This window comes from Pimephales promelas, chromosome 19 (assembly GCF_988280905.1).
Source record: "Pimephales promelas chromosome 19, fPimPro1.hap1.1, whole genome shotgun sequence".
In the NCBI taxonomy this organism is placed as follows: Eukaryota; Metazoa; Chordata; class Actinopteri; order Cypriniformes; family Leuciscidae; genus Pimephales; species Pimephales promelas.
This window is the reverse complement of record NC_142787.1, coordinates 6,025,458-6,097,546: the sequence shown is the minus strand read 5'-3', so window position 1 is coordinate 6,097,546 and position 72,089 is coordinate 6,025,458. Positions and strand designations below refer to the sequence as shown.

General features: G+C 38.6%; 1 long non-coding RNA gene across 1 annotated transcript; it reads right to left on the bottom strand.

Moving 5' to 3' along the window:
- Nucleotides 1–60,532: 60,532 nt before the first annotated feature.
- LOC120461947 (uncharacterized) lies at nucleotides 60,533–71,839 on the bottom strand. The gene is made up of 5 exons (XR_016147669.1): nucleotides 71,656–71,839; nucleotides 67,068–67,196; nucleotides 66,742–66,842; nucleotides 63,485–63,601; nucleotides 60,533–60,819 (listed from the first exon to the last, which is right to left on the bottom strand). It is a non-coding gene; the product is annotated as an uncharacterized LOC120461947 (long non-coding RNA).
- Between the last annotated feature and the right edge of the window lie 250 nt (nucleotides 71,840–72,089).

Genomic DNA, 72,089 nt, shown 5'->3' with positions numbered 1-72,089 from the left:
AGTGTATACTTTTTATAAAGTTATGTCATTCAGCGTCTGAGAACGATTGCCCTTCCCCCTCCATTACGTAATTAAAGCTGCGAGAGACGAGAGATGAGTGCATGAAGTAAACATTACACACTTTTTTTTTTTTTGCTAACTGCATAATTTATTTAAAAAACATGTTACAGTTTACTCACCCTAGTCTTGTCCCAAACTACTACTTTTTTTCCCCTGAATATTTCAACAATTGAAGAGTTTAGATGCAAAAGCCTCTAAATGCCATTTGAAATTTTCTTCTTTAATGATGATTTTTATCAAACTTGTATATTTAAGTTCAGTAATTTCACTTAAATGGCAATGAAGATTACCTATTAATTGTCATTTAAGTGAAATTACTGAACTTAAATATACAAGCTTGATAAAAATGGTCATTTTAGAAGAAAATTTCAAATGGCATTTAGAGGCTTTTGCATCTGAACTCTTCAATTGTTTCAACAAACAATGAAAGTCAATGGGATCCAAAACAAAATTGGAACGCACTGATTTTAATTGCATTGACATTTTTTAAAAATATATTTTTTTGTGTGTGTGTGTTCCACAGAAGAATGCATTTAAGTCTATACAATCGACATGAGGGTGAGTAAGGGATGACGGCATTCTAATAAATTGGGGGTAGCTCTCCCATTAACAAACATTATGTTTGAAAAAAGCATACCCCTAGATGGGAATCACTTCTATGACGCATAGAATCATGCAGTGATGCAGTGTCCTACAAAGTCTTTGAGATGCTGGAATGCAGGTCAGTCTTATTATCCTCCAGCTATCTACATCCACATTTCATATTTTTATGAATGAGGAGAGATACTGAATGCTGGGATGCTGCGATTGGCTGCAAAGCACTCATTCAATCGCACACCCCCCAAACACACACACACACACACAGAGAGAGAGAAAGAGCGAGGAGACGTCATGCTACCCTTCCGCAGTGCATCAAGGGAATCAGACTGCCTCTGACTCATGCTGGAGACATTGAGAGAAAGAGCGAGTGGGGAGGGCTCGCTCTTCATTCTAATTTTCTCGCTCGCTGCTCCTGGAGCCCAGTGATGTAATACAGGTGACTTATTCGTCACAGACCACCCCCGCTTCCTCCTGGCAGCCGATTGGCCGGGTGCTCGTATGAATGAGCCGCTCTGTTCCCAGTGGGGAGGGGGTTTGGGTGGAGTGAGGCAGAAGCACGTCACTTGTTCATTGAGGGGGAAAAAAAGGAAGTGGAGAAAAAACTGCTGGCTTCCTTGGCAGCCGCTCTGAATGAAGCTTAAATGAGTTTGCACGCTGATCTCGCTCTTTGTCACACATGTAGGCAGAATGCATGAAGGTGACAGTGAGTGTTCGCTTTACTCTGCGTGTGTGTGTGTGTGCTGCTGGATATACATTATTAACCACTGCATGGTCCTTCATTACAGACAATGAGAATGTAATAGCTATTGTTTCACAATTATTGTATTATAATTACAGCAGCATTAACACAAATATTAAGTGGACTGTACATGGAAGCGTAACTGAAGCGTGTCTTCAGCGTAATGAGGAACAAACCTTGTAAATTTGTGATGTCAGATGCAATTTAACTTTTGCTACTGAAATCCTGTTCTGCTTTGCTCCTGTTCTGTTTTACTCCATTCAGTACTTTCTACTCAGTTCTATTCCAACCCGATCTCAAGTGGCTAATTCGTAACAATTCATACGACCTCACTCGTACGAATTAATACGATTTTGCTAAATCGTACATATTTTACGAATTGGCCAATTCGTATGAATTCGTACGAATGACCTACCCCTTACCCCGCCCCTAAACCTAACCATCACGTGGGTTTAGACAAATCGTACGAATTAGTACGAGTGAGGTCGTACGAATTAGTACGAATTAGCCACTTTTTAATCATGCGTCGAATTCGTACGAATTGGTCGTGAGATAGTGTTGTCTATTCTGATCGGCTCCGATTCTGTTCCGTTTTTATGCCATTGTTCCTTCCTATCCATTTCTATTCTGTTCTATTTCTATTGTGTGCAGTCCTACTCCTGTTGTATTCAATGTTTATTCTATTATGCTCATACATGTTCTGTTACGCTCCCGTCCTATCCTATTCTGCTTCTATTCTGTACTGTACTGTACTGCTCTTGTAAAATTCTACTGTTTTTATTCAATTATATTCGTTTTCTGTTCTATTCTTCTTGTGTTGTATTCTGTTTATATTCGTATCTGTTCTGCTCTTAGGTTCTACACAGATTGATTCTATTCCATGCAAACTCTTTTTTTTTGTCCTGCTTCCGTTCTATTCCGCTACTGTTTTGTAATGTTAGTAATATGTTCTATTGTATTCATTTTCTCTATTATGTTCAACTCAGATTTATTATAAGTCTGCTCCTACTCTATTCTTTGCTGTTCTTATTCAATTCTACGGTTTCTGTTCAATTCTATTCCTTTTCTATCTTGTTGTATTCTGTTGAATAGAATAGAATTAAATAGAATAGAATTCTGTTTATGTTCTAATCTGTTTGGTTCTGCTCATACTCATCTGCTCTCATGCTCCGATTCTATTAGGTTCTACACAAATTGATTATATTCCATTCAAACTCTATTTTCCTATGCTCCCACACTATTCTGATTCAATTCTAATCTGCTACCGGTCTGTTAAATTAGTAATCAGTTCTATTGAGACTTATAAACTGAGATTTATTAAATTCAGCTCAATTTCTGCCCCTACACTATTTCTGTTCGGCTTGTTTCTATTCAATTCCATTCAATTTTCAGTCTTTATTTCTTATGTTATTTGCCTAGAATGATATAAGGATATGTATCGTCCTTTATTTCAGTATTTTTGTGAATGATTTCACACTGTGTGTATTTGAGTACATACAGGGGAGCTGAAGCTGTGTGTATGCGAGTGTGCTGGGCTGGAGAAATGCGTTTGCGTGTTCAGACCCTGTCCGTCTCTGCTTGATCCTGAATGAGTCACTGCTGCAGTGCTCTGTGGGAGGAGCTAAGGTTGGATCCCCTGCTGCAAACCCAGTTCAACATACTCGCATGCATGATTTTTTCTCTTCCTCTCTCTCTCTCTCTCTCTCTCACACACATACACACACACACACTGCTTGCTGTCACATCCGGCCCTCAGGTCTACAGTGTGGCCTATAATTAGCCGCCTGCACGACTTATGGCCTAGAATGATCCAACCAAATGCTTCAGAATACCATTCCACTGAGATGAAGAAATCGAGAGGTGGTTGAAAGAAAAGGAAGAAAGAATGGACGCTGAGCTGGAATCTCTAATCAGTAATCCTAGAATGCTACCGCTGCCTCTCGTGCAGTCCAGAAACACTCTGGTGTGTGTCCTCCAAAACAGAATGTGTTTTTGTCATCAGGGTGAGTTCATGGTGGGAGAAGAGGCCTCTCTCTGCTTAGTTATTAGATCTTCAAAAACAGCAGAGCCCAGCAAACATGCAAGGAACCTCTGCTGACTACAAATATAGTTATGTCACAATTTATTTTTTATAATTATTAGTGGACTATGACATCCTAAAATTATACAATATGAAAAGCTATGCTTTTTAGGATGCAGTTGTATTTAGTAGAGTTTTGGTGCTCAGCAATGGTGTCCTGCTATTGAGTGGGCTTTTAAAGCCACACTAACATCCCTCAACTCATCGTGTCCGCATCACTGTTTGCTGTTGTGTGGAATCTTCTCGGGATGGACAGTGAGTCATACACTCCCCCGCTGCTGTTCCTCTCTGCCAGGAGCGGGATCTCCATGGAATCACTTATTCTTGCCTGACTAACCCGTCTCTAGTCGGGTCTTCCTGCCTCCACACTGGCCATTTCCTTACAACATAGGATGCAAATATATATATATATGAAGAGTTCAGATGCAAAAGCCTCTAAGTGCCATTTGAAATTTTCTTCTAAAATGATCATTTTTATCAAGCTTGTATATTTAAGTTCAGTAATTCCACTTAAATGGCAATGAAGATTACCTATTAATTGTCATTTAAGTGAAATTACTGAACTTAAATATACAAGCTTGATAAAAATTGTCACTTTAGAAGAAAATTTCAAATGGCATTTAAAGGCTTTTGCATCTGAACTCTTATATATATATATATATATATATATAATTTTTAATGTTTTTAAAACATTCTTCTGCTCACCAAGGCTGCATTTATTTAAAAAAAAGATTTAAAAGAAAGAACTAATATTGTTAAATATTACGATCATTTTAAATCACTCTTTTCTATTTTAATATATTTTAAAATGTAATTTATTCCTGTGATTACTCCAGTGTTCAGTGTCACATGATTATTCAGAAATCATTCTAATATTGTATACGATTTGATGCTCAAAAAACATTCATTGTTATTATCAATGTTGAAAATCTTTGTGTACACATTTTTTTTTTCAAGATTCTTTTTTTTCAAGATTCTTTTTTCAATATTACTGTTTTTTGTTGTTGTTTTTAATCAAATAAATGCAGCCTTGGTGAGCAGAAGAGACTTCTTTTAAAAACATAAAAAATCTCACTAATCCAAAATTTGAATGGATGGGTGTGTGTGTGTGTGTGTGTGTGTGTATGTATGTATGCATGGATGAATGGATGGATGGATGGATGGTTATGTGTATGTATGTATGTATGATGGATGGATGGTGGATGTATGTATGTGTTTATGTCTGTATGGATGGATTGTGGATGTATGTATGTGTGGATGGATGGTGGATGTATGTATGTGTGTATTTATGGATGGTGGATATATGGATGGATGGATGGTGGATGTATGGATGTGTGGATGGATGGTGGATGTATGTATGTGTGTATTTATGGATGGATGGATGGTGGATATATGGATTTGTGGATGGATGGATGGTGTATGTATGTATGTGTGGATGGATGGATGGTGGATGTTGTATGGATGTGTGGATGGATGGATGGATGGTGGATGTTGTATGGATGTGTGGATGGATGGATGGTGGATGTTGTATGGATGTGTGGATGTATGGATAGATGGATGGATGGATGGATGGTGGATGTATGCATGTGTGTATTTATAGATGGATGGATGGTGGATGATGGATGGTGGATGATGTATGGATGTGTGGATGGATGGATGGTGGATGTATGTATGTGTTTATGTGTGTATAGATGGATGGTGGATGATGTATGGATGGTGGATGTATGTATGTGTGGATGGATGGTGGATGATGTATGGATGGTGGATGTATGTATGTGTGGATGGATGGATGGTGGATGTTGTATGGATGTGTAGATGTATGGATGGTGGATGTATGAATGTGTATATGTATGGATGGATGTGTGGGTGGGTGGGTATGTGGATGGATGGATGGATGGATGGATGGATGGGTGGTGGATGTATGTATGTGTGGATTGATGGATGGATGGTGGATGTATGTGTGTGTTTATGTATGGGTGTGGATGGATGTGTGTGTGTGTGTGTGTGTGTTTATGGATGGGTGGGTGTATGTATGGATGGATGGGTGGGTGTGTGTATGGATGGATGGATGTATGTGTGGATGTATGGTGGATGTATGTATGTGTTTATGTATGGATGGATGTATGGATGGGTGGGTGGGTGGATGGATGGATTGGTAGGTGTGTGTGTATGCATGGATGGATGGATGGATGGTGGATGGATGGATGAATGGTCGATGTATGTATGTGTTTATGTATGTATGGATGGATATATGGGTGGGTGGGTGTATGTATGTATGTATGGATGGTGGATGTACTGTATGTATGTATGTGTTTATGTATGGATGGACTTATGGATGGGTGGGTGGATGGATTGGTAGGTAGGTATGGATGGATGGCTGGATGGATGGAAGGATGGATGGATGGATGGATGGATGGATGGATGGATAGATAGATAGATAGATAGATAGATAGATAGATAGATAGATAGATAGATAGATAGATAGATAGATAGATAGATAGATAGATAGATAGATAGATAGATAGATAGATAGATAGATAGATAGAGATAGGACTGCTTGGGTAAACAAAGCAATGTTTTTGAAGCAATCTTAGTGGATTCTTATGCAGACAAAACTTGGACAAATGTCAGCATAAAAAATGACATGCGTTCTAGATATAGTAATCAAGGCTTGTGTTCAGAGCAAATTAATTAATGCTAAGTACGCTTTACTTGGATTGACGGTAATGATGACGTCTGTTTGCACAAAATTAAAATGATTGCTCTGCCCTCTACTCGATCCGTAAACATGTGCGATGAATTGAGCAACTTTATATCAGAGCACATCTAAATATCAGTATATCAGTTCCAGCACAGGAATTGCTAAACAGCAAGCGGGGAAACACAGAGGGCTGTTTACTTAGCATTAGCATTCTCTCTCTTCTGCGGCTAACTGGCCGCCAGCTGCAATCGCATATGGAACCTATAGATCTTGTTTTTGGTCTTACAGAATGCATTCCATTGTAATGACATCCTGACCAGAGACTGTATCATCCTCTCCGCGGCCAAAGGGACTGACCCTGGGAATCTTTTGGGTGTCTGCATTCCTCTTTAACAGTGGCGAAGTTTGTAAGACTTTTATAAAAGAGATGTGGGTAGGATTTGGTAGTTAACTTAATCTGCCAGGACAGCTCAAGGCAAAGGGCACAGTATTCTCAGTAGGGGACATAACCCTGTTATATGAACCATTACACAAGGATCCCGATAACTGCCTAATGGGTTAAGTCTGTAAATGGATATGGTAACTCTGTTAGGTTAAACTGTCAAAATGCATTGTAGGAAATAGTCATTCATGCTTGTTATTATGACAGCAGCACATTAAACTAAGGTGATAGCGGAGTGTGCCGCCTCAGTTAAAAAAGGCTATTACAGCCTGACCTTATAGTCATGTAATCTTATATTCTTAACTTTAATCGAAAATCACAATATCACAAAAATATTAACAAAAATAATTATTATTGTCATTTTGCTCTGCATATCTATCCATTATGAGGCCATACACTCCAAACAATCCCGGATTGTTTTAACCCAAATTTGGGTCAAATATGGACGAACCCAAATGTTGGGTTAAAAATATAATTTAAAATTTTAACCCAACTTCAACTTCCACTTTCAACTGAGATCTTTTTTATTTACAGTAAATTTTTAACTCAACATTTGGGTTTGTCCATATTTGACCCAAATTCGGGTTGAAACAACCCAGCATTTTTTTAGAATGTATATGGTGGTGTACTCTTCAACTGCCGACAAAATAAACATTTTAAATAAACTTAATCTAATTATACCATTGTGCATTATGAATATTTTTCAAAAATGCATTTATTACATGAATTTGCGTCTTTTACAAATTGACATATTATTATACTTAAAAACATAAAAACAGACTTAAAAACATTAGGGTTTGTCCATATTTGACCCAAATTTGGGTTGAAACAACCCAGCATTTTTTAGAATGTATATGGTGGTGTACTCTTTAACTGCCGACAAAATAAACATTTTAAATAAACTTAATCTAATTATACCATTGTGCATTATGAATATTTTTCAAATATGTATTTATTACATGAATTTGCGTCTTTTACAAATTGACATATTATTATACTTAAAAACATAAAAACAAACTTAAAAACATTATATTATACTCATGCAAACCAAAAATAAGTGGATCTGTATCATTTAACCTTCAAAATGGTTCTTAAAAGTATTGTTATATTTCTCAAAAACAGATGAAAAATATTCACTTTTGTCCCATATATGCATAATTTGGATTCAAATTCATCCGCTTTTTATTGTTTAGCATCCATAAACTTTCCAAAAACAAAATAGCAAGTCTTGGTAAGTAAATATATTGTATTTGGGAACATGCACTAATACCATGTCGAACATGAAAAAAATACATCTTTGAATGAACCCTCATTTAATCGTCACAGTCACAAACTCTGCGCTCTTCCAATTGCCATTTCTGTAAAATATTGCTGTATTCATTTTCTGAAAAGAAGAAATCAAGTTGATATTCATTCATAAATCCAACTATACTACAATAAACACTTCAAATAAATAAACTGCAATCATATTATTGATACTACTATCTATAAAAAATACCAGTGGGGAAATTCCAGTGTGGTGCAGCGTTTCCATATGGAAACATTGATATTTTCTCAATTTATAGTAAGACTAGTTGATTTGTGAATAAAAATATCTAATTCACTTTCCAAAGATGCTGCATAAAAATCCCTGTTGAGAAGAGATGTTGAGAAATGAGGTGTGTGAACATGGGTCTTCTAGAGAGTTTTGGAGGGACATTCAAATGTCAAAAAACAAAAAAACAAAACAGCACATCATTGGCTACTAAGGCCTGACCTTTTAATCCCAATAGTGCAATATATTTTATTTTTTTCTGAATAACAAGGAAATTAGTTCAAATGGTAACTCTGTACCATAAAGGGTTAACACATAGAAAAACCTTCACTGTAAAAAATAATCGTAATTTTAACAGTAAAAGACGGTAAACGGTAAAAATGCTACCGTGCAAAACTGTTAATTGGTTAACAGAAAGTTTCCGTACTATATACGGCAAATAACTGTGACATAATTTTACTGTAAAATACCGTTAAATTTACAGTTTTTGAAAGTGAAAAAGAACAACTCCTTGTATAATTTACAGTGAAAAAACGTAAATTGACATTCCCACAATTCCCCATTGTCACACTTCACATTTGATATATTTTTGTTGAAATAACTGTTTCCTCATAATTTTCTTGTTTTTTTTTCTAATCAGTTATGTACATTAGGGTTTTATGTTACATTTAATGTTGTTCAATTAATGTTTATTGCATTTTTTAATTTCACGTATTTTACCATGATGGTGTTTAATGTCACTGCAGAGCTTTGACTGCTCATGTAACTCTCATCACTACTGTGATGATTAATGGTTATCAGAGTATTACAATTGTACAATACAGAAATCAATTATTCAAAAGTTTGGTATATCAACGGATTTCAGAAAATGAAATACGGTTTATTACTGTTAAGGTGATTACAGTTTTAATGTATTTTCTACAGAATTGTTCTGGCAACCAAAGTTGCCAGCATTTTGTGCAATTGTAATACTCTGACGACCATCAATCATCACAGTTTGGTATATCAACAGATTTCAGAAAATGAAATACGGTTTATTACTGTAAAGGTGATTACAGTTTTAATGTATTTTCTACAGAATTGTTCTGGCAACCAAAGTTGCCAGCATTATTCCGTAAAAAATACGGGATTTTTTTTACAGTATCCGTCAAGCTGCTTCACCGCCTATCAACTCCATAGGAAGTTACTTTCTTTGGCGGCATCTTAATTGAAATGGAGTCTTGTAAGTTGTTTTAGAATGTTCTAAATTCTCCATGAAGGATGTGATGCTGCTTTCGAAGTCAACCAATAGGGCAGCATCATTATTGTACTGGTACCGTAAATAAGATTTCCTCAGCTTTAGAGGTACATTCATTATGACAAAAGTGATTGAAATGCATTACTAATACTCAACACTTGACCTGGTGGCCCAAACGCATTCCCTTCTTTGCTGGAAGGGTAAATTGCTGGGCAGACACGGCTCTTTTCCTCACGTTGAGGTGTGGCGGCTGGGGGTGGAGGAGGTGCTGAGAAACGGAAGGGGTGGAGAGAGCAGTGAAGAGGTGTGTGAGTGTTTGTGTGTGTGTGTGTGTGTGTGGGGGGGGGTAATGAAGGTGTAATTTGGGAACCATCTGTAAGACGCCTGCAGGGCTTCCTCTCTTAACCTCCCCCTCTGGAGGGACGCAGGTGCTAGAGGCGGAGTAGGAGAACAGGGGAGTGGAGGAGGAGAGGAAGGGGGGATGGAAGGAAAAAGAGGTAGTGGTAATTGTAGTTAGCTAGTTTGCTAAAATGTCATCAGCTCTGGAAGTCTGCGTTTTGGGCTAGGGAGTCTATGTGACGTGGATGGCCTTTGTTCCCTTTGACCTTCTTAAAGGTCTTAAGTCGAGCGGTGTGCCCTTAAGGCTTATGGATGCACCAAATTCAAAGTGACCTCGGCATAAATGAAAATGATTACACCGTTCACACCTGCGGGCCTTTCTTCTCATGCTTAATTTGGGAAGAGGGTTTGTGAAGGGTAGAGGTAATGCTCTTAAGCTTTTAAACTCTAAAATGGGCTGTAATGATTGCAAATAAAGGCCAGTGACAAGGTAAAGTCCAGAAAACATGACAGCGGGTGGAGGACTTTGTGTTAGCTATGTTGTCCTATTTTTAGCAGCTAGTGGGCGTGTAGATTGGCGTGTTTGACACTTTGTAGTGCGTGGGCAATAGTCAGTAGTTGCCTCATTATTCATGGAATTGTTCTGACGCTATGATTTTTAGTAGGGATATGCGACAAGAACTATTACTCCAGCATGTTGGATGTACACGTTGACTCCTGAACTTGACAGTGTTAACAGGGTGTAACAGCTGTAGTAATAGACTGAAAAATGCATGAGTTTGGACTCCTTCCAATTCCATATACAGTTGCAGTGCTCATTCTAGCACTCTGTCTGTGTTTTTTTTCTCTCTCTTCCATTTTAGCCACTCGCCAGTCTCTCTATTTCCTTTTCTTTCTCCCTTCTACCTTCTCATGGAATGACTCCTGCTTAGAGTGTATTAAGACAAGGTCAAGACTCAATGTTTGTAACATCCCTGAAAGGACACCTTTATTGGGGTGTGAGCATTGGAGGTTCACTGATTGAATTCCCTATCATTGTAGACGCACTAGCAGGATTCCCAATCCTTGCAGTTGTTGATCTGCCGAGAGAGTACCTACCATCACCTAATTTGAGTGGGTTTGGTAAAAAGACTGAGATAACATACAGTAGGCAATCTTGTTTATCACTCGAAGGGAACCACACTATTAATTTGCAGTTATTGAAAAAGAAATACTTAAAATTAAAAATACTTATATTTTCCCTCTAGCTATTTTGAAAAAAGTTGTAATTTTCACAAAAGCTCCCATGATATTCTGTTGTATGAAAATGTCAACATGCAATATGTCAAAAGAAAGACTCTTTGCTTTTTTATTCTAACTTCATGCATTCCTTTTTTATCAAGACTTGAATGTGGGTAAGTTTCATAAAAAAGCAACATTTTGAACAAAAAGCTAAGTAACATTTAGCTACTTTCAGTAAGTAGCTAATTTCTTTCAGTAACAAGCAATTTTGATTTAAAAGCTGTTTAATATTGATGATCGTGTTATTTTACATATGCATCTGCTCACATATGCTATCGTATGTTTCTGCTTCTTTTTGACCTGTGTTTTGATCAAGAGATTCAGCACTCTTTCAGAAGATGCATGATAGCGCCCCCTACCGGATAACAGTGAAAACACGGGAAGCATTTGACCATGCTTCAATATCTGACACTTTAGGCGCCCTTTAGCATCAGCTAGATGAGACCTAAACCTACCCGCGTCATCTAACTGACGCTTTCCTTTAGCATGACGCCGTAGGATCGCGTCATGTAACTGACGCTAAAGGGCGCTTAAAGCGTCAAATATTGAAGCATGGTCAAAAGGTGACGCCTTGGGGTGAAAATGTGTTGGATATATTGGTAACACTTTACAATAAGGTTCATTAGTTAACATTAGTTAACTACATTAGTTAGCATGAACTAATAATGAACAGCACTTATACAGGATTTATTAATCTTTGTAAATGTTAATTTCAATATTTACTAATACTTTATTAGGATCTTGTTAACATTAGTTAATGCGCCGTGAACTAACGTGAACAAACAATGAACAGCTTTATTTTTATTAACTGACATCAACGAAGATAAACAAATACAGTAACAAATGTATTGCTCATGATTAGTTAATATATTAACTAATGGACCTTATTGTAAAGTGTTACCGATATATTTTTCTGACACTTTTATCTAAAGCGACTTACACTTGCTATATATGTCAGAGGTTGCACGCCCCTGGAGCAACTAGGGGTTTAGTGTCTTGCTCAGGGACACATTGGTGTCTCGCAGTGGATTCGAACCCAGGTGTCTCACACCAAAATCTTGTGTCTTATCCACTACCCCATAGAAGTACCATAGAAGGACCATAGAAGATATATGGCCAGTACCATAGAAGATTGGCTGACATGTTTGGTGGAACTTAGTCTCGGTGGAGTCAGGTGTAAGGAAGTCTGCTGCTGGTGGTTATACTCGTTCTTTAATCAGTTCAGCCCTCTGTAAGAGTCTCTCTCTCTCTCTCTTTGGAGTGAGTGGGCACGGCTGAGGCTCCTTCCTGCTTTGAAATCCTCTAGTCAAGCGTGCTGGCTCTCGCCACCGTAATGGGTTTAAGAGGCTCTCCTGAGCCGCCGTGGCTTCCTGCAGAAATGGCTCCTTCCGCTGGCTCGATTCTTGTCGGGGAATGTGGCAGGTGGCTGGGCTGTGCCTGCTTCTTTGTCTTTTTTTCCCTCCCCTCCACCCCTCCTTTTCTTCTCTCTCTCTTTCCCTTGAGCAAGAATGAATGAGGCATTTAACCCCTTCAGCCTCATCTGTGTTGTTGGTAGTTCCTGTTGACTTTGTGTTATTTGTGTGGAGCGGCCTTACATGTGCACTGTGCCATGAGTCTGTAGGCAGCATGAAGGCAGAATAGTGATGATTAACTTTCTGAGGTGGATTTTAACAGCAATACTATACATAAAAGAAGGGCTTTTGAAAGCAGTTTGTTGAGTACTAAGGACAACAGGCCATTCAAACAGCACAAAGGGTGGTAATCATACTATGGATGGTGGTAACCTGCACACCAGGTTAAGTAGGGCAATTTTTTGTGTGTGTGTTACTCACTACTTTTGAAAGTTGCTCATGCAGTGTTCCTTGTTTCTCTCCAAGCAGAGCTCTAACAGTGCTCATCAGAACGACCAGCAGATTTCCTCTAATCTGGCATACCGCACATTCCCAATTTCCCACACTGATCCGCCACCCTTCCATTCGACTCAGCTGTGCTTCCAGCAGGACCTCAAGGCTCTATCGCGAACACACTGCCGAAGTACGGAAGAACACAAGAAAAGCGTACAATAACTATGCTCAGTAAATATGTTACAAGAGAAAGTTTTTTATTTATTTTATTTTTGTCACAATAAAACACTACAGACAGCTCTTATTTTTGAATGCAACATTATCCTCAAAGTCATCCGAAATCTTTCAAATCTCCTTTCCACAGGTAATCAAGTCTTTGAGAACTCCCAGGGGCAGCTCAGGGCTGTGGGACACAAAGGCGTCCTCTCTAGTTTCTTGACTCTTGTTGTTTTGAACTCCATCTTCACGCCTTGACTGTCACACTCCGCTGAGGCTGGATAGGATGAAGAGAAGTGGAGAACCTTGGTGATGGAGGTGCTGGTAGCTCTAAGGGCCAAACCCTACCCCCTCTTTACCTGAAAGCATGTATGCTATTTAAAAGTAACTGTCTAAAAATCACCAACACAAATTCAAACATATTCGTCCACATTTATTAATCTCTTATGATACTATACCATAATGCATATGATTTGTGCTATATCATGAATAAGTTCCGAAGGGCGTTGTTTGGCAGGATGCGAAGCGGAGTAACCCCTTCAGCCGTTAAAGGACAACTCCAGCGCAAAATGAACCTTTAGTCTAATTACACATTGTTACCTAGTCAACCGTTATCAGAGATTTGTTTTCATGATTGCCGAATGTAAATAGTTTTATCTCTAAAAACAGTTTAGCCTATAACGCTAGTATATAGGGCATAGAGTAATGACAAATAAAAATCGCTTGTTATTACCACTAACAAGGTTCAAAATAGCCCCACACTAACACGACAGCATAACAAGGGTCCCTACATTCAAACCTAAGCATTGAGAACTTTGTCATTGTCCATACAGTTTAATAAGAAGTTATTTTATACATACAGTAAACTTTGCGAATACAGGAAGAAGCCATCTTGGAAAAATAGTCTCTACCAGTCGATCTACGAACGCCGATCCAAGTGCGCTGGTGAGATGTGAATAAGGTGATAAAGTGAGCGCGAACAGTAGGCTACGTGTACATATTGAAGAGTAGAAAATGGTTCGTGTTTGTGTTTCTTCTGGAAACAACGGACCATATGAGATTTTGCACAGTTCAGCGCACATGGATCGGCGTTCGTAGATCGACTGGTAGAGGCTTTTTTTCAAAGATGGCTTCTTCCTGTATTCGCGAAGTTGACTGTATGTATAAAATATCTTCTTATTAAACTGTATGGACACTAACAACGTTCTCAATACTTCGGTTTGAATGTAGGGACCCTTGTTATGCTACCGTGTTAGTGTGGGGCTATTTTGAGCCTTGTTAGTGGTAATAAAAAGCGATTTTTATTTGTCATTACTCTATGCCCTATATACTAGCATTATACTAGCGTTAAAGGCTAAACTGTTTTTAGAGATAAAACTATTTACATTCAGCAATCATGAAAACAAATTTTAGATTACGGTTGACTAGGTAGCAATGTGTAATTAGACCAAAGGTTCATTTTGCGCCGGAGTTGTCCTTTAACTTATTCACAATACGGCACAGCCTCTCGTACCTTATTGCTTTTATAAAACGGTTACCACACAATAAAAATATTAAAGGGGACATATCATGCAAAATCCACTTTTTTAGCCCTTAAATGCATTTTGTTGTATATTTGGAGTGTTTATAAGTACAGAAAAGATGAAATTATTCTCTTCAGGTGCTTCGTTTATATCTTTATATTCTGTTTTGGTCATATTTTTCAACCTGTTCAGATTTTTTCTGTTTTCTATGACGTTTTTTGAACTACAGCGTCACCGTATTTGCAGCGGAACTGCCAAATAAAGACATTGACTACCGGTCCAAAACTTTGTGCAATCCGCCATTATTATTTCTCGCTCCGATTTTGTAGTCCAAGCTCAATGATGCAGAAGTTAAGAGAGGGCAAGTAAACATGTTCGGTTTTTGGATGTAGTGACCTGAAGCACTTCAAGGATTCCAACTTCAACAACCTCTGCCAGTAACGTTATACAGAAGGGTTTGCCGATTGACTTCGTCTGAATGAGAGGTAACGTTAACGTTAAATTCTTTCTCTTTGGAGACGACGAACAGAGCATTTCGATAAGCTGTAAATATCAGCTTATCGAAGAAAGTACTTTACTTTCTTAAAACACATGGTGGTCACGGTTTAGCAGTACCTTTGTCTTTCTTTTTTTTTTTTTTTGTGAAGTGACGTTACACGTCTGCAGTATTATTGTTCTTGAGTTTCATCAATGGTCATTTAGCTGCTTTTCTGATGCTTTTCTAAACGTATCATATTATCAATACAGATTGTTTGTGGTAAGATTAGACCGTAGTCATTTATCTTGTCAGTGTGCTTGTTTTAACAAGAGAAATAGTCGACTTTCACTAACACAAAACAGTTAACTCACATACCAATACATGAAGAGATTGTTCTGCAGGTTCGTCGTCATCTTTATCAACTCGCTCGCTCTGGCTCGAATATGTAAGGCTTGATGGACAAGTCTTCTGTTGTTGACATTTTATTAACGTGTGAATAAAAATGTTCTTTGACGGTATCGAACTACTATAATGGCCGAACGTAGGGAGTTGAACTGACCGTGAACTCATTGACCTGTAGAGCGGGCGGGGTATGACGCATCTCCTTTTTATTTAAAGGGGACGCATTGAAACAGGTCGCTCAAAGACACACATCAGAAAAGGGGTAGAAAAGGGGCTTGTGGAGCTATAATAATGAGGAATTCAGACCCAAGGATTGCAGTTATGTTTTATATAGACCACAACGGTATGATTTATATGTAAAAATGAATGATTTAAAAGCATGATATGTACCCTTTAAAGAAAAAAAATATGTATTGGTGCAACTTTCATGAAGTAAAATCACTAAAAGCCTTCCTTGCGCTAGAAAAAATAGTCCCTGACCGTGAACAGCAACAACGCTCCAGCGTATAATATGCATGAAAGCTCAATTAAAAACAACACAGGAACTGCAGTGTTGCGGAATGATACATAGAACCGTTGGGTGAAGCGGTCATGAATAAAGCACATATATTGACCAATCAGAATCAAGGATCGGAACTAACCATTTATAAGAGTATTTATGTACTGCCATGCTGTAGATTTGCTTGTTTTGTCAGAATAGAATACTGACCACACCAGTGAATGTGATTTCACCAAATACAACATGTTCCTGGGTCAACATCTTTATTGATCCTGGAACAACATTCAAATCAACCAACCAGATTTAAGGGATAGGTTTACAGGTTATGTCAAGTTTGGGCTTCAGGTGCTTTTACATCAGTGTTATTCACCTCATTTCTCTATGATTTTAGGATATGTTATGGGTAGGGGTTGGTTTAGGGGTGTAGGGACAGGGTTAGGACTACATTTTCAGACAGGAATGTTAAATATGTTGATCCAGGAACATGTCTTTATAGCCTACGGCCTATGCTCACTGCATGTTGTAGTTTATAGTGCCTATTTTTAAAAAAATGCAATGTGAACTGGTACACATATAAACGTTTTTAGTAAACTACATTGATGGTCACATCATATGACCTAATTCTATTGTACGTTTTATTTAGCAGTTGTCATCCCCAAAATAAATACTGTTGTCACTTTTGGCAGTTTGATTATGTAAGAAGTCAAGAAAGAAATATGAAATATGGATTGTCAGATTGAGTGCCGACATGGCCCCCAGGGGCAAAATTTTGAGCGCCTACGGTCCTAAATCTGATCAGACCCCCTTTGGTGAGCCTTCGTACCAAATTTCATGCTTTAATCGCAAAGTGACCGATTCTGATGAAAATCTGCGCTTAGCCGCCCTACTAAAAAATGAGGTTGAGCCACTGTAGTCACTTAGACTATTTTAAAGCTACACTGTGTGATTTTTACCCCCATCTAGCGGTGAAAAGGTATATGAGCAACCAGTGAATATTAGTTTCTGTTCCTCTCAATTCCGATTTCGTTTTAACTCATACGGTGGCCAATGTAGTCCAAGATTAAAATGGCTTCCAGTTCGACCTCGTCCATGAGTGTTAACTCAAACGTAAACGCGAAAAGAATCTTCTTTGTCCTGCTTAAGGTTCTCCTTTAGGGTTGGGTATCGGTTGGGTTTTATCCGATACCAGTACTTACTCTGCATTTTTTAAACGGTTCCGGTGCCTAAACGGTTCTTGAAACGGTACTTAAGAAAACGAAAACCGCACACACTTTGTCAAAAAAAAAATAATACCCCTTTATTTGCAGGGCCAAACTGGACGCAATATTAACTTACAATATAATATAAATACAAGTAACATATGGTAAAATAAATCAATATAAAATAAAAGTTCATATATACATAGTATCAAATAAAACAATATTATATCAAACAATGTAATTATACTGGAGATTAATAGAGATTGCTACCAGGGTAATATAATATCGACATGGCTACAGGTTCCCATGTTTTGTCTGCTTTAACTAGTATCTTGTCATTTACTAGTTAAGCTCTTAGCCAGTTTGATATTTCGTTCCCACTGCGTCTTATACGCAGCTTTGAGTAAACATATGAAAGAGAACGTCTCTGTGTAACCCATGTTCTCTGAATAGAGAACGAAACGCTGCTTCCTTTTTCGGCAGAGAACTCTGAGGAGCAGATGATGCGCGTGCTAATATAATATGACGACGTGAAAGTCAACAAGGCGGGAATGGTGATTCTATATCCATAGACAATCGTTATTCTGACGCGTAATTTTACATGTGAAATGTTTGGCTGCATTTCACATGTAAAATTACGCGTCATAATAACGATTGTCTATGGATATAGAATCACCATTCCCGCCTTGTTTACGTCAGAACTATTGGAACCGAGTTTCGGTACCCAACCCTATTCTCCTTAAAGGGATAGTTCACTTTGAAATTAATTTTTGATATGTTTTAGCTTACCCCAAGGGCATCCAAGATGTAGGTGTCTTTGTTTCCACAGTATTTTCAATTTTGACATTTTTCAGTCAAACCGTTGTTGTCTATCAGTCATACACTGGAGCCCAGGGGTGTAAAGTAACGAATTACAAATACTCACGTAATTAAGTAGTTTTTTTCAGAAATTGTACTTTTTTGAGTAAGTTTAAAATTTTGTAATTTTACTTTTACTTGAGTACATTTTAAGTGATGTATCGGTACTTTTTCTCCGCTATTTTCCTTCTTTTTGTGGTCCTTACTCGTTACTTGTTTTAATTTTATTTTTATCCATCAACGTGATTGGATCGAGTAATCGGTCTCGTGACTGTCATGTCATCAATTCAAATTAAGCATAGAAAACTTTAACCGCCTATTCCTGTTGTTACTCGTGACTGCTGTGGAAGTGCATTTATCACGCACCAATTCAATCCAGATATCAGCGGCGTCTTCCTCTAATATGCTAAGGTTGGTAAATTTCACATTTCTGCTTAATATGATATTTATAAAGGCTGGCCTGTCTACATGGCCTAACATTTGGTCTGAGGTTGGGGGAATTGCGAGACGAGTTCATAATGCGGTGAATTCCCGCTCCCATTTACTTCACAATCACATTATAGAGAGACGCGCGTCAACCTCTATGCACTGCCGCTTCTCGCGCTCGCCATGCCGACAGATTCAGAATCAGTGCACATGCTGTTAACTTGAACTGCATTACTTAATAAGAAATTAGCACAGCTCGTTAATAAACAGCGTTTTTTGATTGATCCATTATATGACCCGTCTTCATTGAGCAAAAACATTTTTCGTGTTGAACTTTTTTTTGTGTGTGCTGCTGTTTAGCTTCGCTGAGACTTCAGAGACAAAGTGTGTTTGTTTCTTTTGTAAAAGTTTCCTGGATATAACTTCCCTAGCCTATTTAATGCACAATTTTCCTTACATTATCAGCATTACAATGTGTGTAAATGTAGCCGTGTTAAATGTAAGGGATGATGCCACCCTTCTAGAACAATGCATTTACGTTTAAATTGTAACATATTTAATAGCATGGAATAAAAGTGTGTAATTAGTGTTAGCTCACTATCTTAGCCTTTTTCAGTGCATTAGTTGAGGTAATATGGTAATATTAGTGATTCTCATTTATAAAAACACTAACATTGGTACCGTTTTGGAGAGAAATGGGTATTTTTTTATTTTATTTAACCCATCTCTTGGTGTGTGATGCTGAACTATCATATGAGTTTCTAAAGGTTTTTGAATTCTTTGCACAGTTATGAATATTGATATTTTATGTGCAACAATAGCATGCTCAGGCCCAGTGGCTTTTCGCCTAATTTTAAATGCTTTCCCCCCCAAATAATATGATTTAAATGGTGATGAGTGTATTGATTGGATGCATTTTAAAAAGATGGATGATAGATATCCTTCAATCTTTCTTACAAAGAACAAAATATAATGTGAATTCCAGTATGTGTATTTTTTTAATTTATAAATTGTAGTGCACAGTGTTTATTATAAGGGTTAGAATCCGCACCTCAGTACTCACTACTCACTACTCTTGAGTACTTTTAAATAAGCTACTTTTTTACTCTTACTCAAGTAGTTTTTTGGACAAGTACTTTTTACTCTACTCACACTACATTTTTTGGAATGTAATGGTACTTTTACTTGAGTATGTTTTTTCAGTACTCTTTCCACCACTGCTGGAGGCTAAGGGGGTCCACCAAAAAGCATGCACAGAGAAGTCCAAATTAAACATGATTTAATGACTCGTAAATATAAGTACACATTGATGGCCTAAGACACGAAACGAGGGGTTAGTGTGAGAAAACGAACAGTATTTATATCGTTTTTACCTCTTGTAATCATAGCCATGACAAAATGATCTGACGGGCGCTTCGGTCTGCGCATGCGCCGGAAGTGATCGCTTGCGCTCCTACGTCACTCTTTGTTTATGCAGAGATTTTGGAAGTTTTACCTTTCACTAAACATATTTAGACATATGGGAAACCGCAATGGAAGACGATTTCGGTATATCTAAATATGTTTAGTAAAAGGTAAAACTTCCGAAATCTCCGTGTAAATATTGAGTGACGTCACACGCAAGTGATCACTTCTGGCGTAACATTGAACTGATTCAGTTCGGTTCAGTTGGACATTGCACAACTGATTCAGATCACTTGGACGTCACTGTGATTACACGAGGTAAAAACGATATAAATACTGTTCGTTTTCTCACAAAAACCGCTCGTTTCGTGTCTTAGGCCATCAATGTGTACTTATATTTACGAGTCATTAAATCATGTTTAATTTGGACTTCTCTGCGCATGCTTTTTGGTGGACCCCCTTACCCTCCAGTGTATGACTGATAGACAACAACGGTTTGACTGAAAAATGTCAAAATTGAAAATACTGTGGAAACAAAGACACCTACATCTTGGATGCCCTTGAGGTAAGCTAAAACATATCAAAAATTAATTTCAAAGTGAACTATCCCTTTAATAACTCAGATTTGAGAGTATGGTCACTCCTCGTCCCGTTGCTACAATAATTTGGCCTTTGAATTTGAATGTGGCCACTATTTCCCTGTCCTTTCTCACCATCGTTGCATTTTCCACTCTTCCATGCCCTAGAGGCCCACATCCGGTTGCTGTCATGTTTATTGCTGCTTATTCAGGTGGAGTGTCAGGATCGTAGTTTAACCTGAGGCACATAATTACAGCTTTGATGGTGAAATAGCAGATCTGAGATCAGTTCACACTGTTGCTCTCAGTGTGATTGATGACCCAGCTGGATGTGGAAACATTACTGTCCAGAACACGCGTTAAGAGGGAAGGGAATGTCCCAGTTTGACTTGTGTTGGTGTGCATCGGGTTGAGCAATATTCAGGATTTAGAATTTGTCACTCTATCAAATCATAAGTAGCACTAGAAATTGAATTGGCCACATGCCTCAAGATTTTGAATTGAAATTTTAAGTTGGAAGTTCAGAATACATGAACTGGATTGGTATTTTCTCAGTTCGGTTGTCTATTGCTGCACAACCGTGGAATCTGACAGTGTTTGTGCTTTATCAGGTGAGTAGCCTTGCACAGATGGACACAAGTCTGCTAGTCTTCTTTCCCCACACTCCCACACACTCACACAACTCATTGCCCACTTGATCAGATGGCAAATATGCAGCACCGGAAGTACAGGAACACTCTATCAGCATGTTATCTTAGCTTCTGTTTACCCTGCCTGCCCTTATCTGTCACATGAGGGCCGTTGGGTTCATGCTCCTGGAGCAGTGAATCCTGGGCTAGATGAGAGCATCACGTGAAACTGCTTTTCCACTTTGGAGAAAGAGCTTGCATCAGACAAATGAGCTTCACATGCAACTTAAGTTGCTTAAAATCCATAAAAAAACAACTCCACAAGAATTAGTAATTCATACATTTGCTTATTCCACATATGTGTGATGTGTGTGTGTTTTTACCTGTTACATTATTAAAAAGAGCAATTTTATTACAAGTCAACAACTAAATAAACAAAGAACACACCCGTTTAATAAACAGCTGTCAATGTCGATATGCATTATAATTGCTGCCTTTGTTGATGTATAATAATGTAATTGTGGCTGTCACAAGAGCTTGTTTTGTGAAAATATACTCTAAAGTTTCTAAACAAGGTCTTTGCGTGACGGTCAAAAATGACTGAATTGTTTTATAATGTTTTTTATTTAATATTTAGTTTTTTTTTAGGGTACTAAATTATGTTTACGAGGTAGATATAATCCATTTATTCACGTTTTGAGCATAGACTTGAAAATTAAATTTCCAACTTAAACTCTCGTAAACCTTGAATGCTTTAAAGCACAGGCTTTAGTTCAATACACTCGATTATCACTTGGCAAATTATTGCTGAAGTGATAAAAGTAAAAAAAAAAAATCTAGAATTTTACGTTTATTGTTATGAAAAATGAAATCTTTAGAAAAATGTTCAAAAACATGTTTTACTCTAAAACTGCATGAAAAAATCAAAGCCATAAATCTAAACAATCTGTGTTCCAAATTTGAGATTGATATATATATAAAAAAAAAACTTTGGCCGCAGTACCAAAAGATTTCACCAGATGAAATTCGTCTCCCATTTATTTCCAATACGGTCATTTTTGACCGAAGGAGCACAAGTGTGACTATTTTTTTTAGGACAATTTAACCTTTTCAAATCATGTCCATGATTTTTTGTGTATGTGTGTGTTCACATAGCCAGTGCTAAAACCTTTTCCATGTTTTGTACCAGTGTGTGTATATATATATATATATATATATATATATATATATATTAGGGCTGTCAAACGATTAATCGTGATTAATCGCATCCAAAATAAAAGTTTGTGTTCACATAATATATGTGAGTGCACTGTGTATAATTATTTTGTATATATATATAAATACACACGCATGCATGTATATTTAAGAAAAAAATATTATTTATATATAAAATATTTATATTAGTGCTGGGCAACGATTAAACGCGATTAATCGCATCCAAAATAAAAGTTTGTGTTTACATAATATATGTGCGCGTAGTGTGTATAATTATTTTGTATATATAAATACACACACATGCATGTAGATATTTAAGTTTTTTTATAATAATAATTTTTTTAAATAATTATACACACTACGCACACAGATATTACGTAAACACAAACTTTTATTTTGGATGCGATTAATCGTGATTAATCATTGCCCAGCCCTAATTTATATATAATAAAAATTATATATAAACCCATATACAGTATACATGAAAATATTTCTTAAATATATATATTAGCATGTGTGTGTATTTATATATCTAAAATAATTATAGTGCACCCACATATATTATGTAAACACAAACTTTTATTTTTAATGCGATTACTCGTTAACAGCCCTAATTTATATGTAAAGAGCTGAGGATTGATGAGTGAGCTGTACGAGCATTTGGAATGACCCAGGAATTTGACCGAAAAGTACGTTTGTTCAATTAGAAATAGCCTGTAAGTTAAACACTTGTTATTTTGTAGCCAATTCTTAATTTGATCAATTTCAAATGTTGCCATTAGACCACTTATCTAAATCATTCCTCAGCTTCCAGATCCTTCATTAAAAACGTTGGACGTGAAACATCTGGAGTTTAGTCTTCATCGTGTCTGTCAGCGGCAGTTAATAAGGACACTTTCTCAGACTCTGTTCAGTCGCTTCCTCCCATCTACAGGGCAATGGGGTTGTGGTTAGCTGATCTCCAGTGAACCTCCAATGAAAAACAGACCTGTTGGCAAATCAAAACATCCTCCACAGATTTAAACATATTACGACAGGAATAAACAATCTGCTCCGATGAACAGGGATAACCGTCTCGGGCTCGGCACGCTGATTGAAAGCAACGATTTCGCTGCACTGGCATCGTGAACCCCTCTTTTTTTTTTTCAGAGGAAGAGGATTTGAAGGAGTTCAGGAAGGACAGTGGTCGGGGGTGTCGGTTGTAAGCTCGAACTCTGCACGTTTCCTTATGAATGACAAGGGCCCAAGTGTAACTATCAGTAAATAAAAAGTGGCTGTAAAATTAACTACGAGACAGGTCCAACAGGAATCCCTGGCGGCACTTCCTGCCTCTCAGAGGCCATAAACAAGCCTTATACAAGCCAAGCTGGCTCCAGCTCATATCCCGCGGCAACAGGCTGGGGTCACGGTGGCCCCTGTTGCCTGCCTTCTCTGTTGGGGGCCAGGACACTGGGACAACATGGAAGAGACCACCGTAACCAAAGGGAGCTGTTTATGCTCTAATGTTAATGTTGACATTTTAGTGAATAACACAGTGGTAGCTGGCATGGTTACTTTGACTTTTTTTTTTTTAAGTAAGAACTCTGTGCACATGAATTCATGATATTCATCTACATTTGGTGCCCGATCATCTCAGAAGCTGGGAATCTCATCATGTTAAGTGCTGAGTGTTTTGTTAGAGGTTATTGTAAAGCAATTTCTGTTAAGTCATAAAAGCCATTTTGTGTGTCCTAAACCTCGGTGGAGTTTTACGGCATTGGCGTCAGTAGAAAATGGCACTTGACAGAGCAGTAGGGGGGAGTGTTGATTGGGGCTTGACCCCAGGTTTCTCCCACCTATCCAACACTAACTACCCTGTCTGCTGCCTCTACATAATTGACTGGAGTGCCCCAGCAATGTTCGCTTGAGTTATGGTCAACTGACAAGACTGTAGACTGAGCTACATCAAATAACAAACAAACCCGCCGAAAAAAAAAGCTCCTTTCAACAGCCACTCCTGCACTCCTGCTGTCAGAACAAAGCAGGCTGACAACACATGGCCTCTCAGACAAAGCTGCCCAAAGGCTCCCAAAACATTTTTTTTTTTTTTTACCACAACATTTGGTCAGTTGCTTGGTTTTAAGTTTTATGCACTGAATAAAAAGAGAAGTCCCTGCTTTCTAATGACATAATTATTATGGTTTATCATTTTAACCGTTCCCATGTTCTCTGCTCTCTATACAATATACACTACATTTTCATGTAAATGGTGGCTTACCTCCAAGAAAAGAATCCTATACCTCCAAATCCAATGTGCATGTTTAAACGCAAACCATATATTGATTTGATTTAGTGAGTTAACTGATCAATAAAATCAATTCATTAACATATTAACAAATAATTTCCTTAAAGGGACTATGTGTAGTAATTGCTGCCAACTAGCGGTGAAAATGTATTTTGCATTCAAATGAATTGTGCTCTCCAGCGCCTCGCTTTTTCAAATGCGCGTTGCCTCTACAGTAACCATTAAGTATCAAAAAGCTGTAACAGGATTAGCAGCTAGCTTGGTCGAGCGTTCCTTCAGGTGAACAAGTTTGTTATTTCAAACAAACAGCAACTTGATACAACGAATAAACAAATGAATTACTGATTGTGAAAAACATGAACTATAGACCCTTTTACAATTGGTAAACATGGTGACGTTTTTTTGTGGGTGGAGCTTAGGTGGAAGCAGAAAGATCCCTCTGGCCTCTTCACTAACGCTAGTTAGCAAGCTCCTTATTATGTAGCCGAATCTGTGCTGTTTTGTATTGGCCGCCTCCAGTTTTCACTTTGTTTTGCCTCCAGCTAGCGCCGTGATGTAACTGTGACGTGGGCGCAAAAGGGGTCTATTGTAACAAGTAGATAAGCCTTCTTTATTCGTTAGATTTTCTGAAGTAGCTTACATGCATTAGTTTTCGTCATCAACTTTTAACTATAAATGTTTATCTGTCTATATCATAAAGTACACAAGCAAACAATGAAAAAAAATATTTTAATTAAAACTGTAACATTGACTTACCTGTCGGGAAGAAAGCAGGACGTCAGCGTCTCTTTTGAAACCTTTCTCCTGCATTAGCTCTATAAAGCTATCCCGACATAAACTCGTGTTTTTTTGTAATCTTCGGTCACGTTTCCTTTTTACTATCTATTTTTGGACTTTTCTGGCGATGAGGATTTGTAATGCAGCTTTTAAACTTGCCGGGCAGTGAGCCTCCGCTTCTGCTGCTTCTGGCTCTGAACGAAAGCGCGCCGTGGAAACGCGTTGGCCTTGTACTTTATGTCCCTCTCTGCTATTCTAGTTTTTCAAGATGGTGGAACGACATGGAAGCCTACGTGGACTTACCCGTCCCATGTAAATAAAGATAATAAATGTTTTGTTTATGGGGATAAATCTTCGTTTAATTGGCAGAGGTACTTGTACACCATTGAGGACATATTTATGAATAAAAATATTGATTTTAAATAATGAATTACTTAAAAAGTTACACATCCCAGACAGCAAACTGACATTGAATCAACGTGGAAACGACGTCTCTCATGACATCGAAACAACGTTGATTTTGCTCAACAAATTAACGTTGAACCAACGTCAGACGCGGCATTCTTCAAAGCTAAATGAAAATCGAAAATTGGTTTGCTTTCATAACGTTAAAACAACGTTGATTTCAAGTTGATTTTCCGTTAGTTTTGAAAGAATGACGCATCTGACGTTGGTTCAGCATTAATTCGATGAGCAAAACAATGTTAGATCAACGTTGTTTCGATGTCATGTTTCCACGTTGATTCAATGTCAGTTTGCTATCTGGGATAGTACCTTTAGGCCGTGTGTCCACCAAAGCGTTTTTAGCCAGCTGAAAACACTAGACGCTCTGCTGAAGACGCTATGCATTGGGCGCTTGAGAGCATGTTGGCAGCGCAGCGTTTTTTTCCGTTGAGACGTTTCGTTGCTATGATACAGAATATCCGCAACAGTTTGAATGTTGACAGTTGGTCGGTGTGGTATTAGTCCCGCCCCTCCTCCACTGTGACGGCTGGGTAAAAAGTGACAGTGATGAGCGCTGTGTTTTATCCAAAGTTGAACATTTTTAGATTCCCAGCGACCAGTAAAAACAGCGGGCGCTCGGCACTTCAGAGTGAAAAAAAAAAACGCTCAGCGCCTCGGTACGCTCCCATTGAAAACAATTGAAAATATATGCCAGGCGTGTGGAAAAACGCTTTGGTGGACACACGGCCTTAAAGGGCACCGATTATGCAAAATTCACTTTTACATTATGTTTGTACTTAAATGTGTGTTTTTAAATCTCCATAAATCATACGCACTGTCTCAGAACAAGCCGACCTCAGATTTGGGCCAATGTGACGTGCTTTTGCACAAGCCCCTCCCACGACTGTTGATGGACACTGCAGTTTTAGCGTAGACTCACCCTGAGTGAGCTGTACACAGTCCGCCATAGTTTCGACGCCGGAGCAGCTGTAGACAAGAATGTCTTCTAAGCGACTGAGGTTTTTTGTTATAACATGTAAGAATGAACAGTAGCAGTTGACATTTACTCCCTTTGTTACTCAAGGATGGATCTGTCCTGTTCATGATCCAGCTTACAGTCTCCGCAGTGATAGGCCTAACGTTACTGATCATGGCAGTAATTAAAGAGAGAGCGTGCATTTTATTATTGTTCATCTGAGTCGTTTTAATGATATAAAGTTTAGCAGTTTATTAAGCACCCCCTGAAAAGCTGTGTATCTGTTTACTGTTAGTTGTAACAAGTGTTTTGTGTAATTCCCTGTGTGATAATGAAAGGAAGAGAGAGAGTTTATGGATAGGACTTTAATATGCAGTTCTTATATGGTGTTTATTCAGCTCTTACGGTGATTTGTGTCGTAAAACTGACACTTCATTAAATTTTTGGCCATCATTCGGATGCGGTCGCTACAACAGGATTGTACTAATAGTAGATACAAGCAGATAACAAATACATTATAACCTAATTTAAAGGGGTGTGGAACTGAGAAATCAAATTTTCCTTGAACTTTTGACATCTAAGAGGTCATCATATTTTAAGAATATCCTGTAAGTTTCAGAACTGAAAACGTCCTTGTTAGCCCAATAAAAGCTTTTATTGACACCAGCCTCAGCAAACGACTCGTTTTTCAAAGTGGGGAACTATGACGTCCAAGAGGATAAAACACCACCCCCGCAGACAAAAATCAACGCCTACTTCAACACGGCCAGTTTAGCCCCACCCACCGAGTCACGCATTACACGCATAGCTAAATAACATAGACCTACCTCATGATGACAAACCGGGTCGAGAGTGAAACTCATTATAATATGCAAAACTGTTATCTACTCACAGCAGTGGGCATTTACTTCCAAGTCTTCAGTGCGAGACAGTGCGGTAGAAAATAGCCTATTACTTATATAAGCCAGTCCATGACCCCTTTAACTAAACTATGCCTGTTCTGTCATTCCGTGAGATGAGATTGTCCTGACACTGAGCGCGAGCTCGTGAGGCTCCGCCCCCTGGGCCGGCAGCAGCAGCTCATTTGCATTTAAAGGGATACACACTAAAACGGGGTGTTTTACTGAGCCCAAAAAAGTGACAATTTAAACATGCTGTAAAAAAATGATCTGTTGGGTATTTTGAGTTAAAACTTCACATACACACTCCGAGAACATCAAAGACTTATTTTACATCTTGTGAAAAGGAGTATAATAGGTGCCCTTTAAATTCCTGTGATTGAAATGATACTTTTTGTGCTTCAACTAGTTGTAAACAGGAAGAGATTATCACTTCACTCTGTGACTTTTATCAATTTGAGTTCAAAATGTTTGGTTACTTGTCATTTTAACACGAACAACAATATTAATAAACAACATGTACTTCTATAGGGCCAGGACTTCTATACTGTACTTCTATAGGGCAAGTTGTTTGTAAGTTACATAATTTAGTGTTATTATAATGTAATGTGTAATAAGGACACTAAATTAAAGTGTTACTGAAAGTTTATTGTATTTCATGAGAGAATGGCGTAATGTGAAAGTTAAGACTTTGTTTATATAAAAAATAGCATAACATATTACATTCAAATTTGTCACAAACAGATTAGAAGGTCAAAAGTATGTATAATAAACTTGAAAAATAGTCTAATTTGATGGCATTTTGTGACATTCTGTAGCAGTTTCATGTTAACTGACCTATTTCCTGTTGGTGCTTTGGACACTGTGTTCTTGTATGTTGGAAACTATTTCATTGACAGTATTTACATTGTGACCATATTGTTTTTCCAAAATTACTTTTTCAATCAGCTGTGACAATGACTCCGGGGTTGTAGACGCTCTGTAAGCTGTGCTCAGACACGAGAGTCTTCCTTCAAATCTCCTGCTTCCAAAATGTTCCACCTCCATCTTTTTTTCCTTTTCTCCCCCTGCAGTTGTTTTCCTAAACACCGGATTTTCATTTGGAGTTTGGGAGGGAGCGGTGCTGACAGTATTTATAGCCTGGTGTTCTAACCAAAATTATCAGTGTACCACAAAATAACTTCCTAAGTCCTGGCCACAAAATAACAGGATGCCTTCAATTGTGCGTATTTATTAATTTTAGCAAGGCAATGCTAGTTTTATAAATAGAAACGCTCGGCTGTATAAGTCGGCTGTATAAACTTCCTCTCTTGTCCTCCTCCTCTTCATTGGGCCTCTTCAGTGGGTGCCTGAAATCGAAAGACACTCGTCCTTCCCATGGGCCACAACCGTCGCCCTGCGCTGGCGTCTGGCCTCCATTAAGACTCCATTTTATCAGGTCAAAGGTGGGAGGTCAGAGGTCACAGTATGTTAATAGCTTAACTGGGGGGTCTTTTCTGCTTGAATGGACATCACACCACCTTGTACAGAGAACCCCAGTAACATAAACCTCAGCTTCCTACGAATAAGTTAAGGGGTGTTCACACTGAAAGCGATTTGCCACGACAAAGAGAACAGAAGTCTTTCTGTATTTAATGAATCAGCTAGATTTACCACTTGCGGTCGAGGGAGGAGTTCATGGAAGTCGGACATTTTCTGCTTCTCAGGCGGTGTTCAGGTAAAATCAGATGAAGTGGATGAGGTGCAATAATTGTCAAGTACACAGACATTATTAAATATGGCTTTTAAATACAGCATCCAGTATTTTGCATAGAGTGAACCTAAGGCCGTGTGTCCACCAAAGCGTTTTTAGCCAGCTGAAAACGCTAGACGCTCTGCTGAAGAAGCCGTGCTTTGGACGCTTGAAACCGTTTTGGCAGTGCAGCGTTTTTTGAGAGTGAATCTCATGAAAGTTCGTATCTATAGCACGAATGTCATTTCTCGTGGCATTTTTACGGCAAAACTATTTTTTCGCATGCATATGATACGAACTTTTTGGCGTATAATAAGTACGAACTCCCCACCCCCCTTCCCCCTAGGTTCCCAGGGGGTTTTCAGTGCGTAGCATATGCACGCAAAAAACAATTTTGCCGTACAAATGCCACGAGAAATGACAATCGGGGTATAGATACGCACTTTCATGAGACTGTGTTGGTTTTTTCCATTGAGACGGTTTTGTAGCCTGACTTCGTCATACTCATCTGAGTCTGAGACCCCTCCTTAGAGGTTTTGATTATGAGGCGTGTCTTAACCGAACCAGGAAAAACAAAACTCTGCACACAATTGGATAGTCGGACAGACCTACAACCAATCAGAGCTACGCAGAATTTCAAATACTTTGTATAGCATAGTTGTCAACAACAGAACTTACTTATTTTAGAAGTAAAATAACGAATGTATATATATTCATTCGCTATAGATGATCTATATTCATTCGCTATAGATCACGTGAGATTTGTAACTAATTTGCGGTATAACTAGTGGATCACGAGTGGCAGATAGATCAATAGATAAACTCATCTTTCAGGCAGTTGACCGACCCACAGCTGTCAACATCAAAGGGAGATTTCCCGGGAACCATCACCAAAATAAGGTGTTTTTTTCCTCACGATTCTTACTCACAAACTTTAAAAATAAAGCACTAATCAAAAAGTCTAAAGAATTTAGAACTAGCCCACATATGTGTGAGAAAGAGCACTGTGTCATTAAAAAAAATACCATAGAGAATGTTTAAATACTAAGATCAGCTTACGAGGGAAACGGGGAGGCTGTTTCTGCTGGAGATGATTGGGAGAGGTCTCTGCACCTTGAGATCTCTGCGCGCGCTGACATGGAGTAAAGCCTTGTTTATACTCGACGCGTCTGCACGAGCGCAGTAAAAATGACACGTTGGGTGCGCAAGACCGGCAAGACCTCACTTCGAGCTGTGTGCAAAGCTTGTGTTACAGCGCGCGCGGAACCGCATCCGAGGACGATCGACTTCGAGCCGAATCTGTCCGAGCTTGTACGTCTCACACAATCAGAGTGTACAAATACGAGATATTTTACGGGAAATACTAACATGGGAAGACAGTAAAAGAGCTAAAATACGTGAGAAACCCGGAAAAACGGGAGGATTGACACTTCAGCGTGAGAAATCGGGGGTGTGGCGTGTGAGCGTGTGAAACCAATCAAATGCGGGTGTCTCACGGCCAATGCGTGAGAGTTGGCAGCTATGCTACTCACACTCTCCACCTCTGCAAGTTTCGGAAGGGAATGATTCAGATTTCTCATGCCACAGCCACTAGAAGACAGAGGGGTTGCTCACGTCACATCTACGTCGTCAAGCTCTGTTTTGAGTCGGTTTGAGTCTGCACGTCAGGAACGGAAGTGCTAAAAAATCGCTAAAAATGGGCTTCACTTGTCTCAATTGAGTTCCAATGAGATAGCCCTGTCCACTTCTTATACTGTCTATGGGTCTATATCAGTTTTATTTTGATAACATGACACAATACAATAAAACTGAAAATTGTTATAACTGTTCTAAAAACAGAGAGTTTTGAGCATTAGCCTTTGTCTTCAGTGAATCCGGCCAATCGTGAAACATACCCTTCTTCTAATCAGATGCAATCAGTCTGTGCAGCACCGCATGAATTCACACACCTATTTTCATTCAGAGTTGCTAATTTCTGGTAACATGAGCAACAATATGGGCGTGTCCATCAACAGGTGCAAAAAATTATTTTTTGGTAAAAGAAAATAGCCTCTTTTTTATTGGCAGCATATTAAATTTGTGAAAAGATACCAAGGGAAAAAAATATTACTTGCATTTCTGACATAAAACAGTTGTCAAATATTAAATGTTTAGTTACTTACAAGACTCACTGTTAAAACTGAAGCGTTGTGCTGAAATTCCTGAATTTATTGAGAAATAAATTCAGAAATTTATTTGTGAATTTATTTGACGTAATTTTTTTTATAAATATTTTATTAAAGCAGAACATAGAACAAAACACAGTCAGACAGACACCATCAATACAAAATACATAAAACAGAAAGTGTGTGTGAATTCACATACATTTTTTGTCATCCTAACAGCACACAGAGCAATCCGTAATGGAGAACAACAGAGCAGAATCCAATATATCATATAATCTAGCCGAAGAAACACAAGCTATGATAAAATGGCTATTACTGTAAACAAGGCATAACACCTATACAAGAGTGCCTAAACTTTTTTTTCAATGTGTCAGTGATTCATTGGATTTTATCCAGATGTTTCCAGGCTGATCTGTGCTTTGTTTACAACTGAACAGTGGCAGCTACTTCGCTACTCACTAACATGCATCTTTAACCTTCTAGCTGTGCCTCTCCATTATGAGCTGTTACCCATACTTTCAGCGTGAAGTGATGCATAGTAATATTTCATCCTAATGGATGAGCCTGCTTAATAAAAATGAGACATATTAGGAAAATCTTTGCTCATGAGCAGAACCAGCTGTGTTCCTCGTGCTCCTCATCGCACTGTAAGTGTCCACCTCCTCCTTTGGCTTGCCTACCGGGTTCCTTTAGTGCTGAACAGGGCCTCTGGGTCAATAAATCTCTGGGAGGACATTTCAGCACAAGGCTGAGTGTGTCTGCTCAGTGCAAATAATATAGCAGAACTTCCACCTGGTGAAGATGTTAGCATGTGTGCTGCAGGCTATAAGCGATTGCAACATTTGATCAGATGTTCAAGTGCTTTCGGATACAAATGCATTAATCTTATTTTACTTATCAAATTATTTACTGTGGCAAAGTGAGCAGCGTGTGTAAATCAGCATCCTCCAATAAATGTTTATTTTTATATTTGCTGTTTTATATTATTTAGCCCCCCCCCCCCCAAAAAAAAAAAAAATTTTTATATATATATATATATATATATAAATTATATTTGGTTGAAAAAGAGAAGTAAGAGGCACAATCTTATCTCGTCCATGCATGACAGTGAGAAATAGTTTTTTACATCTAATCTTACATATTGTTTATTTATTTATTTTTATCTGAATGTTGCTTACATTAAATGCATACATTTTAGCGTATTGTTACAGCTGGTGTGGTACTCACTAACAGGAAAATACTAGAATACGTTTTTAATTTAGCTTGCTGGAGATACAAATGTAGGAACGCAAGAGAATCCGCATAACACATCAACATAAATGCAACCAACACTAAACAAAGAACTGTGAGAACTCAAGGCTTGGATACACAAGGGAGGCTAACAGAACAGGGAACAGTTGCATGCAGAGAAAAAACACCACAGTGGAGAACAGAGCGAGGAGCCATATGGTGGAGCTTTCACAGACCATCCGAGTGAAACCTGGCAACCGTCCGACAAAGGAGAGATGGAGAGGTGGAGACCCAGGTGGAGACGATGAGATTGGAGGTCCTTGGGGCCAAGATGGAGGCAGGGTGCCAGAGGACTGAGGCGCAACCGATGAAGTGAAGGGCTCACGGTGGAGACAGGGGATCTGCTTGCCAAGGCTGCAGAGTGGAGTAAACAAAGGAGATGTAGAAAAACTGAAGGGAGCCAGCAGAGGTAGGGTCAAATAACTGGCTATCTTGGGTAGAGGAGGCTGGAGAGGGAGGCTGGGTGAAACCATCAGAGACGCAGGAGACTTGAAGCTACTCCACTAAAATATCATCCTTGCAGGATGTTGTTGCCGGTTCACCCACCTGGTCTGACATTCTGTGGGGCTCGGGCTTCGGTATGAAGTGCGCCTCAGTTTTCAGCTCCGGAGCTGTCTTCATGGCAGGCTCAGAATCCCAGGCTCAGGCTTTTGGCAGCACTCTGGGTCAGGAGTGGACCTGGTGATGCCCTCTTTAGCTGAGAGAGGACACCAGAGGTCCACGAGCCCAAGGCGAAGCCGTGGTGACGAGCGGCCAAGGTGGAGCCAGGGTGCCAGAGGACTGAGGTGCAACCGATGAAGTGAAGGGCTTGAGGTGGAGACAGGGGATCTTCTTGCCAAGTCCACGCTGGTGACTAGACCTGAGGTGGATCCACACAGTAGAGTGGAGTAAACAGAGGAGATGCAGAAGAACTGAAGGGAGTCAGCAGAGGTAGAGCCAAATGACTGGTTGTCTTGGGTAGAAGGAGGCTGAAGAGGGAGGCTTGGTGAAACCATCAGAGATCCTTTTAAAAATTCTGGAAAAAACAGTTGCTTCTCAGATTCATGACCACCTCACCTACAATAGTCTTTATGAACAGTTCCAATCAGGCTTCCGTCCCCTTCATAGCACCGAGACAGCTCTTGTTAAAATAACCAATGACCTCCTGACAATCCTCATTCTCCTAGACCTGAGTGCGGCTTTTGACACCATCTCACACACCATCCTTAACGACCGATTTGCTTCCCTTGGATTATCTGATACACCCTTGCACTGGTTTAAATCAATCTCTCTGGCTGTACTCAGTTTGTACAACTTAAAAATTTCAGATCCCACTCTGCCCCCTTTCCTCTGTTGTTCCCCAAGGCTCTGTCCTTGGACCACTTTTGTTCATTATTTGCCTTCTTCTTCTTGGCCATCTTTTTCATAAACATAACATCCAGTTCCATTGCTATGCAGATGACACCCAGCTCTACTTATCCACCAAACCCAATATATCTCTCCCTCCCACCTCCCTATCAAATTGCCTTTGGGAAATCAGATCCTGGTTCTCGCTAAACTTTTTCAAGCTTAATAGTGATAAAACTGAACTACTCCTAACTGGCACCAAATCCATCATCTCAAAATTAAATAATTTCTCCATCTCCATAGATAATTCATCTGTGTTTCCCTCTCCTCAGCACTGTCATTTCAGCCTGACATTAATAATATCACTCGGTCAGCATATTTTATTTACGTGACATCTCTCGCTTACGTCCAAATCTCTCCTCTAACAGTGCTGAAATTCTGGATCAAACCCTGGTTACCTCCCACTTAGATTATTGCAGTTCTCTTCTCTATGGGCTACCTGACAAATCCATTCATAAATTACAACTAGTCCAAAACTCTGCTGCCCGTATCATTACCAGAACCCCCTATACCAGTCACATAACACCTGTCCTGCAGCAACTTCACTGGCTTCCCTTCAAATATCGCATAATTTATAAAAATTCTTCTTCTTACATTTAAAGCTATCAATAATCTTGCCCCTGCCCCTAACCTATCTCACTGAGCTCCTTTATATTAAGATACCCACACGTTCTCTCAGGTTTTCCATTCAGCTCATCCTTCCACATGCTCGTCTGGTTACCATGGGATATAGAGCTTTCAGTCATTCAGCCCCATATCTTTGGAACTCTCTGCCCCATTACATTCAACACTCCACGAGCTGTCTTCATAGCAGGCTCAGACTCCCAGGCTCAGACTTTTGGTCCATATAGGACAAGGCTGAAGTCAGGTCAGGAGTGGGGCTGGTGATGCCCTCTTCAGCTGAGAGAGGACACCAGAGGTCCACAAAGCCAAAGCGAAGCCGTGGTGATGAGCTGCCAAGGTGGAGCCAGGGTGCCAGAGGACTGAGGTGCAACCGAAGAAGTGAAGGGCTTGAGCCCCACAGGGGATCAGGGGATCTACATGCCAAGGCCGCGCTGGTAACCAGACCTGAGGTGGATCCACACAGCAGAGAGGAGTAAACGGAGGGGATGCAGAGGAACTGAAGGGAGCCAGTGGAGGTAGGGCCAAAGAATTGTCTGTCTTGGACAGAGGAAGCTGGAGAGGGAGGCTGGGAAGGACCAGCGGAGGTGCAGGAGACTTGGAACCACACCATCCTCACAGGACGTTTTTTGCGTGCTCGCCCACCTGATCAGACTTTCTGTGGGGCTTGGGCTTTGGGACGAAGATGGTCTCAGTTTTCAGCTCTGGAGCTGTCATGGCAGGCTCTCAGTCTGCGGTGGGCTCTGGCTTTTTTGGCTGAAGGCTGGCTGTGCTCTGGGTCTCGAGTGGGATTTGTGATGACCTCTTCAGCTGAGCAGCTCACCAGCATCCACTCCACAAATGCTGGGAATGTCCCTCGGGGAGCATCGTTGGGCAGGCGTGCCTTATTTACTTGTGTCTGTAAGGCACACCAGATCTAAATAGTCTCTTGTGTGGTTTTGAGGGATTGTTGTTCCTGCTTCAGACAGAGCTACCTGACTGCAAGAGTCCATGATGTTCCTATGGTACAGCTATTGATGTTATTTTCTTTGCTTGTGTTCTGTAGTGGCTGGTGTGGTAAGGAGTACACATGGATTGGAAAATACTAGAATACTTCTTTATTAAAGATCGCTTGAGACACAAATTCAGGAACACAAGAGAATGTGCATACAACATAAATGACAACAACTTTTAACAAAAAACTATGAGAACTCAAGGCTTAATTACATAAGGGAGTCTAACTAACAGAACCGGTGACAGGTGCTTGCTAAATGAATAACAGTGGAGACTAACTTGAAATACAGACAGAAAAAAACAAAACACAAATGAACTGAAAGCACAAACACATGTGACAGTACATTTGTATAAGTTCAAAGTGAATTGATAACTAGTTGTGTTAGTACGTCAAAGACTTAAAAAATTCTTATTATTACTCATGTCATTACCGTCACACGTCATCACCGTCACACAACATACCAAAAATCCACACGGAAGTTGATCAGATGGCCAGCTTTATTCCAGAAGTACAGTAGATGAAACAGTTTGAAGAATCACCTGTGTATGTATAAAATGATTTGAAGAAGTAATCAAATTTCTCATTCACATTTAAGAATTGTTTTGAAATCAATTTTCTTAAATCTTTCCTTAAATTCTTAAAATAAGTACCACATTTTCTGCTTGAAAACCAAGTTAAGTATTGTTATTTAGGTGTGATTGTACAAATTGAAAAATCAATGTTTTTCAGTTAAAACTTAGGGTGGGGTAATGAAATAACATGGTCAGGATGTACAAGCCACACCCCTAGACCCTCCAAACATTGTCCCTCAAAACTCTGTGTGAACCAGAAGGAGAGTCCCAAGAGAAACCACAAAAATCAGTGATCGCATTCCTGTCATTTATTTAACTCATTAGACTAAATGACTATTCAGACTAAATGTGCACCAGTCAACCATACCAACACTACTACATAATAATGACTTTAATGGGTGTCACAATGGAACCGAATAACTGTATTTTTTGTGTTTAAATGGGACCAAGATAGATATTTGAATACATATAACAATGTTCACTCCTCAATGAACAGCATATAGTTACACATCATGCCGAAGGGTTACATTTTATTGGCAGAGAGACAGGTCATCGTCATAATTCATCATTGTGTTAAAACCAAAGGAATATAGTTCCGATGCATGTTTGGAATAAGGTTTATATTTTAGCAAAACAACTAGAGTGGCTCAAGAACAAGAAGTTGAGTGTCTTACAATGGTCCAGTCAAAGCTCAGATCTTGATCCAATTGAGAATCTGCTAAACTATTTGAAAACGGTGGAACTCGCGCATCATCAAACAAACCTAAACAACTGGAGCACATCTGTCGGGAGGAATGTGCCAAAATCACACCTGAGCAGTTTGCAAAATTGGCACATGCTTACTCCAAAGACTTTGATTCTGCCCAAAATCTGGTGATTTATGCAAATATCAGATTTGGTCATATCATTTTAAAAACTATATATATTTATACATGTATCCTGAAATAACTTCAGTAAAAGTAATTCATCAAAATGAGACAATGCTTTTGAAAGCCAATGTGTAAAAAGACACACATGCTCGCGGTTTGAAATTCCAAACATGTTGTACTTTGTCAGCTAAAATATTCAGGTCAGGCAATTGGGCTACAGCTAAATTGGCTATTACACAAACTCTTGTCCATACATCTACAACAGTGTGTTCACATTTCAGGGAGTGTGTGTGTGTGTGTGTGTCGTAGCAGTTGCCTGGTTGCACAACCAAGCCGTGCACTTGTTAATCCTAACTCTTTCCTGCTGTCATGTTAAGAAAAACATATAGATAATTTATCTATGTGGTTGAGCACACGGAACCAATCTCAGGGGGATTGGTGCATGTCATGGTGACCTCATCTTTGACGAGAATCATTTGTTTGTCTCATCAGCTAACACTTTATTTATTCTCAAGGAAGAATGTTACTCTCCAGGCCTGGCAGAGCACATCAGTGAGGAATTCTGTCTACGGGCGAAGCCAGTGCCTGACGTCATTCAATGTCATGTTCATTCTTAGAAATTCACCACAGTGGAATATTTCAAGAAATATTTAGATTTTACCCTTTACTTAATAGGTGTTTTTTTTTTTCATTTTCGAACACCTCCAGAGTTAGTCAAAAACACATTCAACTGGATTACTTTCATAGTTTAGATGCTCATGTGGTCATATGCATTCGAAAAACCATAAAATACTCCCTTCTATGTGAGCAACGTGGGACATATTTTGAGAAAACACTAAAACAGTTGATTAAAGCTTGTGCCAAAGCAACCGAAATCGCATTTCAATTCATATATTTTCCATTCACTTCTTTTCCTGTTCACATGTAAGCAGCGTAATGGCTTAATTTTTTCGATTGTATAGTGAATGTGATGTAGAGTGTGACAAAATGAGGGTCTAGAGGGGTGTCCAAACTCGGTCCAGCACCAGAACCAGCTAGTCAAGTTCTTGCTAGCATTAGTGATGGGTCAGTCATGAACGATTTGTTCATTTTGAACGAATCTTTAATATGACACGGGACTATCGAGTTGTCTCAGAGAGTGATTCGTTCATTTTGTGTTGATCGCACATGCTAAACATCCTATGGGTTTTGTACAGGAAACCGAAATGATTAGATCATCTTTGGGTTCGGGTCCGAGTCTTTCGTTCTTCCCGTCCATCCCATAGAGACTATTCTGTCTGTACCGGAAAGAGAAATGATTAGGTGACCTCTTGAGTCATCAGGTGTGATTATTCTGAGTCTTTCGTTCTTTTGTCATGTGATGAACATATCATTCGAACCTGAAGACTCGAAACGTGAACTGACCAATTCTGCATCTGGTACTACAGACTGCATAGCTCAGTTTATGAGGATGTCACGGGATGAACGAATGGCTTCGGGAGGTGAGGTAAACTAACACACCGCATAGCCTGAAGAACACGATAAATTAATTAATCGTTTCTGTTTGTCATAATTTGGCCTTTTCCTTGCATTGCAATTTTTTTCTTATTCTAAATGTGATAAACATTTGATGTGTTTGGGGAATTTGGCTAACATGTAGCATTTTAAATACCTTCTACTGAAATGAATGAAATGACTTGAAAAAAGATTTGTTCATTTTGATAAATACGATTCAAAGATCCTACTACTAGGCATACTAGAAACTTTAAGGCCGGTGTGTTAAGGCAAGTTGGAGGTAAACTATGCAGGACAGTGGCCCTTTAAGGACAGAGTTTGGACACCCCTGGCATAGATCAAATCCGATCACAAGTGGTCACAAGAGTCTATAAAACACGTTAAGACCAGGGGCCTCATGTATAAAACTTTGAGTAGATTTCATCCTTAAAGTGTGCGTACGCACATAAGGCAGAATTTGCGTACGCACAAAAGTTTTCAGATTTATAAAACCGTTCGTACGCCAGAACCTGCGCAGAATTCACTTTATAAATCCCAGTCAGCGGGAGATTGTGCGCACGTGCGTCTCCTCCCCGAAATAACCATATATGGAGATTACAACGCCTAGTTTAAATATGCATATCCTAATCTGCATACCATTTGCATATGATTATTCATCCACGTGATACCAAGTTTAACGGTACAAGACATTAGGAAAATATAAAATGCGAATGTGCCGTCACATTATTACAAACATTTTTTTTAGTAGCCTATATCCTTGCCTTGTTTTTGAATGAATAAATCAAATAGTGTTAAATACATTTCAGAGAAAGTTTTTCTCAATCTTTTCCACTGGCCAAATAGTATTTTTAATTGAATTATATTTTAATGGAAAGAGATAGACATGGTTGTGCATTATTTGCACGAAACAGTTTTCTCAGACAATCTCTAGTTAAAACATTAAAACACAGCATGCCAGAAGAAAAGTGTTCAAAAGCAATGCATCCACAACAAATAGGTCTATTTCTATTTATTGAATATATATATATATATATATATATATATATATATTGTAACTTCTCAGTAATGATTGCATGTAGTTTAAGAGTTTAACTCCAGTAATGAGAACGACATTTTTAATCTAAATGTTTATATCAGAAGTAAAACATAGTTTAAACCATTCTCTTATTTATTTAAACTGTTATTGTGAATATGGACTGTATTTATGATTTGGACTCATAATGAAGATTTACGGTTTTACTCCATCTGCCGTTAGATTATAGGCTATATGTGCGTCAGTTTCACCAAACGGCCCAACGTGCGTGCTGGCGCGGTCATTTAAGAAGGGATGAATGTTTGCTTCAAGTGATGATAGCTTTGTGAAATTATATTTGTATTATCTTTCTGTAGATGTATAATTTTCTTTAGATTCTGTCTAATAGTAAGCAAAAAGACATTTGACTCCAGCTCACCATCGGTGTCGCCAAAACCCATAATCTTCTAAAAGAGTGCGCACGGTCAAGAGCATCCTTACGGTGCGCACTTATTTACGCCAAGTTTATTTTTTATAAATCCCGATGTGCGCGTGGAAAAATGCGTACGCATATTTCTATGCCCATTTTGTGCGTACGCAACGTTTATACATGAGGCCCCAGATGTAAACGGTAGACCGTAGTCTATCTCGGCTGACTACTTGTGATCAGATCACTGAAAATGCATCTTAATATACAGTATATATATATATATATATATATATATAACCAATGTTAAAAGCCATTGTAATATTTTCAGATTCCTTGATACGTCTGAAATTGTTTGTCATGTGTTTTTAATGCATTATACTTTCTAAAGGTGTGTTCAGTGAAGTGTGATCAATAAGTATTTGTATTATATCTGTGGTTACAATTATTCATTATGATTTCCATTACACAAGAGTAGATGTTAAAACATCATGCTGATCTGTAGCTCGGCTTTTGCCAAGATAAGCACAAACTAAGACGTACCTTTACAGTAAACTATGCTTCTCCATCCATTTACACTTCTTTCCATATGGTGATGTGAATCTCTGCACACACGATGGCTACAACTACAGTGTGGTCTTCCCAGTGTACCAGCACCACAACCGTCTGGATTGAGCCGAGTAGGGGACATCAAGTGGGCACCTTCCGTTCTCAGTGTTTCATCGACTAGCCCACGACACCTCAAGAGGGCTCGACAGTGACTCTGGCGTCCCAGAGTCACCCCCCTCCGTCCCCCACTCAACTCAGCCCAGCTTACTGACCTCTACATCCCTCCGCTGCTGAGGTGGCTCCTTCCTCGTAGTTCATATGTGACCTAAACACAATCTCACAATCTCTTCGCAACCCAAGCATACGTTTCAACCCGTTTGACTAAGGCTGTCGAGTCCCACTGTCTTCGTTAATGTAGGTTCAGTGGCAATGGTTCTGTAAGGCATACTACCCACCGCAAAACACAATATCTGTGTTACGTTTCCACTTCAGATAAGTTCTTTACTGTGCGACGCCACTCTTGGCCACTGAATCCGACTTCTCTGAGGAACCGGGTTGTAGAGTGAGCCACAAATCCTCGACAACCCACTTCCACTGGATAAACCTGGACTTTCCATCCTCGCTGTTCTGCTTGAGTCACCAGGGGCCTCATGTATAAAACTTTGTGTAGATTTCATCCCTAAAGTGTGCGTACGCACATAAGGCAGAATTTGCGTACGCACAAAAGTTTTCAGATTTATAAAACCGTTCGTACGCCAGAACCTGCGCAGAATTCACTTTATAAATCCCAGTCAGCGGGAGATTGTGCGCACGTGCGTCTCCTCCCCGAAATAACCATATATGGAGATTACAACGCCTAGTTTAAATGTGCGTATACTCATCTGCATATCATTTGCATATGATTATTCATCCACGTGAGACCAAGTTTAACGGTACAAGACGTTAAGAAAATATGAAATGCGGATGTGCCGTCACATTATTACAAAGATTTTTTTTTAGTAGCTTTTCCTTGCCTTGTTTTTGAATGAATTAATCAAATAGTGTTAAATACATTTCAGAGAAAGTTTTTCTCAATCTTTTCCACTGGCCAAATAGTATTTTTAATTGATTTATATTTTAATGGAAACAGACATGGTTGTGCATTATTTGCACGGTACAATTTTCTCAGACAATCTGCCATTATCATGATTAGCAATTATCTCTAGTTAAAACATTAAAACACAGCATGCCAGAAGAAAAGTGTTCAAAAGCATTGCATCCACAACAAATAGGTCTATTTCTATTTATTGAATATATATATATAGTTTAAGTGTTTAAATATGCCATTCTCGTTAATGGAGTTAAAGTCCCCGTGAAATCAAAATTGAACCTATTTACTTTGTTAGCGCATATTACTAGTCTTGTGGTGAACAATTAATCCGTGCAAGTAAAAATATATTTAAAAAATGTTTTACCTTGGTAATCTTTAATCAAAATCTGAAAAGTTACTTCCGGTCTGGAACGGTTTCGTTTTCTGATGACGTAGGTTTCACAACTTGGGTGGGGAAACGCTTAACCACTCCCCTCAAACCGTAAGTTTGCTATGAGCGAGAGATGGAGAGGAGGAGCGCTAGAGTAAAACCCTGCCCTCTGTTCAATATTCCGTTTCACTTGGAAATACGTCACAGCACTGGAGAAAAATCGTTTGCAACTTCCGGTTCACGGGGACTTTAATCTAAATGTTTATATCAGAAGTAAACCATAGTTTAAACCATTCTCTTATTTATTTAAACTGTTATTGTGAATATGGACTGTATTTATGATTTGGACTCATAATGAAGATTTACTGTTTTACTCCATCTGCCGTTAGATTATATAGGCCAGTGGTTCTCAAAGTGGGGTCCGCGGACCCCTGGGGGTCCGCGAGCTAAAGCCAGGGGGTCCGCGAAATAATTTACAACCTAACGTTTTTTTCCATGCTATGAGTCATGTTTTCTTTATCATCTGAAAACATGCTGTTTATTCCTAAGTAACTTAAGCATTTAACATAAAACAATACAAAGTAGACACTTAAAGTTTTCTATAGATAGATAATCTATGTCTTTGCGTCAAGTAGATTCGCTGCTGTTGATTTTGCGGGACGTGCGCCAGAAAGGAGACAGAGAGACGGCATGAACCCGCATCCGGTTCTTTTCTGTATTTTTAAAAGGCATGACATTTTGTAGTCATTTATAATGTAGCCTATACACAAATAAAAAATGGACACTTTACCGTTTCGGATGATGCACTCTTGTCTTATCTATGACCATAAATAAGAGTATTCCTGTTTCCACTGCTGAGGAAAAATTCCCATGTAATTGCGCGCCGGCGTCTCGCGTGCGCGCACAATAGTCAGTTCTAGCACTGCCACTGTAGATTTGACATTAGAAGTCTGATCATTATCAAAATAAAAGTGCATAGTGACAGGGCCGTACCCACAACTGAGGTTGCAAGGATGCACATCGCGATGATACTGACCTTCTCGTCTGAGGTGCTTCAGCAGACTAACAACGATAGCTCGTCAATGTCAAAATGTTTGAGTCGGAGTGAACTCAAAGTTCCCCGCACGACGTTTCAGTCAACGGTCATAAAGTGCGAGATAAGATGTAGGCCTTAATTAACATAAACTAAACAGCTGTTTTAGATAAAAGTTTTAAAAAACGACTGAAACAATCAGTTTGCAAAGTATTAACCGAGCTCAACTTTAACAAAGGAAAAAGCAGGTCAAGAGAAACATACTGTGCCCATGAGATTAACATTATGGATTCATATATTTAACATATACTGTATGTTTTTTTTAGCTAATTACAGTAGCTCAAATTAACAACGCACGCACCTATTAAACATAATGCCATTATCATTGTATTTATAGGCTTATGGGCTTTATTTGTGTGCAGAATAGGCCTAATTATTGAAACATTTCTCTTTTAAGGCCATTCCTGATTGGAATATGTGATTGTGTTTCGTGACATCTTGACAAAAAAAAAAAAAAAAATGTATGCCACTGACTGACATGCTTCTACTAAATCTATAGTTATCCAATTGTGGGGCCTTAAAACACCTTAAAATGCACATGTGTAGATCAAGAACATCAAAAATTCCTAAGTGAGGGATCCTAACTAAGTGATTCCTAGCAAGATCACTTTCGTTACCTCAGTAGGCTATTTAGAAATTCCTGCATAGTACCCTGGGTGGAGACCATTCATTTTGTGCAAAAATATTTCATTTGCCGCTCACACATTAACTTTGTGCTCAATAACTGTTATAAATATGAGGGGGGTCCTTGGAATTTTTTTTCCCCTGAAAGGGGTCCCTGGCACCAAAATGTTTGAGAACCCCTGATATAGGCTATATATGTGCGTCAGTTTCACCAAACGGCCCAACGCGCGTGCTGGCGCGGTCATTTAAGAAAGGATGAATGTTTGCTTCAAGTGATGATAGGTTTGTGAAATTATATTTGTATTATCTTTCTGTAGATGTATAATTTTCTTTAGATTCTCTGTCTAATAGTAGCCTAAGCAAAAAGACATTTAACTCCAGCTCACCATCGGTGTCGCCAAAACCCATACTCTTCTAAAAGAGTGTGTACGCATGGTCAAGAGCATCCTTACGGTGCGCACTTATTTACGGCAAGTTTATTTTTTATAAATCCCGATATGCGCGTGGAAAAATGCGTACGCATATTTCTATGACCATTTTGTGCGTACGCAACGTTTATACTTGAGGCCCCAGATGAGCATACCACAGTTTCTTCCTTCTTCCTTCTTCCAGTTGAACAATGCGTGCTATCCAGACCACAAAACAATATCTGGTCATAAGTTAGTGGTGGCAATCTCAGGTGGAAAAATAAGCCGTTGATCAAGATCAGCCAGCATCTTCCAGTCCCTAGCAGTTTCCAGTTGTCATGGGCGAGAATTGGTGTTAACACCTTTTCTTGGTGGTTGCTCGCCTGGGCAGAGGAACAATTTTTTCTGTGTGTAATGTAAACAGCAGCTTCCAGTAGACCATACAATGGATTATGAGGTGCATTACAAGGCAAAATGAATGCATTCAAATTATTGTATAATGCAAAAGGCTTTAAGTAAAGTGTTGCAAATATTGCTGAACTAAGTAATTGCACTGAGGCATTTCTTTAAAAAAGAACAGAATATTTAACAATGAATTGGTTGACAGCCCTATTGATATCATGATTTTTTTTCTGGTGATGATCCTGATTAATTGAACCTTTTTTAGCTTTTCTTTCTGTGTATAACCCAACTTAGCAATGAATGAAGAAACCCATGAAAAAACAATAAGCACAATATCCCTCTTTAGAACCAGACATCCCGGAGTCTTTACTGGGTGACCGTAAACTAGCCTGCCTGGACCAGGATTAGGTAGGTTAATTATTTCCCTGTGTTAATTTTACATCCTCTTTCCTTGGAGCAGGGGTCACCCATGTCTTTTTTTTATAATACCTCCTTGAGCTGGAGTCTGATAAAGAGACAGCGAGTCGCAGAGGGCAGACTGGCGCTCACTGGATTCATGCGCTGCTCAGCCGGGGCCAATAAATCTGAGCGTTAGTGTGAAGGAAGTATGATCCATAAAGTGCTAAGTGAGGCTGTCTGCTCCTCCTCCGTCGCCCATGGCCCAGTGTGGAGGCATTATTGAGACTCCGTGAGTGTGAGCTGTCCCGCTGTCAGCTAAATGAGCTCCTTCCAGCCCCGGTAGTGAGGCGGCAGGGAAGGGCAGAGGTGTTTGGGCTGGGATGAAAATAGATGCTTTAAAAGGCAGTAAACTGTGTGACCTAAGCAGGATTGTGAATGTTTGGGGCTTCGTTTGTGGTACCATTAAATCGCTCCAGACTCCAGATTGTGTGTGAGATGAATGCTCCCATCACCATTTAATGATATTAGTGCAGCAAAGTCTTGGCAGAGTCTTCATTACCGCAATTACTAAATAACCAGAAACTGTCCTCAAAGAGATATATCACTCGAGAATGAACCCTCATGTTTTTCAAAATGCATCAAGTTTGTGTGTGTTTATATATTGCACATCCACATGCTGGGATTTGACAACAGTGTGTCTCATAATCAATCGTGACACAACAAGTGTGGAAGTGTTTATTCGATTCAAAAGCAGAATGGAAGATTTTTCAACTTTTTTCAACAAAATGTCGGTCACACAAAGCTATCGTTTTGAGAAAACATATAACATACAGTATTGTGGATTTATTTTACTGTGTGTTTTATGGAGTTTGACAGTTTTGGTTGTATGGATAAGAGCAGCATGGACATTCTACTAAACATCGTTTGTGTGCCATGGTTTTGAAATGACATCTGGGTTGGTAAATATTAGTTATTACAACTTTTGAAAAACTAGGCAAAGTACATACCTGCAAACTAGTCGCTTTTCGGCGGAATTCATTCAATTAATTTTCAAACTTATTTATTTATGAGTTATTTTTTTAACCGTGGTTTGCGTATGGGGTGGGTATGTCTGTTTTGCACTCTTGATGTTTTACAGTGTCACCCCTTCAATGCTGAGCACTTTTTTTCTGCATCGTGGCCGATTTGTAGATTGTACACACAAAAATTCTCCAAGTTTTTGTGTTTTTGTCAATTTCCCATTCATTTCCTTCGGTCATTTTTGACCGAAGAGCACAAGTGTGACTATTTTTTTTACGACCACTTAGCCTGCTCGGATCATGACCTCAATTTTTTTTTTGTGTTCACATACCCAATGCCATAAAAGTCACCAAGTTTCGTAACATTCTGATGAAGCTGTGATTTTTAAAAATTCAAAACATACTTTTTGTAATCAAAATGTATTGGTGTGTATGTGTATAAAAGTGTGTTTGTATGTGTGTGTGTGTTGGTGGGTGTGTCTGTTGTAGAGTGTCACCCCTTTCTTGCGGTGTACTTTTTTTTTTTAGAATTGTGGCCGATTTGTAGATTGTACATACAAAAATTCAGAGAATTTTTTTTTGTATCAATTTCCCATTCATTTCCTATGGGTTGTCATTTTTGACAGAAGAGCAAAAGTGTGACTCATTTTTTTACGACCACTTAAATTGCTCGAATCATGACCTCAATTTTTTTGTGTGTTCATATACCCAATGCCATAAAAATCACCAAGTTTCGTAATTTTCTGAAGAAGCTGTGATTTTTAAATATTCAAAACAGATTTCTTATCACAATTTTTTTGGTGTTTTTGTGTATAAAAGTGTGTGTGTATGTGTGTGCGTAGGGATGGGTATGTCTGTTTTGCACTCTTGATGTTTTACAGTGTCACCCCTTCAATGCTGAGCACTTTTTTTCAGCATCGTGGCCGATTTGTAGATTGTACACACAAAAATTCTCAAAGTTTTTGTGTTTTTGTCAATTTCCCATTCATTTCCTTCGGTCATTTTTGACCGAAGAGCACAAGTGTGACTATTTTTTTCACGACCACTTAGCCTGCTCGGATCATGACCTCAATTTTTTTTTGTGTTCACATACCCAAAGTCACCAAGTTTCGTAACATTCCGATGAAGCTGTGATTTTTAAAATTTCAAAACAGAACATTTTTCGATCAGAAATGACCGAAGAGCACCTGAGGGTTAACATACAAACATCTTTTCTGAAGGAAGCCTAGTTTTTGTGTGGGTTTCTGTCCAATATTCGCTCAACCAAAAATAGACAAGTCAAGTCAAATATATTTATATAGCGCTTTTCATAATACAGATTGTATCAAAGCTGCTTATTCATGAAAAAAAAGACAATCAAGTTTGGTAGAGCTGATCAATGGTATGATGGGTCATTTAACCCTTATGCTGCATTAGGGACATTTTTGGTCTTTTGCAGTTTAATTTCTTTGACCATTTTGGCTGTTTTAATGCAAATGGTATGAAATTTGGCAAAATTGTGACTTTTTGGATACATGTAAAAAATGTGATCCAATTTTGCAAAATATGTATAACACACACTGTGTAGATCAAATAGTAACACTCAGCACCATAAAGACCAAAAATGGCCCATTGAAACCCATTAAAACGTTGTTTAAATCTGAGGCTGTCAGTAATACATGAAACATGATTTTTGCACAAACATCCTTTCATTTTGAAGCAAAAGCATTATATTTGCATTATATAGTGTATTCCACCAGATGACGTCACTACATATTTATTCCCTATGGGTGGAAATGCACCTTATTTTAGGCAATAGGCAATGTTTAATAGGTGGCCATTTTTGGTCTCTAACGCGCTAAGTGGGATTTTTTGCAAAGTGGGACTGTGATAATCCAAATCTAAAGTTTTCTCTTTGCATTTAGTTTATTGAAAATAATTGAATTTTTGTGTTTTTTCCTCTTATACAAATCGATGGTTTCGCAAACAAAACTGGTAATTAAAGGGTTAAAATCCTGAAATTGAATACATTTTTGGTCGTTATGATGAGGACTGATGCTGGTTAAAAGATTTAACTTGGTAAAAGTGGAAAATAATAATAATATATAATATTTTAGGCAATGTTTAATATGTGGCCATTTTTGGTCCTTAATGCACTCAACGGTGTTAAAAATCTAATGCAGCACAAGGGTTAATTTGAAGATCCCCAACTGAGCAAGCCAAAGGCAACAGAGCAAATAGAGCAAACTTTGGTCCTGATGCAATATATTCTGAGCTAAATCATGCTTTGCACCCTTATCTATTTCTGAATCTCAGAGCTGTATTCCACTTCAGGTTTTCATTTTTTTATTTTTTTACTAGATCACGATCCCAACCCCGGATCTGCGGACAGCATTTTGCGGCATTAAAAGCAAAACAATCTACAGGGACAGAATTTGACTGCGGAAATTATTCATTAACAAACTTGGGTTTTACGGTCATATTTTTCTCATGTTGGCTCTGAAAGCCTAACGATTGCCAGAAGAAAAGTTCTTGGCCTGTGCTTGACTCGCAATGGAAGGATAGAGTGTCAAGAAGGACGGACGACCTGTTTGGCCAGATTTCTATCCATTTTTTTTGTGTGTGTTCCTTTTCCCTCCATTCCACAATCAGAGATCCTGGAAAAGATTTGAAAATAGAACAAATTGCTCAATGAAAAAGTTTCTCGGGCTCGTGCTTGCTGTTTATGTCCTTGCGAGAGAGGCCTTAGCTGGCCTGACCATGTTTGCCCCGATCCACAAGCTGTTCCATCCCCCTCTGGGACGCAAGCCATGTGCTTTGGAGGAAAACCACACAAGAGAGACCTAGCAGGGGGTAGAAAGTTCCAGAAAAAGCCGTGGCCGCTCTGAGCCAAGACACCAGCGAGAAACCCAAGTGGATGTGGTGAAAATGTCAAATTACCAAAAAGGAAATGGAGGGGAAACCTCAAGGCGAATGAGAGCAGCTATAGGCGCATTTGTATTTTGCAAAGCTGCATCTAAGAACGGAGGCCTGAGACGATCTGATTTAATAGCTTTTGTTTCGTAACACTTAATAATACTGTTGGATCATTAATGAATGATACACATGAACAAACGAGCAAAGCACTATTAACACTCAGCTATTAACTAACAAGAAACTCTGATTAAAGGGGTCATGAACTGGCTTTTTAAATTGTATTATATTGTTGTCTGACAGTCTGAGGTCAACTTATGATGTTTGCTTGGTTTTTAGATTCAAAAACATCAAAATGAATAAATAATAGGCTATTCGGGTTTCTGAAACATTAGGAATAACCCGTTTACATGCGTGAGCAGAGAGAGTTTCTCCTGTATCAGTAGCGGAGTGGCAATCGGGAGAGTCAGGAGTTTTCCCGGTGGGCCGTTAGTGTTTCGAGGCCGCGAGGGCCGGCCCGGTCTGATAAAATGTATTTATAGGAAGTTCGCCATGGCCCAAGCTAAGGGAAGAAAACATTTTTTTTTTGTTACATTTTCTATAACGGAGCGTATATTTGCACTAAGTGCCTGTCTTTACAGCAAAACGACACCCGTCTTGAAACAGCCTCAGTGGCGGAGGTAGTAGGGCGTGAAGTACTTGAAAGCAGTTTTTTGATGCGCTGAACGCGAGTTCGAATCCGCCTTGCCGAACTCTCTCTTCTCCCTTTTACCAACACAGATATGTAAAGATCATTAACTAGAGAAACATTAAGGTCTCTAGCGTTATATTTTGCTAACGAATAGCTGAGAAAAGCTATTCGGTCCGTTGTTGGAAAAGAAACGGCCGAATATACAGAATTTAAAGCCGGATTGTTATCGTCAAACCTCTTGTTGCACAACTGAGGACCAAGTGAAGGAGGCAGAAAGTTTGTGCTGGGCAGTTCGTGCACGATTTTGGATGACATTCGATTTTCCGTGACATTTTGGACGGACGGTTTAGCCTGGTGTTCGCGGTGTTCAGAAGCCCCGAGTCCTGGCTGCTAAACTATTGTTGAAGATCCGCTCAGGGGTCATGTCAGTCGCTCATATTCCCAACTGTAAATTTACTGATTCTTGTGATGAATAGAACATTTTGAGCCCTTGTGCACTTGTGCAGGAGGTTGGTGTGTCAGTTTTACATGTTGTAAATCATACAAATTGGTTGTGATTTAAAAAAAAATAATTGTCATAAATAAAAATGTGAAAAACCATACTTTGAAGATATTTGATTTTCAGTTTTAGATGGCAATGGTTGATTTGTTTTACTAAAAAAAAAAAAATGCCATATAAAAATGTACAAACACATACTTTGAAGACCATAATTAAGGTAATTAAGAAACAATAAGACGTAATATGAAAAATTGTTGTTTATTACACATCTGCAGATAGAGACAAGACTGATCATTCACTGTAGCTGCTACAGCATTTGCGGCAGATCAGAAACGACCACAGCGGCGTATTTGTAATGATTAGACACAGCTTCCACCGTTGAATGAATATATCACTGTCCTTCGTGTCAAATATACATTTCCAATTAATAATTGTTCCTAGATTAACAAAACCTGCGGCGCTCGTTGACTGAAATCCAATTGTAAACATAATCCTCTGATCATTCGGACTTGTTTCCAGCCATTTCGGCGCGTGACATACGTCACTCATGACACCCCGTTAGCGATTGGCTATGGCAGATCGTGAGTGACTTTGGGCAGATCCAATAGATTTGAACATTAATAGTGAACCCGCCTACAAGGAAGGAAACGTTTCTCAATGGAGCGGTTCCAGACTCTATGTGGAAATGAAATGAACTAGAGTCTGGTTGAACCAGGCTAGTGTAATGTAGGTTAAAATATACTTTTGAAATACTCATTTTCATTTACATAGTAGGCTACATTTATAGGCTATAAATGGATTTTACAGTACGTCATAGAAATAATTATAAATCATTATTACATTATTATAATAATTGTTCGGCATCCTAAAACACCATTGATAATGTAATGCAGACTGAGACTCTCATAACTAAAAAGATGTTTGAGCCCTCTTTATTGTCCTGGAACAAATTAATGTTTTTTCTTTGTTCAACGAGCAGTTCATGGGTTGAAGCTCTTAATTTCGATCTCTCAGAGAGCATGAGATTGATGCATTATAACCTTAAAATGTCAGAAATTTTCTTGCGGGGGAGCATGCCCCCCAACCCCCCTAGAGGAACAGAGTCCCCCCAACATAGTTTTACAAATTACTATGGGACAGAATGACCATTTATGAACTTTACTCCAGCATACTAGTACACACAAAGTTCCTTTTAAATCAGTAAAACTGTAAATGCTATCGGCTATTAAAATCGTGCCGGCGACGAGGGCCGGTGGTCTACGAAATTTCCCGGTAGATTTTTTGGTCCCACTCCGCCCCTGTCCTGTATACATGGAATTGCAATATACCGATGTAAACGGCGATGCACAGTTAGCGTCTAGACTTACGGACAACCTTAAGACGCAATATGCGTCATTTCCGATTCTTCTTCCTGTATCCAAAGACAACAACAGCACACGAGGATAATGAATAGTTCTGGGCAGATAGCGATCGCCTTTGTTTGCACTTTAATGCTGGTAACGTTACTGACCTCGCTCCAAAAGTATGCTGTCCAGCGTCTCGCCTGGTCTCGACATATTTACTTCCAGTATACTGCACGCGGATTTTTGTATGCGCCAATAAGTTTTTCTACTCAAAAGACTAAGATTCCTTGCGAGTAGAACATGCGCAGAACACAAATCACTATGGGGATATGGCGATAAGCGTTTACATGACCAAAAATTCGGGTTAGAAAAGGGGTACCCCAGGTATAATATCCCGGTTTTTAAAATCCGGGATATGAGCATATTCAGGTTTCTGCCGGTGTTTACATGGCTGTTTGTGCCCGAGTTATTGCTAATATCCCGGTTTTGAACGGGTTATTGGTTGCATGTAAACGTAGTCATTGTAAGCTTTTGAGATTTTTGTAAGGATTTGGATAGTAGCCTAATTCCTTCCAATGGATTTGGTAACACTAGAGTCATTAATGTGTTACCATTATCTTCACTTTAGAAAACGGATCCAAATAATTCGGATTTTCTTTAGAAATATGTTGTAACACTTGAGTCATTACTAGTGGGTTACTAAGATCTCCACTTTATAACTAATTATACATTATCCATTATTCAAGTTCATAATGAACCTGTACTGTATGTAGTAGTCCTCTGGGAGGTATGAAAAAAATAGTAATTATTGATTAGCTAATAGTGAACTACCACATACTAGTACTATTAACTACTAATTCGTTAATCAGAGTTTCTTGATATAGTTAATAGTAGTTACACTGTAAAAAATATTGTTGGCATAACTTAAAAAAATGAAGTAACCAGGTTGCCTTAAAATTTTTAGAGTTAATACACTCTAAAAAATGCTGGGTTGTTTTAACCCAATTTTGGGTCAAATACGGACAAACCCAAATGTGGGGTTAAAAATGTAATTAAAAGATTTAACACAAAGGCTGGGTTTTGTCCATATTTGACCCAAAATTGAGGTGAAACAACCCAGCATTTTTTAGAAAGTAAGGAGAATGATTTAATCATCAGAAACTCAACATATTATCTTACGTGAACTACAGAAATTAAGTTGTTTTGACAAAAGAAAAAATGTTGTGATTACAAATCATGAACATATTTCTTTACAGTGGAGTGCTTTACTCATTTGTTCCTAGTTATTCTTTAATGATGGAACAGCATTCTTACCGCTTTGGTTTGCTTAAATTGTTGGAAGTAAATTGCGTATGATTAAAGACCCAAGACTCAAAGGTGAAGTATTTTTTTCAATGTTAAGAAATGTTATACAATCCCAGATTAATTCCCCTAAAAATGTCAAATCTGTTTGCCTGAGTACCAAACCGAAACTGAAAACAGTCATTATTTTTGCAATTTCATTTTTTGCCAGGCAAGAGTGATTGCAAAAGCACTTCTAACACATTTGTGTTTGCAAAATTTTTGAGAGACAGCTCGAATCTTTCCTTGAAAACCAAAAAACGACCAAACATGCCACAGAACGGCTCCATCCCAGTTTTAGAGGACAGAGACCGCCAACAGTTTCCTCTTCACTCTATAACAAACAGAGAGAGGCCGGGCCCCCGGGGCTTCCTGCATCCCACACACAGCCCGCAAATAAACACAATCACATTCTTTAAACCTTCAACTACTTCCCCTCCACATTTCTTCCCTCTCTTTCTTAGAAACACAGCGCGTCCAGCTACGTAACGGTTTCTCCGAATTGGAAGGCTGCATGCCTTCATTCGGGATCGAGATGACAAAAACACGGAGTGGAACATTTTAAGCTGTCCTGTAAATACATCTCATATTCTGCTCATATTCCCCGGCTGCATGGACAGATGTTGAGAAACAGATTTGAGTGCACCGTTGTTACAATGTTTACTGTTATGGTAACACTTGGGTTCAATAGGACCTTATAGTCAACATGAACTAAGAATGAACATAATCTTCATGTAAATTGCAACATTTACTAAGACGATATTATCAAAGGTTCTACTTGTTAACATTGATGCAATGTGAAGTAACATGAACAAACAATGAACAGCTGTATTTTTTATTAACTAACATTAACAAAGATTAATAAATACGGTAACAAATGTATTGCTCATTGTTAGTTCATGTTAGTTAATACATTAACTAATGTTAACTAATGAACCTTATTGTAAAGTGTATAACCACTGCATATTCTCCCATGCATTCATACATTTTACTCGAAAATCTTGATATGGATGTATGGATGTATGTATGTATGTATGGATGGATGGATGGATGGATTAAATTTACAGTTTACAGTTTTTGAAAGTGAAAAAGAACAACTCATTGTATAATTTACAGTGAAAAAAGGTGTTCATTGTTGTTCCAAATTAATTGTATGTCCATAATATTCATGTACATTCCCACAACTCCCTGCGTAATACTTCATTTGATGTATTTTTGTTGAGATAGATAGATAGATAGATAGACAGATAGATAGATATTTTTTTAACCAATGTTACATTTCTCTTTAAATATGGTTTATAGGCCATTTGACTTCATTTAAAAGTCAAAGATTTAAAGTTCAACACAATTTAAACACAAATCCAAACACAAACAAGTTATTTTGCAATAAACAGTAATTTTCTAAATGACCGTTCTCTGGCCCAATTCCTGAATCCTTTGCCAGTAGAAAGTAATATAACCTGTAAATGTCCTGATCTGGCTTCAGCAACGGCTACACTTCAGCCAAATAATTGTCGTCTATCTTCGTACTCCACCGCACACTGATTTGTTGAATTATGACCCTGTCCTCCTGTTGAAAGCACAATCTTACTCCTCTGTGTAAAACAAAACCATGAAAGACCTCATTCACAGCAATAAATGAAACAACTGGAAGGTAAGGAATTTTGTTTACTTGTGGGAATAATGAGAAGAAAATAAAACGTGAGCATGCAAATAAATCCTTAAGAAATATGATGGAATTTGAATGTTAACTGTCCCTGTTTTGTGTTGAGGGTGATAAGAGTGTTTAGCAGTTTACTTATTTGTAATAAAGTTTCCCTGCACATGTTGAATTCAAGAAAGCACTTTTAGGACATTTTAAAGATATTTAGGGTATGAACCATGTTTTTGTTGTTGTTGTTGTTTTGTTTTTTGCCTGACACAAAAAAAACCCCACTGGAAATACGTTATTTTACAGTCTCCCTGTTACACATCTTACATGTACTATAGTAATAACAGTAAATTATGCATAATTACATGCAACTAAACCAAACCCTAACCCTAATTATGTAGTAAGTACATGTTGATTATTAATATTACTCAGTACTTACATTTATAATTTCACATTAAAATGAAGTATAACCGAAACAAATTCCCTTGTTAGTGTATTTATACATTTAAGTAATATAAATAAACTGTGTACATATATATTTACAAGATATAGTACACGCTTTACGCGTTACCCACAAGAGAAATGGATTAATAATCGTACTAAATTATGTTTTTTTGAAAATGTAATAATGCAAAAAGTTGTCTGATGGGTAGGTTTAGGAGTAGTGTTAGTGTAAGGGGAAAGAATATACAGTTTTTACAGTATAAAAACCATTACGTATGAAAGTTTAGCGAAACCAAGTTTGTGTGTGTGAGTAATCCATGTTTCTTTTTTTGAAACACAACATTAATCTGAAGTTGAACCTCAACCTGCCTCCTGATAGGTTTAATTTAGCCCTCAATTTTGTCCTGGATTAACTTTAGTCGTCTTCCAGTAAAACAGTTCATTAAACTCTGGACTAGACTAGGACAATTCATCATGGCAGAGTAAGCAGATTTCTGTTGGTCTGGTTTAAAAGGTCATTTTATTCCATGACTAGGCATGATCCCTGTTCCACATTTGGAATTTGTAATAAGAAAAGGTTTTTACATTTTTGTACACATGCATACTTTTCCAGAGGAAACTGAGATTTGACAGCTGTTGTCATGTGACTATTTACATCATGAATTGTCGCATGAAATCCATACAGTACACTTTAATTTATTGTTGACAGGCCTGTGTACCTCAAACTCAAATTTACACCAGTTTCAACTCATTTTAGATCCCTCAAAAGTAAACTGTGGAATTAAACTGGTTAATTTTATGATTTTCTTCCTGAGAGAGAGAGAGAGAGAGAGAGAACGAGAGAGAGGCCAATTTTAGATGTCTGTAACTATGAAATTATGTAAGAAGTAAAAAAAAAAATTGTTTTATACAACATATTTATTGTGTTCATGTTGCATTGCAAAACACTTTTGCTGCTATGAGGTGTGATACGAATAAGGTTAGTTAAGGCGGGCGTAGCCTACACGGTGCGATTTTTTGCTGTTTTACGAGCTCGCCGATGATTTTTTTCACTCGGGGGAAATCGCGTGTAATCGGTTATGCTCGCATGTCGCGGCTCGTATCGTGTGCGAGGAAGATACGAGCTGAGCCGAGCACCTCTCGACCTTCCGATAATTTTTAAGCATGTCGAAAAAGTTCGGGAGCTGTCGGCTTGCATTCGTGAGGTGTATGCGGTTGAATGAGCCGATTTGTCAATCTATCTGAATTTGACCAATCAGCAGCTGAGGAAATCCAGAGAAGAAAGACGAAAATGGTGTGGACTACTAGAAACACTGCTTTAATTAATGTTTTTATGATGACTTTGTGAAAGGTTAACTAAACAGCATCTGCCGTGTTCCTATGGCCAGTATTTCAGCCCATTCTCACTCCCAAGGCGTCACCTAACTGACGCCTTGGGAAGAATTTGGACATGCTTCAATATCTGACGCTTTAGGCGCCCTTTAGCGTCAGTTAGATGACGCCCTAGGATCGCGTGTACCCTACCCCCACCCCACACCTAAACCTAACCGCGTCCTCTAACTGACGCTTTCCTTTAGCGTCAGTTAGATGACGCCGTAGGATCGCGTCATGTAAGTGACGCTAAAGGGCGCCTAAAACGTCAAATATTGAAGCATGGTCAAAGGTGACGCCTTGGGGTGAGAATGCGTTGAGTATTTGGCATATTTCATTCTGAAACAACTGTAGGCTATGATATTGTTTTTGATAGTGCTATACATTTCGTACAGATTCTCACATCACGATGATCATTACGTTTGCATGTTCCTAAAAGCAATTACAGTTTGTCTGCAGCCTAAGCTTTTTTTATTAATGCCGACAGAACAATGTTGCCAGATATTGCTACGAAAAACAAGCAAAAACTAACAAAAACAAAGAAATTATATAAATATCCAAAATAAGTTCAAAGCTTGTGTTTTGAAAATAAGATAAATATATTAGGAACCACTTTAATAACTTCCTAAAGTGTGACATTAATCCAAAAAACGAGTCCAGATACTGTCACCTTTCCATTATGTGGATCTGACAACACGGGATCTGGCACCCGCGCCCTCACTCACAACGCGCTCAAGCTCACTCAAGCGGCGATAGCTTCTCGCAGCAAAATGAATTGCAAACTCTCACACATGAGGTGGATTAAACGGCTAATTAAAGAGAGCTTGAAATTTTATTTATGAATGTGTAGCCAACCGTAACTACGTTTTTTAACTCATTCACACACACACACACACACACACAAGGGTGACCGGACGTCCTTTTCCCGGTGCTGAAAACGAGCATATAGCAAAATAATCACGGCTTGAATCAATATTTTATATGCAGTTATTCAAATTTTTAGGGCGGAACTTCGTGCGATTTCTTCGGAATTTAGCAGGTCGTAAAATCGTGCCGTATATCACTGCCTCCGTACGATTTTTGGATAAACTCACTCGTAACGTGTGCCTGGACATACGATCTTCCGACCATCAGAATTCGTACCGTGTACGCCCGCCTTTAGTGGGGGAGACCAGGGACAGTTGTAACACTTTTTGCAATTTTTAGCAATACATCAAAAACCATTTATACTGGAATATCCAATTTGTTATATTATAAACTTCAATCCGTCTACTGCTGAAACAATGTATTAAAGTGGTTTTATGAAATATGTTAGGTTGCAAAATTAATTTCAATGTAGTATCTCCACTGTTACAACCGTCCCAGTCTACAGGGACGGTTGTAACGTATGTCAGGGACGGTTGTAACATATCTAAAATATAGGCTACATAATGAATTAACGATATAACCTACTCAAAATGGAAAATATTATGTATCAGTCATGTTATTGTGACTATTAATTTATCCAGTATCCAACTCTGGGAAGTGTCTTTGATCCCTGACTCCTCTTCTTGTGGAATCGGTGCAGGGTCACATGGCAAATGCCATATGATGACATTTTACATTTAATTTGCTATGCACAGTGCACATTTTACTTTTAATTTGCACATTAAATGGAAACTATGCAGTTTTTTTTTAACTTAATTAGTTTTTAAAATATAAAACTGGGCGTTACAACCGTCCCAGTATCACCAACCATGTTTTCATCTCATGTGAGCTAGCTTGACTGCTAGTTTGACACTTGTTAGCCATTTCTATTTTTAGCTGAAAAAACAGTGATTCTAATCCACAAGTTTCCGAGGGGCGCTCCTGTAAAAAATAAAGTGGGTGAAACTTCCGGTGAGGCGGCGGAAGTAGCATTCCAATGGTATTTTGTGTGTTAGTTAGCGAAGAGGCTAGCTGTTTTTCGGAGAATTATTTTACTATTTAAAGACGCAAATCTTTATGAGAGATGTCGTTACTGAGCTCATGGACAACATGTGCTGTTCGCGGTTGTATGTATAACCTGACTAAACTAGTTCAGTGGCTTAAACGTGATTGTTTTGAACATAAGCTGAAAACGAAATCAGAGTGTTCCTGCCAACGACTGTAGTTTCCATCACCTCCCAAAACACGACGAATCTTCCTGTGTACATTTGTTTAAATTCTTAATATTCTATAAACTTTTATCAGCATGTGATTGGCTGTTCGCTACTGATGTTGCACCTAAACTCAGGATCAAAGCCTGAGTTGACAGAATACCAAATGTGCCAGTTAATGTATTCAAGTAGCACATTCATTTATAATTTTGAATAAACTCCAAAGCACAATGACTAAGTGTGTATTTTTTATTTTAATTGTTTGTCAGCTCGCACAACTGTCTGTCACCATGCCTTGATGAGTATTGATTATTAGTTATTAAAATACTCCCAATCAACTACTGCGGAGGGTAAAGGTACTGTTATTTCACCTTTTTTAATTTCGTTGAGGTTGTGTTCCCACATCGTTAGCTAGTTTGGATCGCTATAACTTGAATGACTGTCAACTGTTGAATGAGTGTCAAGCATGTCAAATCGTGCTTAATTGTTTACTTCCAACCGGAAGTCGCGCCCACTTTTGACGCAAGGCCTCATGGGGCGTAGGAAACTTGTGGATAACACTTGTTTGAATTAATGCAATTTTTTTATCTTATAACAGCATCCAAAAAAGTACATCAGAAAGAAAAGTAATTTTTTTTACCTCAAAAACAACCTTTTGTTGATAACTCTGCCAGAAAGTTTCAACTGTAGCTCCCTTTTTGAAAAAAATGGCGGGAAACTACCTGAGCATGAGCAGAGTGAGTCTCATCACTATAGGTTGTTTCTGATTGGAGGAATTCAAAGTGTTACAACCGTCCCTTGTTACAACTGTCCCTGGTCTCCCCTGCTATGGTAGGTTTAAAGCAACACCAAGTAAGATTTCTTACCTCAAAATAATGTTTCCAAAATCGTTTCAGTGGTTCATTAAGGGATTATCACTTCTGGATTCGCTTTGCGGTCCAATATCTGCTGTAACCACACTATGTAAGATTGCCAGATCAGGTTGCGTTTCTGTAGTTCTAATGAGACATAAGAATACTACAAATTTGACTTGCTTTACGTCAAGCACTACAATAGTCATTATTTTGTTTTTATTCGTTTCTGATGTTGCAATACATCATACTTTCATGAAATCATGCAACATACTTTACCTTGTCTGTGGACATCGTTCATTCCAAAGCCGGTGCTGATAAACAGCGAGCGTGTGTGTGACGGTAGGATGCACTAAGCTAAATTATTTACAACAGCGGTAATGGACAATTCCACTTCCAACCTGTAGGGTGACCGCAGAGGAAAAGTTACTTGGTGTTACTTTAAGGGTGATTTAAGATGTAGGGGGAAGGGTCGACAGTGTACTTATAGATGTAAATAAAGAAATTGATTACAGATGGAATTACATCCCAGTATTTTTACAATCCGGGTACAATACATGTACACAATAAGAACACTGTGTCAAATGATTCATTTAAATGTTATTACATTTACTAATTATTATTACTCCAAATAGTCCGGTGTCACATATTAAGAGATATTAAAATTCAAAAAGTCAGACATGTACAATGTATATACTTCGTTGTGGTTATCTGACTTAGTTGTGCTATTGACATTAATTTTAGCTCTAAAATCTTACTGTAGTGTATGTCTACAATTGTTCCATCCGTGTATTATTTACTCTACGAGGATAATTAGGAGAAACAGATGAGACACGGTTAATGATTGCATAAAACATAAATAAAACCAATCATGTCTCAGAAGAGAAACCTCTGGGAGCAGCAGAGATGGAAATGATTCAATTTGTTTTCAGGAGAACTCGCAACAGCCAAAGTGACAAATGCAAACCTCGCAGGTGCATATTATCAGCAAGCTTTGTCATGTCAAACTTTATTTAAAGGGGTATGATGCTTTTCACCTTTTCAACTTTATTTAGTTTGTCAAGTCAAGTCACATTTATTTATTTAGCGCTTTTTACATTACAGATAAGTGATAACATGAAAGTAATACAACACAGATCAATAATATTGTTGAATATTAAACGTCCCCAACTAAGCAAGGCAATATTGGCAGGGAACCAAAACTCCATCAGGAGATTGAATGGATAAAAAGAGTCGGGGGCCAGTTCTCCTCTGGTCAACGAAGGAACAGTGATTACAAAACAAACTGGATCGAAAGATTAAGAGAATTTTGTCCATTTCCATCTGTTTGGAAGTCGAAGATATCACGCCGGTATGGAGACGAGATGTTGAGGATCGTGTCGATGAGGCCGGCCCTTAAGGTCGGGATGGGTCCAGGCGCAGGTCCACCATTGAGGGTCCCTCGGGATAAACAGAGAAAAAAATATTAGCATAGACGCCAACCTTCTTTTGATGTACCAAGTACATCAGGATTTATGGGACGTGTTCCAGTTTGTAATGTAAAAAAAAGATCTACCAAGTTAAAAGCTCCACACCAAAGGGAAATCTTTTATTTAACAGAATCCACTTTCCAAGAACTACAACGAACGGCTCGGTTGGACTACAAAACATTTTTTTCCGGGCTTTATGAAGTCATAATGCTACTCGTTCAAATAATCCCGCCCACGAAATATGTAAAAAGCGGACAAGGCCTGGTTGAGCTGCTGCTACGTCAAAGAGATGCTGTTTTTTCCACAACTCATTTGTTAGACCTTCTTAAGACTTACGAACTTTAAAAAAAAAAGTAAAATTTATTTCAAACACTGATTATAATCCTAAAATGTATCTGCACGCTGCATATTTTATGGAAAACAGCTTCCAGAACCCTTTTTCACTTTGTCGGGACAATCTGTTGTTTGTGGATCACAACTTGTAAGTATGCCTTATTATCTGTATTTGTGTTTTCTATTAACAGTTCCTCTTATACGTTTTATGTTGTTGCTACACTCGCCTGCTAGCCAACATTAGAGTTGATAAAGTCTTAAAGCTTTTGTAAGATCTCGCTTATGTAAGGCTGTTCACTGCCCCTCAGGAAATTTAACCATGGTTTTGTTAACACAGTCTCATCCCAAAAAGTCATGTAACTGACGTCTTGGGGCGTATTTTGACCATACGTCAATATCCGCCTTTTTAGGGCCCCCTTAAACGTCGGTAGATGGCGATCCCGGGCCGTCATACAACTGACGCTTTACCTTAAACGTCAGTTAGGTGACAGGTTAGGTTTAGGTATGGGGTAGAGTTAGGATCCCATAACCTCATCTACCGACGTTTAAGGGGGCCCTAAAAAGGCGAATATTGACGTATGGTCAAAAGACGTCCCAAAACGTCAGTTATATGACGTCTTGCGATGAGACCGGGTTGGTTTTGTGATCGATTAATATTTGTTTTATTATAGTATTTTTACAAATACCATGATTAAATGGTGTAACATTGTATATAAAATGCATAAGAAGATTAAAAAAAAGGTCCTGTGTAATCCGTGCTTGAAAGTCTGTGCATGAAATCTGTTCTGGATGATCCTCTTGTTTGTTAAAGGGATACACCACTTTTTTTTGGAAACAGGCTCATTTTACAACTCTCCCAGAGTTAAACTGTTTAGTTTTACTGTTTTTGAATCCATTCAGCTGATCTCCGGTTCTGGCGGGAACCACTTTTAGCATAGCTTAGCATACATCATTGAAGTGCACAAGACCATTAGCATTTCTCAAAAAAAAAAAACCTAAGTGGTTCGATATTTTTCCTATTTAAAACTTGACTCTTCTATACATCGTGCGCTAAAACCGACGGAAAATGTAAAGTTGCGATTTTCTATGCTGATGGGAACTATACTCTAATTCCTGAGTAATAATCAAGAAATGTTTCTGCCGTACCACAAACTTAGTCCCGGTCACATTGGAAGGTACCAAGCTGGGGACTATTTTCAGGTGCTGCGTCATATCATTACGCCTGCTGCACTCAGGGTACGGAAGTGATGTATGCTAAGCTATGCTAAAAGTGGAACCGCCAGAACCGGAGATCGGCCGAATCGATTCAATAACGGTAAAACTCAACAGTTTAACTCTGGGGGAGTTGTAAAATGAGCCTATTTCCAAAAACAAGTGGAGTATCCCTTTAACATAGTCAGGGTCTGAATCAATCTCAAATTAGTTGGAAATTGCCGCCATCCTTAATATTTACATAGAGCAAAACTCGCAATTATAGAAGGAACACACTGGGCCAGCTAACCAATCACATTTCCTATTTCGGAACGAGGGGGCTTCATTGAAAGCGGAACTAAACAACGTGTTCGGGACAGACTGGGGAGTGAGGAGCTGTAATGAAAAATATTTGAAAAATGATGTGTTTTTGAACAATCAAGCATGAAACATATTCTAGTACACCCCAAAAACAAAATCAAGACTTCGTAAAAGGACACAATTGGCCGAAGTGACTTGAGATGGCTCTGTTTGTATACAGAAATGTGCTCAAATGAGCGTCTCAAAAAGGCTTCCTTTATTTTACTGCTTCTGTCTGGACATATTATGTGTGCATGTTTTGCGTCTTCACATGCTGACATTTCTAGTCACATTTCCAGACATTTTTTGTAGTATTTTGTTCTCATACACTGGCAGGAAAAGCCCACCAGGCATGCAGTCGGCCACTGGGATCAAACAGTTCCAACAATCACTGCACAATTAGCAATCACGCTTAATGCACTCCCACTAATTTGGGCCAATCATCTGGTATTTCCACTTGATGCCCACATCCTTGTGCTTTCATCCACCCTTGGTGCATTTAGTCAGGTGAATGATTACAGTGCTTAACACCGCTCTCCTGGAAACAGCTATTTTAGGAAGCACTTCATCTGGCATGTGCTGACAGATGGATACCGTCATATTTTAATTCAGGTGCATAACACAAAAACAATGCAAAGGCGCGCAGGATTTGGGGGTTGCGTGGACGAGAAGAAAATAGCACATTTTGCCGGTTTACACTAATATTAATGTTGTAATTTAGGGCACTGAATTCGCAGTCCGGGTTTGCGCACCTGTCCACATCTGCACTAAGATGAGCGCTCTTCCCAGCGGGTCCCGTGAGCCTCTGCATCCCTCTGAATGAGTTTTTTCATCTTGATCTAGTTAACCTGCGACATGCCTCTTTTTCCCTGGTGAAAAAAAACATCCTGGATAAATATTTGAGCAGGCGGTGTGAGCGCTCAGTCCCGGCTCTCTCAGAGGCCCTTCCTGGCCCGTGTCAGCCAAGATTAATGTAGATTCACTAATGCACTGGGGTAGGAGGCTCACAAACACACACTTACACACATCACACACACACACACACACTTTTTTTTTTTTTTTACCAGATCTCCTGTGCCCAAAGTTTGTGGAAGGACCATGTACATGACTTGGGAAACCGTGGAGAAATCAATTCAGCTGATGTTTTGATATGTTAGGAAAGCAGACCGTGTTTCCCGTAAAAGAACCAAATGATAAATTAATGGACAGGAAAGAAAAAGGTGGAGGCAAGTTATTAGGAATGGATCCTCCTAAAATGGCTTCGCAAAGACACTACATGTAAGGAATAGTGCAAAAACATTTGCAGAAGGAGTTTTTTTTTCATACAATTTGTTCAAAGGAGCAAAACAGTTTCTCCTAGAGAAATTGTCACAGAATATCAATGAAAATGGAATTTAGCCACATGAAGCTACTGTGCTTAGGCGCGCAGATACAATTCTCTCGTGAACCTTGTGTTAGCAAGGAATCAGCAGCAAATTCTTTACTTTTGGGAACGGATGTCAGACTATAATTATTTTGATGACAATCTTTATCTTTAACATTTCAGATGCTATGCGAAGATGTTGGTAAGCTGATATCAGTCACAAAGTCACATAACATTACATATGTTACCAAATATTTTTTTTGTATCCATACATACAAGATTTAATTGACATATTTCAGAGTCCATGTTATAGATCTTATTGTGAGCAATTTATCTATGCATATAATGGATTAACTTTTTTGGGAAGCTCCAAAAATTGGAATATTGTGCAAAAGTTCACTTATTTCAGTAATTCAACTTAAAATGTGAAACTAATATATTATATAGGCTCAGTGTATGCAAAGTGAGATATTTCAAGCCTTTATTTGTTATCATTTTGATGATTGTAAGCCATAATCATCAAAATTATAACAAATAAAGGATTGAAATATCTCACTTTGCATGTAATGAGTCTATAATATATTAGTTTAAACTTTTAAGTTAAATTACTGAAATAATTGCACGATATTATAGCTGGCAGTAATATATGATGATTTACAGTAGCTGGCGATGTCACTTTGTAAAGAAACACTATGCGCCTATAGACTGAACAGAAAATATGTCACCATTTTTACAAATGTGTGTGTTTGTAGCTTAAATCGAGATGGCAGTATTGTTGGTAGCAGTATTGTTTTCAAAAATGTACACATTGAAACTCGTTTTTAAATGTTTTTGCGTTTCCAGGCCCACAAAACGCCGTTGTCATGTAAATGAACAGCCAAAACGCAAAAAAAGTTTTCCGTTTTTATTTGATAAAACTGCCACTTAGTCCCCACCCAACAGTTTTTCTTTTTCGATAACTCGTTACACTTGGAAATATATGTCACAATACGGAAAAAATTGCTATGGCTCTGAACCATCCAGCACTTTTTTATGCAATATCCAAAAAGCACATAAATATATGGTAATCAAAACCTGGCTACAGTGTTGGTGGTGAAGCCGGTACCCAAAAAATTAAACACAATTTGTGTCGCTAAGTAACTTGCACTGATAGTTCTCAAAAATATGTATTACATATTTGTAACAAGGTTAAAGGCTTTAGGGAAGAGGGAGGCGGGAACCTGCAAACGATCAACGTAAAGTTTAATCATAAAATGAACAACCAAACGAAAGTAAAGCGCCAGTCCCTCAATGACAACTCCATCCAATCATCTTCTAAGCGTTATTCCCACTCATTTGCAGGGTCCGCTTCACACACACATTTGATTTGGCACATGTTTTACACTGTTGTGACTTCTCCTTCCGGAGTTCCTCCGTGGGACTTGAGACCGGTGTGGTGCGCAGGTGGCGCGGATTAAAGGTGAACTCCGGTGCAAAATGAACCTTTGGTCTAATAAAACATTGGTACCTTGTCAATCGTTCTCTGAGATCCCAGACAGCAAACTGACATTGAATCAACGTGGAAACGACGTCTCTCATGACATCGAAACAATGTTGATTTTGCTCATCGAATTAACGTTGGACCAACGTCAGACGCGGCATTCTTCAAAGCTAAATGAAAATCGAAAATTGGTTTGCTTTCATAACGTTGAAACAACGCATTGATTTCAAGTTGATTTTCCGTTAGTTTTGAAAGAATGACTCGTCTGACGTTGGTTCAACGTTAATTCGATGAGCAAAACAATGTAAGATCAACGTTGTTTCAATGTCATGTTTCTACGTTGATTCAATGTCAGTTTGCTATCTGGGATTTGTTTTCATGATAATCGAATGTAAAGAGTTTTATCTCTAAAAACTATTTAGCGTATAATGCTAGTAATGGGGGCATTGACTAAGTAAAAAGAAATCGCTAGTTTATACCACTAACCAGGCTCAAAATAGCCCCACACTAACACAGTAACATAATGAGGGTCCCTACATGCAAAACTAAGCATTGAGAACTTTGTAAGTGTACAGACCGTTTAATAAGGAGATACTTTATAAAAGACAGTTCACTTCGTGTATACAGACAGGAGCCATCTTAGAAAATAGTATCGATAAGTCGAACACCGCTCCTACGGTTCGGAAGTTCTCTGAACTTCATACAGTTCAGCTCACTCAGCACGGCGTTCGTGGTTTGACTTATCGAGACTGTTTTCTAAGATGGCTCCTGTCTGTATACACAAAGTGAACTGTCTTTATAAAGTATCTTCTTATTAAACGGTCTGTACACTTACCAAGTTTTCAATGCTTCGTTTTTCATGTATGGACCCTCATTATGTTACTGTGTTAGTGTGGGGCTATTTTAAAGTCTTGATAGTGTAAACTAGCGATTTAGTTTAACTTAGTAAATGCCCAAGTACTAGTGTTCGTTGTACGCTAAACAGTTTTTAGAGATAAAACTCTTTACATTCGATTATCATGAAAAAAAATCTCAGAGAACGGTTGATAGGTACCAATGTTTTATTATACCAAAGGTTAATTTTTACACTCGTGCCACCAGCTTTGCTCAATTCTCACTGCCCTGCTTGACAGAAAAATATAAATCCATCCATCCATTCTCCAAACCTCTTTATCCTCCGCAGGGTCGCAGAGATGCTGGAGCCTATCCCAGCATTTCAAGGTACGCTGAAGAATTGGCCAGTCCAAAATCATTCACTGAAAGGTAGCTGGAAGAGTTAAACAAAGGAATGAAGGTAAGACTGTGATACATATTGTTCTTTTAGCGTGCGGATTATGTAGAAACATAGTCATGTTATTGTTTAGCTGTAAAGTCGATGGAAAAGAGGGGCAACTCTGAGAAAGATCTGAAGCCAAGCACCCACAATATTGTAGTAAAATGATTGCAGTTAGACATTATATGGCTGGGCAAAGTCTACTCTGAGTGGGCAAACCTCGGGGCTGGACGAGCTGGAGGAAAGGGCCTGGCCACTGTTGTGAGGCTGGACAGAGGTGCCTTTGTCTAGAAGCATCCGTTGCTTAGCAGGTGCTTTCAGCTGCCCCGGGGGCTCCTGTGTTCAGCCCTTCTGGTGGAGGGACGAAAGGAGGGTTAGCAAGAGGGTTAATGCACGTCTCTTTCAGCTTCCAGACAGAGCGAGAAACAGAGAGAAAGCAAACAGCTCTCTGATAACGCCATGAAAATTGTTCGACATAGTGTTGTCTTTTTTTGAAGAATGCTAAAGTACCTGCAAATAATGTACCATATGTACAAATAATGTACCAGTCATTCAGTACCTTGATGTTACCATCTGATTCCACTGTCAGAATGACTGGACAAAACTGTCAACCCATTTTATTTGTACAATAAACGGCAATGACCATTCCATGACCGGTTTTAATCACCTTCTCAACTAAAAAAGCTTGTGACTTCAACATTAAGTAATTTAGATAGAAAGAGATGTGCATTTTTACCTAACATGTTGTGATGGATAGAAAGACTTTTTCTAGGAATGGATCTCAAAAGCAACAAGAAGCCAACACTTCACACACACCTGGCTGATCTGCATTCTTGGGTTACAGACCTCACAGTGTTCCCTTGAGGCATTTTTACCGTTTTTAACAGGCTCTCGTGGTGCGTCCGTTGTGCGAGCGTGTGTAGGGTGCAATTTAAACACGACTCTTGTTTTACGCTTTGTAATCACTACTGCTTTGAGATCTACCCCAACATTCATTGGTGTGATGTGTATATTGGCACCAGTTTGACATAAAACAATCTCATCAGCTTCGGGACTCTTGAATCAAACGAACTTCAGTTGAGTAATTGTTACACAAGCATATTCCATACCGCAATGACATGCAGTGGAGATATATTTCAAGCTGTGGTCACCACTTAAATTTGGTTCCTGTTGCGGCATTCCTTTGAACGTCACTGTGGAAAAAGCTTACTCCATCATTACGGCTCAGAGCACAGAGGAATTCTCAACATTCGGAGCCGAGTTTAAAGGAGAATGTGGAAGTGTTGTGTGACATTGCAAAAAACTCCTAATTCCTGGATGTTAAAAACCTCATCTATATCCTATGTTTTCCCACAGCTGTTCTGAAAGTCTTGGTAGATTCTTCAAGGGGTCATAACATGAGAAATCATATTTTCCTGAAACGACTGAATTCACTTTTATAAAAACGCTGTACATTTCAGAACTTCCTCCTCCGTCCAAAATCAGGGTGTCCACGGGGTTTTAAAAAGTATTAAAAAGTGATAAATCAAAATTGTCAAATTTAAGGCCATTAAAAGTGTTAAATGTAGTCTGAGAGGTATTATTTTTTTTAAATTAGGTATTATTTTTTTTCAGACTATCAGATGTCCTATTTTGTGTTTGCGTTAGTCCGTATAAATATGGGCTTTAGCTTATATGGGCACAATCAAAGATCTTTCATCTCTGTCTATGTTTGATGCTGACGTCATATTCAGTGGCTGGACGATATATAGAGGCTATATAACCCTGATATAAGTGATCACCGGGATTTAGACCTACCTATATTGTATTTATATAAAGCGTTCACAGGCAAATTTGCTTTAGCCTATGTAGATCTATATATTGCTTTTATTTCCCTTTTATTGAAATCAGGCAAACATAAATGTCAGGCAACACGATTGCTGGCTGCATGTCAATATCCATGGATCAACTTTAGTAAGTTGTTAGGAGTCCAACTATATTGAGTCCAACATTTAATTTAAATTGATCAAATTGTTAGTTTTAGTCGCATTTTCGTTGAATAGTTTCCCCTATTAAATCGAGTCACGCAACAGATCTTTTGCCCCTCAGTCAGGTTGAGGGGGGTTGTACCGGCGAGAAAGTGATGTCAATGCATTCCCTCTATTGTTTGGTGTGTAAAAAAACATCAATGTCAACTGGATGGGAGCTAATGCACTTCGGTCGCAAATGCAATCCACTAAACACAAAAATGGAATGCGTGCTCTAAATCTATTCATTTTTGTATGTTATAAATGTTAAAATCTGTGTAATAGAAAGGTCGCTGGTTAACACTTGCAATTCAGTGTCGTGATGGTTTTAAAAAAAATTCTGAAGGTAATAAAAAAAGGTATTAAAAAGTAGTAAATTAAACTTAAGGATTACTGTATATACCCTGAAAATGTGCATTTATGGAAACTAAGCAGCAAAAATCTCATTACAGACGTCAACAACTTACATATCAGGACATATCAATAAATGATTGTCAACATTTATAAACTATTAACAACAACTAGGCGATTAGAAACCCATCTGTCACAAAAGAGTATGATTATTATGAGAAAGTACCACTTCGAGAGCAAAATGCTGTGGTCAAATGACAAATAAGATTGTCTAAGATACTTAAAAGGAAAACTTAAAAAAAATCTACTTTAAACTGTGTATGCCATGTGCTTATAACCGCAATGTTTGCATTAATGTTGTTTTTGTATTAAAGAGCACCTATCACCTTGCTGTTATGTTTTCTGTAGCATGCACAATATAGTTATATTGTGTTGTGTGTGTTGTGTACACTCCGCGCAGCTTCTAAGCGGGGTAAAGTTAGTTTTGTTTTTGATATTCACAAGACATTCATTGAAAAATGGCAATTACCTCCTAAACGACTTAGCCAAATATGACTACGCTCTATATAATAAGCACTGTCCCTCAAAAGCTGCCGCAAAGTGAGTTTCGCCGGGAAAGCTTGCTCTTGACGGAGTTTGCTTTCTGGCTTTCTGACACGTTTGTTCAAACTATATACAATTTTCAACACTTGACAAGCTATAATCCTGGTTATAGGCGTTCCATTGCCGACAATCTCTGCCTACGGTTTACCAATAACAACTGACTGGGTCATTTGACCAATCACTGCAGATTTGCGTCTTTCAAAGGAGGTGTTTGGGAAAATGAATCGTCGAACGAATAATTTGGGAGTCGTTGAGCAAATCAGGTAAAAAATAAATGCATATTATAAGACAAATAAAGTGTATTTTTATCCTTGCCTGCACGTTAAACTCTTTTTGGGAACTCCCAAAACAAAAATAGGAACATTTCAAATTTTATGATAGGGGCTCTTTAATGCTTCAACAAAACCTTTTTAACTAAAGTTCACATACATCATGACTTGCATCAAACTTTCTATGACAGAAAAAGTTCAAAATATATGATATTTTAAAGGGGTCATGAACTGGCTTTTTAAATTTTATTATATTGTTGTCTGAGGTCAACTTATGACGTTCGCTTGGTTTTTGCATTCAAAAACATCAAAATGAATAAGTAATAGGCTATTTTGTACCCAAGTTTTGAGCCTAGCTGAAAAACGCTCGGTTTTTATGGGCGTCTCGCTCTGAAGACTTGGAAGTAAACGCCCACTGCTGTGAATGGATAACAGTTTTGCATATTATAATGAGTTTCAACTCACTCGTCGGTGTACGTGGGGGAAATTGTTTTGAAAAAGTCCAATGTTGTAAAATGGCAACCGGAATAATTCCCCCATTCATGTTCGAGTCCGTTTGTTGTACAATTCCTATCAGATCCATATAGACGGCACAGCACTGTTCTTTACTCTTAATCGTCTGCAAATCCAGTCTTGTTTACAAAACAATTCTCAGTGAAATGAAGCGAACAAACGGACAATGTTTTACCTCATCAGCTGGAACGTCATTAAAAATAAAGTTTATCCATGCAGTCTTGGGATCCAGAGGAAGCATATGCAGCGACTGTCTTCTTCCACATGGCATTGCCATTTAAGTGAAATCACTGAACTTAAATATACAAGCTTGATAAAAATCATCATTAAAGAAGAAAATTTCAAATGGCATTTAGAGGCTTTTGCATCTGAACTCTTCAATTACAGAATAAAACATAATAAAAGAGAAATAAAGAGGGAAAATGTTATTCTTATTTTATTTTCTTATTCAACCTCATTTTATAAGGTATAATGGTTCTTAAAGGCTTGGAGGGGGAAAATAATGAATGTTCAAACTTGGCAGCTTGTTTATTTTTACCCTGTCATATATCATGACATTTGTTGTATCGTGCATCAGGAAGCCAATGTGTGACTTAAAGGATGTTTGTAAAAGTAAGGCCGATCGCACCCGGTGTTTGCTCAAGTGTGGTAATCCATAGCTCAGTTTGCTGACAGTCAAAGTTCGTCCTTCTTATCATTGCCAGGACTTCAGCTCCTATAGCACATGATAGACAGGCATGAAACAGGCCACCAAAACACCCCCAATTCCCGGGTCTGGGTTCGAGCTTTTTACTTTTAATCAGATTGGCCTAATACCTACAGGTTGCCCACGCAGCTTGAGCAGAGGAGACAATTGATACATATGCTTGTCCCTTTCCCCCTCCTCCTCTCCGGAGTGTGACAACAAAGCGTCTTTGTAACCTCAAGGAAGGGACACAGTGGACCTTTATCTGTATGTCTAGAGCATCCAAAAAAAAAAAAAAAAAACCCCGCAAAACCTTTGTTCAGTTGCCTTCCTGTGAGGTCATACATATTACATAAGGGCTTGCTTCCTGTTGCACTGACCTGGTGATTTTAGGCTAGACGTTGGATGGTGTTTCTCGGCAGTGGCCCATGTCTGACAACCTTTTGTTGTTACGTCCTTTGGCAACATCCGGTAAAGAGCACATCTTTTTCCCTAGAGACAAAAAGAGTTCAAGGACTAGTTCACTCGCAAATGGAAATTCACTCTTATGGGTTGTAAACCTATGACGTTCCTCTGTTGAACACAAAAGCAGACAATTTTCAAGACAGTTTTCCATGCTCTTTCAGTGCGATTACAATGAAAGTTTAAAAAGATACAAAGGCAATTCAATGAAATCAAAGCAAGGTGTGTGCCTTTTAAACTGTTGCAAATTAGAGGTCATTGAATTCAGAATGAATGAGAAGGTAAATGCAACAAGTAGCTGATTTGGTACACGAGAGCATACCATGTGTCCCACTCCCACAAAGTAAATTAA